At 36.4% G+C, this 72089-nt stretch overlaps 1 protein-coding gene across 2 annotated transcripts; it reads left to right on the top strand.

The window, feature by feature from the left end:
• The first annotated feature begins 271 nt into the window (after positions 1 to 271).
• AP-2mu (adaptor protein complex 2, mu subunit) lies at positions 272 to 36008 on the top strand. Of its 2 annotated transcripts, XM_081739733.1 has the most exons (9): positions 325 to 429; positions 6562 to 6873; positions 12226 to 12441; positions 18528 to 18690; positions 23445 to 23663; positions 27018 to 27282; positions 28057 to 28290; positions 32110 to 32221; positions 35092 to 36008. In XM_081739733.1, the coding sequence occupies exons 3-9, from the start codon at positions 12265 to 12267 to the stop codon at positions 35224 to 35226; spliced, it is 1305 nt and encodes a 434-aa protein (XP_081595859.1). In that variant the 5' UTR covers positions 325 to 429; positions 6562 to 6873; positions 12226 to 12264; the 3' UTR covers positions 35227 to 36008. The 2 variants fall into 2 exon arrangements, with proteins under 2 accessions (XP_081595858.1, XP_081595859.1); XM_081739732.1 differs by lacking the exon at positions 6562 to 6873 and having other exon boundaries at positions 272 to 429.
• The last annotated feature ends 36081 nt before the right edge of the window (positions 36009 to 72089 follow it).

Below are 72089 nucleotides of genomic sequence, written 5' to 3' on the forward strand. Positions count from 1 at the left end.
CAAAGTTTACGTGGCGCTGGTCAACACTATGACTGAAGGATACTTCATTAATGAAAGCAATGGCAAGGTCTTTCTTTTGCCCATGTTCACTTCCATCAGGTTTACCTTTTCGTGGTTTTGACTTCATGCTATTTTCCGATTGGATCTAATAAATCACAATTTTTATTTCAGATAATCCTACTACTTACTGATCTTATAAATAGTTTGTTCTTTTATATTATTGTCCTAGTTCAGAAGATACATATATACAACTGAATAGGGTTCATGACATTAAATCAGGACATGAGAAGTGTTAGGTGGAAGTTGAAGACTGTATGCATAGTGCGCACACACTGCATATTATCTTGCTCTGTTAGCGAAATGGCTGGTTGTAAGGTGATACAGGGAAGGAACCTCCCACTTTAATTCGTTGAAAATAATTGTTTACATGTGAGTGTAGTGTGTGCATGTTTCATTTAGCACATTTCTTCTATCTAGTGAAGAATTCTGCAGAAAATTACATGTGGAACCGTATTTTTGTACGATTTAAATTAGTTCTAATTGGGAAGTTCTAGTTTACGTGGGCAGACCGGTGATAAAATTATTTTAAAACCAGACCTTGTGTACGTTTCTTTTTCTGAACTAACTATAAGCTTAGTATCCATACGGAAACACGAAAAATTACACTTTATGAATGTTAACAAAATGGGTCCAAACTTCACAACCCTAAGCTAAACTGACCTTACTTGTCTCTACTCTATTCTAACCTTTAAAGCAGTCCTGCTTGATACAGAGCTGGAGCATTTATTGTAAAATTTATCCCTTATAATTTTTGAGTGTTGAATATTATATGGCATTTAAATGTTGTAATAGCGACACATGAAAGGTGAATTTCAGTTTGACTAAAGTTAGATAAGACAGTGCTAATATCTGTGTTGGTTTACCAAACTATCATTCAAAATAAAGGTTAACTGCTATAGATGGCGACCCCGAAATACTAAATTTACTGAAAAATGAACAGAACGAAACGAAATGTAAGCATGAGAGTAATAATAATAATAATAATAATAAATGTATTAAAGGTTATCAGTGTGGGGTGATTATTTAGGGCGAAAAACGAAATTAAAATTCTTGGACTATATGCGGTGACTGTGCGATGTTAGGTAAAAACGCAACGCAAAATAATCTGGCAGTGTTTCAAACCTACAATCTTATTCACTAACCTAGGATGTGTGTGCTGCAATTATGGGAAATTCAGAAATATAGAGCGGAAATTAATAAGAGGGGAGTTGCATCTGAACTAAATGTGAAATGGGACAAAATGTTGAGTGCTATTCCATTTTATGAGAGCTTAAATTTGTATACTCCACGGAAGAAATATGTTACTTGTTTTCGCAAGGGGATTGTACAAGTAATCAAAATATATCGGATATTTACTCGCACATTTCTAATAAGGTAGAAATACAAAATGAAAGTGTGCGCTTTAGCACTTAATACACGATAAGAAAAACATGAAGTAAAGTGCTGTGTGAAAGTTCTACCATTAATATCCTTTCTAAAAGTGTATTTACATAATACTGTAGATATTGTAGTAAGGTGGTGTTTATAGTGGTGGTGGGAAACGTGAGAGGGTAAAGATTCAGAATTTTCGTTATTTTTGGCATATATTCCGAAGTTGGGCGTCCGCTTTCGTCAAGTTTTTTCTGTTATCTCCTTTCCACACTTTCTGCAATTTGTTATTAGGTTCATTAATCCGTGCTCTTCACAAACTTTTAAAAGATTTTGCTCGTTATCAATGTATTCTTTCACAAATGTTAAAACTGCTAGTTCATTGCCCTTGTTCATTGCCCCATTCGCCATGTTGGGAACATAAATGCTCGTTTCTTTCCCACAATGCAACTGTTCGGTTACCTTGCGCCAAGTAGTTCCCTCCGCTCGCCATATAGTCCAATGTTTATAACCGCTTATATATAAGAAATAAACAGATTTTTCGAGACTCTTATATATTATCAAGCACACAAACGATCAAATTATCCATATATTTCCCGTAAATTTTAAAAATTTCGCTGGAAACGGACGCCCAACTTTGGAATTTAACCCGTCCCATGTTTATAACCGCTTATATATAACAAATAAATCAGATTTTTTGGGACTCTCATATATTATCAAGCACACAAACGATCAAATTATCCATAACTTTCCTGTTAATTTTAAAACATTTTGCTGGAAACTAACGCCCAACTTAGGAATTTAACCCCATGGGACTATACGGCGAGCGGAGGGAACTACTTGGCGCAAGATAACCGAACGGTTGCATTGTGGGAAAGAAACGAGCATTTATGTTATCAACATGGCGAATGTACAAGGGCAATGAAGTAACAGTTTTAACATTTGTGAAGCAATACGTTGATAACGAGCAAAATCTGAACTACTTGGCGCAAGGTAACCGAACGGTTGCATTGTGGGAAAGAAACGAGCATTTATGTTATCAACATGGCGAATGTACAAGGGCAATGAAGTAACAGTTTTAACATTTGTGAAGCAATACGTTGATATCGAGCAAAATCTTTTTAAGAGTTTGTGAAGAGCACGGATTAATGAACCTAATAACAAATTGCAGAAAGTGTGGAAAGGAGATAACAGCGAAAAAACGTGGCGAAAGCGGACGCCCAACTTCGAGAGTCCCAAAAAATCTGATTTATTTGTTATATATAAGCGGTTATAAACATGGGACTATACGGCGAGCGGAGGGAACTACTTGGCGCAAGGTAACCGAACGGTTGCATTGTGGGAAAGAAACGAGCATTTATGTTATCAACATGGCGAATGTACAAGGGCAATGAAGTAACAGTTTTAACATTTGTGAAGCAATACGTTGATAACGAGCAAAATCTTTTTAAGAGTTTGTGAAGAGCACGGATTAATGAACCTAATAACAAATTGCAGAAAGTGTGGAAAGGAGATAACAGCGAAAAAACGTGGCGAAAGCGGACGCCCAACTTCGGAATAAATGCCAAAAATACTATTTTGAGCAGTATAGATCACCATGGCAGAGTTCTAGATTACTGGTCCCCCTTCCCTTTGAGCAGTAACAAAGACAGAAAACAACATATCCTGCGGGGCTCTAACCCGCCTTCACTCGCTGGCGCTTGCTCGGCAGCATAATTCTGATGCACAAATAGTGGGGTGCAAAATACCCCCCAAATATGGCTTGGCAGCTAACGTGTTAAATGTATAAACTTTAGTACAGAAAGAAACGAACCCAGCTACTAACCTACATGGACCAGTAATCTAGAACCTTCACTTGTCTAGTAAAGAGCAAAGAAAGCTCTGTGGTTGTAATAATCCTCTACGAAAAGCAGAATATTACAGTCATGCCTCAACAACTCGTATACCGTACGCTTTCCCAAAATCTTTGGTACTAATTTTAGGAGAGCATAAATTTGTAAAATTACAGAAGAAGTATGCTAGTTGATTTCACAATAAGATTGTATAAGTAATCAAGATACGTCGGGATTTCACCTTTCACATGTATAATAAGGTAGAGAAGTTGGTTCGTGGTTTATTGTGCACTGCAATTTTTATGTCGTATGTCCACACCCTTTGTTTATACTTAGCACTCCTTAAATCAATCTACGTTCATTAATGCAAATCCTAGGTTCTAATAAGCACTTTCAGAGGCAGGAAACGTACATTTCCTGTTAGGCAGTATTTCATGAATGTAAGTACCTATGCACCCTAAAATAGGATAATACAAAATATCTTTCTTCGTGACTGACTAATTCTCGTACTTTGTCCTCATAGGTCCTGGTTTGATTTCCAATGGAGTACATGCCTCATTTATAAGAGTTATGATTACGAACATACTTTAAACACTAAAATACAATTGATGTAGCCTTTGCTTAAAAAAAAAAAAAAAAAAGTTAACCAACTAACCAAAGATAATTGTGATATCAGAGACTCAAATAACGCATCGGTAACCTGGGTTTATCGCCTACTTTCGTTCAGACATACTTTCTAGTAGATTATGAAATAAACCCCTTCTTGCAGGCATATTTATTTTTAAAAAATCGCTAAGAGAATTAAATTAATTAAGACTTATCACAATATTGCGAGCGGTGATAATATTCAATGAGAAAAAGCAAAAATGCTACTACTCACCGCAAAAAATGTGTAGCAGAATTTTCTTCTACAAATGAATCTTCGGAAAGCGCTACCTGTGTTGCATCTAGAAGAAAATTCTGCTACATATTTTTTTGCGGTGAGTAGTAGCCTTTGTGCTTTTTCTCATTAAATTATGACTTCTTTAGGCATTACGAGGGGGGTTTTGCTAAGAAACACTATAGTTATAATATGAGTGGCATAGTTCAAATTAATTTAGGCTGGCGAAGAAAAATGTTAGCCTTGATAGTCTCAGATGTTATTGGATTTAACAGATGTTAAAATTCGGGAGAAAGTAAGAAATCTACATATTTTTGAAGAAAGACTTGAATTTTTCCTGGCGACCTGATTTTAATAAACTTCTCGGGCTATCAGCCAGGTGAAAATATTGACATCCGATGTTTCGAATACAGACATAGCATTAATCTTCAGGAATTGTAATTCATTACAACCCCTGAAGATGAATTCGGTATCTGCATTCGAAACGTCGGATGTCAATATCTTCATCTGGCTGATAGCCCGAGAAGTCTTATTAAAATATATATTTTTGTTTGTCCAAAACAAGTTTCTGGCCCAAGATATAGACCCCCCCCCCCAAAAAAAAAGGCTTTTGAGACTTTAACCACGGAAGTTAAACCTCCTATGGCCTTGGGGTCAATATGACCCCAAGAGAGACATATTTTTTTTAAATAATTTTTTTGTGCTTTCTTTTCAGTTACTGATTATTTTAATATTCCTCGACGTAGTTTAGTTCTTTACAAAACCCAAAAATTAAAAGTTAATTATTTTAAATAATGTTGTTAAATAAAAAAAGTAACACATCAGACCTTGGGGTCATATTGACGCCAATATCTAATATTATATATTTTCTATTATTAAGTTTTTACTTTTGCATGATGTTTGTGGGTACTCATTATTTTTTTATTCCTCCACCTAGTCTAGTTCTTTATATAATCCAAATATTAAAAATTAATTAATTTATTTTAAGTAACAGTGTTAAATACGTCTACAGGTTACACCCTGTAAGCAATTAAATAATTGGGGTCAAATAGACCCAAAGGACAGGCGTGTGTGTAGGTTTGAAGGGCCATAGCAATACGAGGGTTAAAACATTTGTTTACAAAACTTGTTAAACTCAAAAGTGTAAGTAGAGCTCCTCCGTGGCTAAGCGGTTAGCGTACGCGTCTTTGGCGCGAGAGACCCGGGATCGATTCCCGACGGGAGCTCATGTGGTTCGGATTCCACGTTAATCAGTAGGTCCACGTCTCATATAACCTTGATGCTGAACGGGACGTAAAACTCAAAATCAATCAATCAAAAGTGTAAGTTGTTCTTTTCAGGAAATGACACTAGCACTGTATACCACTGACAAACAATAATAATAATAATAATAATAATAATAATTTTTTAGATCGGCATTATTATTATTATTATTATTATTATTATTATTATTATTATTATTATTATTATTATTATTTTAGTGAGTTACAACGCCAGAAATTGGACAGACATTTCCAAACGGAGGATACCATTTCAGTCATAAAATTATATTCTTTCAAATAGAACAAAAAGAAACTAGATATTGAACATTTTAATATTTTGTCGAAATTCTGATGTGAGAAAAGCGCAATCTTTGACATTCTCTCTCTGGGCCAGGAACTTTTTTTTTTTTGGACAAACAAATAAAAAAAGGGGGGGTTGTTACTTTGTCCTGAATTTTAACATCAGTTAAATTCAGTATTCTCTTAGACTGTCAAGGTAATCTTAGTACCTAAATCGATATGGATTATGTCGGATAATAGTATAATCCCTATTTTAAATCTAACTCTTACAAACTTCAACTTAAGTCATTTTCCTAAAATGGTTAGTAGAAGAATATTCATCGGAATGGAGAACGAGACGTTTTTTTAAGTATGTTAGATTTAAAATAAAAATTGAAATTGTGGTTCTAAAATGAAGTTAAGCATAAGTGCAGCTAGAAAATCTGATGATGTACTATCATAAAGGTAACATGTATTAATAATGCAAGATAAGATGTTTCCAACATACTTGGTTACACGTAGTCATTTTGGGAGAGGGAAGGGACTGTATTTTGTGAGAAAAGTTCGAGCATACTGATATGATAAATCGAAGGTATTGTATCTTTAAAAGTAAATACGGAAACTTGATCTCTAAATTATTATTGTTTAAGACAAATTAGCTGCAGTATAGTTCACCACGTAGAAGTACATATATTTGTTGATTACTTAAGACTTCTTGTACGGACATGTTCAGAAAGATGTAGTCACCATCTTTCTTAACTTTCTTAGTACTCGCTACGAGTCTTTAATTCAATGTTCTACGAGTCTGCGTTTTAGGCTAAAAGAGATGAATTATTAATAAAAGTGAATTAATAATGAAAGTTTTTTCTTATTTTTCTAGTTTAACATATCACGGTTATGCTCCGAGGCAATGGAGACTATGATGATAAAATGAGTGATAATGATGGAATGAAGATAATGTGGAGAAAAAGTAGATCCGTGAGAAAACTCACCCACAGGTGTTGGTCAACTGCAAAGCCCACTTAGTGGTAGCTGGTATCGAACCAATGACCTCACTTCCACAGGTGAGTGCTCTACCAGTAGCCCAATAAGTTAATTGGCGGAATGAAAGTGTGTGAGGAAGATGTAGAAATCCATGGATCCTACAAAGAAGCGTAATCTTGAATCGTACTAGGAACCCCTTGCACTAGAGGTAAGCACTCTACGATTGAGCACCCCTTATGAGGTTTAAGATGTGTTGAACGATTATAAAAGTTGGTAACTTTATTTTTGCAATAAGTATCCAAGATGTTTCATCAAAAATGTGTACAGAGGTTGTTCAGCCCACGTTTGGCCGATTTCCTTCTTCCCCTTCCCGGGCAGAATGGACTCACCCGACTTGGCTCGTGGCGTCCTGCAGTGTTGTGCAGTAGCTTCCTGGGAACGGAGTTGTTTTTCCGCGCGGACGACAATAACGCACAAAACAGGACCATTTTTGTGAGTGGTGTGTTAAATTTGTTTCCAAGTGTGTGGGTTTCCGCTCTGTGTGACCAAAATGCCGCGCAAACTAAGCCGGTTTTGGGAAGGCTATCTTGCGGCTCTTTATGATGCAAGAAGAATGGTTGCAACATCAGTTTAGGTGGAATAAAAAATGTTATTAAAAAGCTCCACCATTTGGATCATCAACGAAGTTGCCTAGGAAGTGGGAATGCACCAAGGCCACCTCCACCATGCAGAGAAAACTTCGCAAACTGGCAATGCAAGGAAATCCGCCAACACAAAGGTGTATGGCTAATCGTCTTGACGTGTCTTTGGGGACTGTGAGCCTGACGTTACACCATCAACTCAAGCTGGAAAAAGTCATGAAAGCTCGCGGCCATCTTCTCACGGATGCCCACCAAAAGGAACGAAAGTGTAACGGCCGGAAGCTGTACGAACGGCATCTGGCAAAACAAAGGTGGATGTACGTCGTAACGCTCGATGACGCATGGATTTACCTTTCCTACTGCGGCAAACCGAGAGCCGTCATGTACCGAGAGAAAGGCGCCAAGAACTTCAGAAGGTGGGTCCGTGTCTGTAAAGAATCCTTTCCAAAAGGGTTCATGGTCGTTACTGGCTACTGTTACCGAGGTAAACTGAAGATTTGTAGGGTGGCGAAGAACTGCAAAATAAATTCGCGGTATTTTCAGGAGCAGATCATGCGGCCGATCTACGAGCATGAGACTCCAACAATGTACGGAAATGACGCCAATCTGGTGCGCATTCACACAGAAAGGCCTCATCACATTTCTCACGATCGTCCCTCGCATTCTACAGGGAGATGGAGGAGGCAAGTGGTATACAGGTGATATCTTTCAATGAGGTACCTGTTAAATCTTCAGACGCAAGTCCTATGGACTATTGTGGATTTGGATTGCTGAGGCGGGCTTTGGGAAATCGGCGTGTGACAATTGTAGATGGACTTTGGAAAGCTGTGCAAAGGGAATGGGACAAGATTCCCCTCCCAGTTCTTCTGAGAAGCCTATTACAGTAGAAATTACACTGTCGGGCTATTGTTAGGAACCAAGGGAAACACATCGAGCACTTACGGACCTGGCGCCATGAATTATTCTAAATTTTTAAGTAAGTTGAAATTGGCCAAATGTAGACTGAACAACCTCTGTATAGCCACAAGATCTTGAGGAACTGAGCTGATGATTATAAATATTGATTAGACTAACCTTGATATACGTCTACCATTCAATTATTGCCGAAATTTTCAGAGGGGACTGTCATCTTTCTCAGCGGCGTTTCCTTAAAGCATCCACTGCCAACGTCTTACATCTTACGGCATCAGTCTTGTGATGGTCTAGAAGATTCTAACAACATCTATTATATATATATATATATATATATATATATATATATATATATATATATATATACTATGTGATCAAAAGTATCCGGGCACCTGGCTGAAAATGACTTAAAAGTTCGTGGCGCCCTCCATCGGTACTGCTGAGCTCAATATGGTGTTGGCCCACCCTTAGCCTTGATAACAGCTTCCACTCTCGCAGGCATACTTTCAAACAGGCGCTGTAAGGTTTCTTGGGAAATAGCAGCCCATTCTTCACGGAGTGCTGAACTGAGGAGAGGTATCGATGTAGGTCGGTGAGGCCTGCCACGAAGTCGGCTTTCCAAAACATCCCAAAGGTGTTCTATAGGATTTAAGTCAGGACTCTGTGCAGGCCAGTCCATTACAAGGATGTTATGGTCGTGTAACCAGTCCGCCACAGGCCGTGCAGTATGAACAGGTGCTCGATCGTGTTGAAAGATGCAATCGCCATCCCCGAATTGCTCTTCAACATAAAGTGAATGGGGGCTGGCCATCGACACGTTAGCATAAAAGACAATAACTTCATTCACTTACGTTGTGGCTTCAGATAAATGATAACGTTGCATTTTCATTTAACATTGGGCCCATAAAGAGTGTACAGCCTAAACGGCTCGTCGGATTTATATAAAATTCCTCCACTTTAATTGAAAACAACATATTTGGAGACAGTTTCCCCTCTTACATTTTGTTGTGACTAATAATAACAGTTACCCTATGTCAGGGGACTTTTGAGATACCCTGTATTTGTTTGGCTTAGCGGCCTTATGCAACAACGTGGTTACGGATCTAGCACATTTTATGTTATACGTTTTTATTTTTCCTGTAGAACGATTTCTTCCATTCTTCTAACAAATCAAACAAATTATAGTCCTGGATAATTTTTAAATGTTTCTGTACAATTTTGTTAGTGTAATTTTTGTTTAAAAAAATTAGAGGAACTGATTTCTCACACACTGTTAATAACGCAATCCGACAATATAACGTACTGTTTAGAGAGGAAATATAGCAGGTTGCGGTTTTACCTCATATAGTCAGCACCCCAACCTTATAATCAGGAATAATTTGGTTTTAGCATCTTAGTCTTCTTCTGTCAGCATCATGTTGATCAAAACGCAATTTCGGACTAGCGTGAATTATACTGGTGTCAGAAACAGAAGCTACTGTGAACTTTTTTTTAAAAAAGAAAGCAGAACTCCAAGTGCTTGTGAATTTCGATTTGTCGTTCAAGAATTTTTGTACCTATTAAAAGGTACGTGTGACTGTTAAAGAGGCGGCATCTTCATTAAAATACAGTTAAAAAGGCAACAAAGCTTTGTGTAATATATTTGATTGGTGGAGTTGAAGTGCAGCGTCTCTTTCATCTCCGAGTTTATATGAGACAAGGACTTACGGCTTAACGTTGAAACCGAGCGACATTGTCTCCCACCCGGAATTGTAATATATCCGTACTTTCTAGTGATGTGTTGCAGTAGTTTTTAGTGAACTGCCACAGTTTCCAGTCAGAATTATTTTGCGTTACTATGTGAAATCATATGTATTTATTGTATGTAATTTTTCGATATAACTTATCTTCAATTCCCCTCCCGTCTAAAATTCGTGAGAACGTTCGTTTTCTACTCTAAAAGATCTGACAATCCTTTGAAAAAAAAAAAAAAAGAAAGAAAGAAATTCAAGCCACTACTTGATTTACACCCGAGATTACAAAGACGGAAAAGATACTGAACTTGTCCATAGGGATATGTTGTACAGATTTTGCATACTTGTGAATATTTTAAGAGTCACTTTAGAAGGACAAAAGATACACAGCTGCAGAAGTCAAATCAATGCACAGTTACACACATTATTAAAATAAACGGACAATTTCAAAAGACTTCAGTAGTTCATAAGATCTGGTTTAGTCTAAGTTAGTCCACGGAGTCAGAAATACAGCAACGTAATTCAATTTGCAAATCAATAAAAGAAGTGAATAAGATACGAATCATTTGAGTTCACAATGGCCCTGAACCATTCATACATATACAGTGTGCAGAAGATTTTTTTTTTTTTTTGTTTTGATTTCAAAAACTCATTTACATCCATGTTTCCTGAGTCTGTAATGTATGAGAAAACAATCTTGTAGATGGTTTGAAATATGAGGAAATTTCACCATGAGTATCTAGCAGATATACTGTTTCGAACCGAAAATAGGAGTTTTGGAATCTTGTACTTAGATTGAAAGCAAAAGTGACAAAATTACTCATCCAATGTTAGAGAGTGTTGTTTTACATGGACCATCGGTATTGTTAATCTTAGAGCCTTCCTACTATTGTTACTCTACCTACCTAGCCTCAATTTTACGAGCATTGCCTATTAAACAATTACAAATTGGCAAGTACAAACTGGACCTGCTCAACAACCAGTAAATGCGAATATTCCGATCAACTTTCGATAGCGTTATTACTCATAAGTACTCCATACATATTTGACAATACTAGCATGATCACAAGTGGTCACTTTACCTTGTTTAAACTTCTGCTTTACAACATTTCTATCATAAACATACATTTAATACACTTAGCTTTTTTTCTCTAACTATTTATGTATACCATTATGACGGGTCCTCGTTCGTTAACTCTGCGACTAAGTAATTCAATTATTCAAGACCGAACGTTCAAGAATAGGGATGGCTACAAAGTTTCGGTTTCGGCGGAACCGGTTCCCGGAGATCCGGTTTTCAGAACCGGTTTCGGACCTGGATCTGAAAACCCGGTTCCAGAATCGGATCTTAGGAACCGGTTCCAGACCTGGATCCAAAAGCCCCCAAAGACACGTAAAGGGGGCACAAAGTTCACCTTCAAAACACTGCAAAGAGGGCCATGCGCTTGTGCCCTCCCCGTCCTGACCCGCTTGTGTCCCCAGAAAAAAATTTTGGTCCACCAGTGGGTGTTTAGCGAAATGAGTTGGCCAGTTTGCCTGTTTAGCCAAAGAGTTTGCCAGTTACCCAGTTTATTTAGCCAAATGAGACAAGCGACCGCCGCCTGGGCGCCTGCCTGTCGCTTCCACCATTTCATCTAGCACACTGTTCACAGCCTGCCAGCAGCTCGGGTTTAGCGTAGGGATGGTCACAAAGTTTCGGTTCCAGCAGAACAGGTTCCTGGAGATCCGGTTTTCAGAACCGGTTCCAGACCTGGATCCGAGAAAAAACGGTTCCAGAACCGCCGGTTCTGGCCATCCCTATTCAAGAACAAGTTAAGATAGTAATCACATCAACAAACTAAACAAACGTTACTTTCATTTTCTTCTTCTAACAAGTATCTACAATATTTGAACCACTTATTCTGCCACCTTAACATCTACAGCTAAAATTAATTTTATTTCAAATTTCTTCAATGGGCATTGTGCCTTAGTAGTCGAGCGCGTATCTCTAATGTGAGGAGTCCCTGATTCTGTCTCAGACCTTGTAAATTTGTGGTGGTCGTTATGATGTACGTGTTTTTATTTATTTATTTTTTTTAAGGAGACTTTTCCTTCAACATTTTCATTCCACCCATTCTTTCCATTTCTATTAATCAGAAAGTAAGTAAGAAAGATAAAAAGATGAAATTGTGTTGAAGAATGTAGAATTCGGAACGGAAGCCGTGTAATATATGTTTATATTAATAGATACAGATAGATATTAAACACCTTAATTTTTTTTCTGTTTTATTTTAGTTTGCGTAAATATCCTGGGCATAAAAGAATACCGTCATCATGATAGGTGGCTTATTTGTGTATAACCACAAAGGTGAGGTTCTAATATCCCGAGTGTATAGGGATGATATTGGTCGCAATGCAGTGGATGCATTCAGAGTTAACGTCATTCATGCTAGACAGCAAGTACGCTCACCTGTAACCAATATTGCGCGTACTTCATTCTTCCATATAAAGGTAAGTAAAATTCATATATCTTTTCTACTTGATGTGATAAATGTAGAACACTACTCATTGTATCGTCTAAAATAGTACGGATTCAATGATATTCATATTGTAGAAAAAGTACTACTGGACCGGAAACCAAGCCTGGATCTCTGGCATTTTTTCACTATGAATATCTTTAAATTCGTACTTACAGAGGTACGGAAAAAAAATTGGTTGTTCTTTGTATTTATTGTATATCTAATTCAACATTGGGTTCTCCGAATACAACTTTTGTGGCACAGCTCGTGTAGTCTAAGTAGCTTTCACTGATCTTACAAGTTCATCAAGGAATGTAACTGGGTAGGGTAGTGATTGTCCATACATGGTGAGATAGTCCTGATTTTGATTTATAGTTCAGTCGTAAATATTTCAATTTAGTTTTTAAATCTGATTGTTACATTATTTTCGTCCGTGAATTCTTAATTTGATTTTGCTATCCCCCTTCCCCATCCAAATAAAGAATTGATCACAGTGACATTATACATAGCACGAGTTTAACCGTACTCCTACGATCTGTATCAAACTTGACATGGTGTTAGACCTATGAGCTTTTTTTCAAGTATGCATATAAAATATTATGGTATTGTGGAGGCCTTCGGTTTTCAAATTGTGAGCTATCAAAATTGAGGTTTGAACTAAATCCAATTTTCACGAACATATTATTTAATTGCTACTTTAGGAAAAAATTGTATGGAACGTTAATTTGAAACATACGAAACTAAATGTTAAAATAGTTAATAGTTATGCTATAAGAAGACTATATTTAATAAAGAATCTGCTTAGAAAATCAACAAATATTTTTTCCGCAGTAGGGAAACTTACTAATTTTATATCCTGCATGTAAATCATATTTGCTGGTTACGATTAGTTTTTACTGCCAGACCTTCAAGGTAGGAAGGTTTGGTGAGTTTTAGTTTCCGTGATGAGAAAATCTATAAGTTGTACAAGAAAAACCTGCAGTGTGATAAGTTTTTGTCTTCATAAAATATGTCTAACTATTGTCTGTAATATCGAGCATTTTCAAGTCGTTTCTTCATGTCAGGTCTATAGCGCACAAAGAGTGAAAAAGTGACTGACTGGACCGGGACTCGAACCTGGGACCTCTGGCATACTGTGCTGATGCGTTAACCATTACACCACCCACTCCGCTTCCCAGAACAGCTACTTACTCTCGAGGTTTGTGCTCTTCACTCGGACCACGTGGGTTGTACAATCCGCGGCAAAAATCCTGCAACATGAGCATATAAGTTTATTGTGAAATGACGAAGTCTTTTGCTCCAAAATAAGTGTGCACGGGAGGAGGCAGAGGTTTATCCTGGCGTGATTCGTTCCACTTAGACGTTATGTTCATTCCCTGTGCTGTTAGGCGTAGTTTCACAATAAACTTACATCCTCATGTTGCAGGTTTTTTGCCGCGGATTGTACCACAGACCACTGTTGTGCTTGGAAAATCCTTGTGTCTATATGCTGTGCCTAGACAATCCCATGTGTCCCTTTGTCCACGGTATGCGGGAGGTTCGAGTCCCGGTCCAGGGAGTCACTTTTTCACTCTTTGTGCGTTATAGAATTCACATCTACAGAGGATCTGGCGTGTTTAAAAAAATCGGTTTCCTCTTGCATTAATATCTATATGTATGTCAGGTTCCATTTTTTTTTTTTTTTTTTTTTTTTTTTTTTTTTTTTTTTAATTCCCATCGAAACATCTTACTAAAACTCGTCGCTAAGGGTCGGAATTCTATGACAGGTCATATTTTTATATTGACATCTTTTTACATATCTAATCTATATATATAAAAGAGAACGTACAAATCCTTTGTTAGCTCATCACGCTAATACGGCTGAACCAATTTCTTTCATTTTTGGGGGGTTATTAAGATTTGGACCCTAGATGGTTTTTATCATATCACTTTAATTTTCAATTACCAGTGTCTTGAGATAATTGACCATTCAAGTGTCCATAACGTAGAAATCCTTTGTTAGCTCATCATAGGTAAATCTAACCGTATTTATATGCAACCCACATGACCGTGTCACTCGGCGGGTTAACATAAATGACAGGCGATATAATGTTAACATTTACTGCAATCTTCTATGGTTTTTATCATATCACTTGAAAGCGAAAAAGTAAAAATTATCTAAGTAACAAAGTTTATTGCGTTCCGGGGTGACCCCAGCGAAGCGGGGTGAACGCTGCTAGTTAGATATAACCACGTTTCATGCTCTCGTGAACATAAATATATGATTTTATTGGTCATATAAATACATATTTGAATTATATTTTAGCTTTAGGTCATTTCTGGGACCAAAGTGATATAAAAGCATATTTTTGGTCATATTTTAGACGAATTTTACTTATTGTTCAGATATGTGTTGTCCAGTACTGGCAACGAGGTTATACGAAACTTTTTTCTTACAAATATGTAGCCTTGTGTGACAGGATGTGAAAGAATTCTTGTGAAGGGTCAAACTGGTTGACCTGCCGTAATAACAATCACTTTGAAAAGAGAAATCGCCGCCTCATCTTCCGTTTGTCTTTTCTCCTTCCAAAAATACCTGAAATCCAATTTATTTCAATATAAAAGCACGAATATTGTGTGGTGCATCAAGGACTATTATTTTCCTACAAAATATTTCGCGTACACCATGTCTTACTTATTCATGTAGTCCTTCGGATTATTTATCTTTGTTTCTTTGTTGCATATTGGTGGAAAGTATTCGTATCGATATCCAAGGGCTTAAATGCGTGAAAAATAAAAAGCAGTTCTCCGAAAAAACTGATAATCCATATTGAGTACGATCGGAGATACAGTCCCGGAACAATTTTTCCCCGGCTGCCTTCTGAAATTATCACTAGTACATAATGATGTAAAATCCATTTTTTTTATCCTTTACACTGGACATACGAATATTTTTTGAGTATGAGAAAAATTCAAAAAACGTTGGAAGAATTTTTGTCATAAAACCTGGAATCAAATCACTGACTTTCAAGATACCTGAAGTCAAGTGCTCTAGTGTGAAATTCCTTTTTTATTTATTTATTTATTTTAAGTATCATCATTTCAGAATTTGCTTTCAGGGTGGGAAGACTCTCCGACTTCACGTTCTATATTAGTATATTATTATAGTTTTGCGATATTTGTACGGGTGTTAATGTGCACGGTTAACAATGCTTAGGAAGTTAATCCACTTATAGAAATAAGAAAAAAAAGTCCCAGTAAACATTTTCTCGGAATCGCTTGGTTTCAGAGCTACAGGCTGTCGAAAGCGTAGGAAAATGAAGTTCAGAAATGAATATTCCCAAAACTATTAGCTATTAAACTGAGGCGACATGATACCATTTTACATTTGTGATGTGCCCTGTCTGTAAATATATGAATAAGAATCTTTTAGTGGCGGTTCAAGGAATTCCCCCACAGGTGGTGAGGGGTCCCTGATAAACACAGATACATGTTTTCAAAATTTTTAGGTTATAAAAATCCAAACCCTATTAATTTGCAAATAATTTTTGTGTACAGGGTGGTAAGATAATACATTGACGAACTGGAGGTTGTGATATTGCACGTGAAGTTAAGAAAAAATGACTAATGAACATGAGTTAAGTGCCGCAGCATTTTCACATGAGAGAGATTAAAAATGTTACGAAAGCGCTAATATAATGCCGAATTTCTCACAAAAGCAATCAGGTGGGTAAATTTCTCATATATGTCCGAGGGAACGGTAATGGGAGACAGATCTTAAGATCGTATCATGTCACAAATCCCAACAGAGCACATCTCCATCACACAATATTTGGTGCTGTGTATCGTCACCATAGTAAGACGGGAACATTGGAAGTAGCAACTCTGAATCGAAGACGACCACGTGCAGCACGAACACCTGCATTGATGGAAGATCTGTCTCCCGTCACACAAAATTTTCAAAGGGATCCCAGTGTGAGTTTGGTGTGTAGCCCGAGACTGTAACGTGAGTGTTGTATCCATTTTGTGTGTATGAAAGCAGCATGTGTTGATACTATACAATGTGTGCAAAGCATTTTGCCGCGTGGTTATGTACAACACGAAGCATATTGTTGTTGGTTTCGGCAACAGGCCATCAACGATAAACAGTTTGTACCATTCGTGAGTTTCATCTGCGATGCGACCTTGGCATCACCGAATTTCATAACACCCATGTATGACGATAACATCTCATAAACAAGACCACCAACCAGCAACAATTTCGTATTAATGTGTGGAGCGGCATGTTCGCTTTTAGTGACACTTTACAGGGGCCATACAGGTTTGCTGACGGGTCCGAGCTACCTACGGTTTCTACAGGAAATGTCAGCTGTCTTGAAGGAGACGCTGCTATGAGTACAACTTACGTATAGGATCTCGCGCAGTTATCAAGATTATCCGTCAGCATTTGGAGCGGCCTACCTTGGCAGATGGATAGATGAGAGGCATTCTCCTCCTAGCTTGCACGATCATCTGACTGGTATCAATTTTGTTATGCGTGAGACTAAGGACCATCTGAAGACTTCCATTTATACTAATTCTACGCTAGACAGCAGCACCTACACCAACGCGTGTTCAGCTCTTGTACAACTATTCGATTACGTGCTAGAATCTTCGAACATTTGGTGTGATACCTGCATATCAGTATGCTTCTTTTCATTATTCAGTGTACCAATGCAGTTTTTGTTGTACTGTCTTTATAAACCTACGCCAACCTTAGCTATGTACGGCCTTTACGCGTCACGTCCCATTGCCCGCTGTGCTCCTTTCGCTGAGTTCCGTAGCCGTATTTCTCGCATATGCCCTGTAGGAGCGTAGGACCTAGGTCTGGAGCTATTTTTGCTATGTGCTGTTGCCAGTACCTGCACCACGTTCATCGTGGTATGCAAGTGCCGTATTGCTCTTGTGTCGTGTACTGGTTGTTCAAGACACGGTAACTTCTCGAGAAAATGATCAATCTTTCTTTGCCTTTGCTTGATTTTACTCCCCTGAAAATCCCTCTTTGTGTGTTTGTTGTGTTTGTTTAGCATTCTCCTGTTCGTTGTCCGTGTTTGTGGATCTCACCATAGGTTGTATCGCTCTTTCTGCCTTTGTGAAACTGGTACCTGTTTGTGGGAATTCCTGTACAAGATAAGTGATCCATCCGATACATGTAATATATATATATATATATATATATATATAGGATTCACCATTTGTCTTGATACGCCCTTGTAATTTTTAAACTAATAGATACAAAACTCGGAAATTTTCTACCATGCAAATATGAACAGAGGGAAATTGTTTGACATTGTCTGCAGTACCATGAGATCAACAATATTGTCAACCCAACATAGTTATACGTATTTCTTGAAGTGGCACTATGTTAATTATTACGTGTATTCATTTAAGCTCTATATATTAAAGAAAAACTTACAATAGCACATTTATTATTCAGTGTTACAAACTAAGAAGTCTACAGTATCACAAACATGAAAATCCACCGAACTTTGGTGGCTTTTGCAGCAATAACTCCGGACCGAGCAATGCACATTCAAAGTACCGTGTTTCTGAAAAGTCAGGAGTCATAGGCCAACTACGTTGTGAGTAAAGATACGAAGGTGGAAAAATGGCAAGAGAGGAAAGTTGTTGGAAATAAATGGTTTTCAATGTAGAGTGGTAGACTGTCTCTAATCACATCAGACATTTGGGATCTACACTCACTGGTAAGGCACCCTATGTTAAGGGAAAAAGGAACGTTGCGACTTCAACAGGCTGTTCGAACAAACGTAAAAGCACGCAAAAATGACTCAGGAAACTTGTTATGTGAGGAAATCGAGAACACCTTGAATCGATTTGTCAGTAGTGCTGTATTGTTGTATAGTAAGGGCCCAAGAGAACGTCCTGCTGAGCTATCAACGTTGCTTTTTCGTATTAATACTAATTCATTCAGTCGTCAGTCTACAGGGCGTAAACTCAGGATGTTGGTTAAAAAGAACTAGTTTTGGATGCATAGTCTGGGAATAGTTGTTATATTTTATGCTGCCTATAGCGAATGAACTTTTTATTTCCTTTATGTAGCGAGCAAATATCTGGCTGGCTGCTGTGACGAAACAAAATGTGAATGCTTCAATGGTTTTTGAGTTTCTGCTGAAAGTGATCGATGTAATGCAATCTTATTTTGGAAAGATTTCTGAAGAGAACATCAAGAATAATTTTGTGTTGATCTATGAGCTTCTCGATGGTAAGTTCTGCTGTGCTCTTCTTATATTACGTTATTTATACATTGTAATATTTATAGATATATAGCATGGAACCAAATTAGTAATATGTAGCATATGAATTTGTACCAGGACCTGCAACTCCTCTCACACAGTCTTGAAACTAAATCATTACACGAAGTCAAATTTAATAGTGGTATTTTGGACATCTAAAACTGGCCGGGAATGATACGTCTAGACCGGTGGCTCCTAGTCTGGGAGGGAGAGGGAAGGGATGATGAGCGAACAAAAAGACGCAAGCTTCTGACAGAATTAAACTACATTGATACTCACAAATATTACGAATGTTGTAACGAAGAGACGTTCTAAGGTTATATACTGTACAAACATAAAATAATATTGAGTATAAACTGTGGTTTAATTAAAAACAAAGTATTAAAAAAATACTAGTGCACTAGAATGGTATGCACAAGTCTTGCTAGATATTAATATGAACTGGTAAGATGATGGGTGGTAATGATGATAATTATTATTATATTCAATATATGGTATGGTATAATATTCGATAATAACCTTACTTTTGGGATATATGTGTTAATGGGGTGAATTTTAAGAAATTAGCTAGTCCAATTTCAAAAATGTATTTATATATATATAACAATTATCGGACCTAAGCTGGAATACGGATGCATAGTCTGGACTAATATATATATAAGAAAGAAATGATCGAGAGAGTACAGAAAAGTTTGTTAGCTATCGTATCATCTCAAATTATATCTTTATTATGACTATAACAGACTTTCTGACCACCTTGAACTAGAATTTCTTGCAACAAGAAGTTACTACAACAACATGCAGTGTTCATTAAAAAATAATTGGAAATAAATAAACAGTAAGCTTATTTTGGACAAAATATTCCGAATTCCAGCTGATAAACAAGAACAAGATATCTATTGTATGTAAAGGAAAATAAACAATCACTGCTGAAAATACTTAAACAAAATTATAATACGCAAGTCAGTGTTACCTGAAAGTCCAAACAGTATATAGCTTTTACCAAAAGAAACCATACCATGCACTACAAATTGTAAATGGTAACGGAAAATATCTCAGTATGTACCTCATATAGTATTTGGGTAGCTTCATTGCATTCTTATTTATGTAGTTGCATATATTTTAGGATTTTCGTGTATGTTATCCAAGCAGAATGTATCTGTTCTCATGACAAGTACTTATTTACTTGCTGTTTTATTCAATATCATGTTTATGTACAATATTATGTGCATTCAATATCATGTGTGTATATTGCTATAATGGACTTCTGTCTGGTTTTAGCACTTAAAAAAATAAATAAATTGAATTCAATTATTAAAGATTTGAGAATGCAATAATCCCTCTGAAATCACATAAGGGGGCAGAGAAAAGGCACGTATGACCAACAAGCAGGAGAGAGAGGGAGGGATGTGATGTATACAGAGTTTATGAAGGGGGTCGCCAAGTGAACAAAGTTGGGAACTGAAAATTGATTTTTTTTTAAATGGAGTGTAGTATTTTTCCTTCAGATTTGGAATGTTGCCAGAAAGTAAGAAACTTGCGTTTTAAAAGCTTTTTTTTTTACAGTATTTCGTTTGCCTTTACAACACGCTGAAAATTATCTTTTATATAAACTATTCTCGTTACAATTTCGACATTTTAACTGCAAAATCAGCATTTCCGTATAAATGCTTGGAACAAAATTACCTTGTTTCCGTACATACTTCGAAATCTGAATGAAAAACTACTAAATTCCATTTTAAAAATTTAACTTCCGATTTATTAATAGGCCACTTCCAATCTTTTGCACAAAGTAAATGTGGTGGTACGTTGTATGATACCAACATGACGTCTTTGGTTAATCCTGAACGTATACTGGGCGTTTAAAAATATAGACAGTATTCTTTCAACATAATACTAACCTTGTGTGTTCGAGTAATGATGGTAGTATCTACTCTTAAACTTCTCATTTATTTTTCTGGCGTAAATCTCGAATGCTCTTCATAGGGATGTTTTAAGCGAAATTCTAACTATGTTGGTTATTCACATTTTTATATATCACTTCGGTGGCATTTATTAATTTTAATTTTAATCTATAAACAGTTAACAGGACAACCTATGACATTGTAATGTATATGTTTCCTATATATATATATATATATATATATATATATATATATATATATATATATATATATATATATATATATATATATATATATATATATATATATATATATATATATAATATAGTGTTCGAAGTGGAAGGAAAGCAGAGGCGGTATGTTTTATTACGATTTTGACTCGACATACCAGTTATCTAAATGTTGAAATGCAGTGAGGGTATGTTGCCTAAAAGAGTGCATTTCTATTTACATAATGACGGAAAACCATTGGAAAGCTTCTGTGTAGTAACGGAAGGGGGGGGGGATATGGAGAGATTTTGATCCCCCGCGCTAACAACTTTCTGAAAAAATAATTTTAAATATACCCTTATGTTGTATTATAGAGAATTATACACGAAAATGCTTAAAAACCGAATAAATATATTAACAATTTCCTGCGGAAAAATTGCAGGTCCCCCACTCGACTGTGGAGTATTCTAAACCCCCGGAAAATCCGCCCCCCACAGCAGACAACCCGTAAATCCACCCATACTCAAAAGACAGCATTTATATGCATTAAAGCAAGAAGATACACACACGCACACACATAACAAAGAAACAATTCAATATGACACATCAAAATATAAACTAGGTGAACTTCTTTGAAGATACCTCATTTTAAAAACAAAAGGTCCGAAAAGATAACAAAAATGCCGGTATTGTCAACTTAGAAATGATTTCTTCGTAAGAAATAAAATCTTTTTACTATATATAGATATATAGTAGTGTATATATAGTAGTATATATATATAAAGTGCGCTTTTGAGCCAAGATGAAATTAAACTATGTCAGTTTCAGAAGCTTTGGATAAGAAGACACGTGTTTCAGCGATTTTTTTTTTTACAGGTCCCGAAGCTGGATATCGTTAACCTGAAATATAAAGTTTTAATTTCATATTGCTATAGATTGTCCTGTTAACGTTTGAAGAACTGTGACAGATTAAAATTAAAATTAATGAGTGCTATTGAAGTACTATATATAAAACAAATAACTAACGTCGTTAAAATTCCCATGAAAGGCGTTCGAGATTTATGCCAGGAATAGTACTCATTACTGCTAGAGCATATAATGTTAGTACAGTATTGTGTTAAGTTTGTGTTCTGGACGTTCAGTAAGTTGTACACTAGTATTCACCTTAATTCCACTTGTAACCACTCTGAGCGGCTACACAAATAGCTTCGGGCAAGCAGTCTGTCGTACAGATGCTGAATGTCTGCCTGGGATCGAGACATAACGTACTGTATACCAACTAGAACATGCTAGTTCCCTGACGGTCTGGGAACCTGCGGTATTCTGCTGGAAGTAGTCTTTCGCATAATATCTAGATTAGGTTGAGGAACAGAATTGACATAATTACGATTGTACGACGCGATAATTGTACTATCGTAAATAGGCAAGCTGGCTCAGTAACTTATTGCCTCTCATACCAGAGTGCCAGATATAAATCCTGTATCATGAATGCAAACACGCGCTTTGTTTTCCCACTCACCTGCATGTCTGTTGACTCGCATATAATAACCGTGCCCAAGATATAAACTATTTTCATTGCCGAATACCACTGCAGCCTCCTCTATTCTCTTCGGTGAGTACTATTATTGTTATAAAGGTGATCATTACGTTTTCTGAACACCCTGTCTGGGATGTGGAATAGGCCCCATATCGGAAACACTACTATTTACCATCTTCTTATGCGTCAACTTCGGCTAGATGCATAAATTCCTACTGCATGTTAAGTCTGTTTCCAACAGTATATATATAAAAGTGAGCGAAAAAAATATTTTTATATGACTAACTAGCATTGAATAAAAAAAAAGTTAGATTGATTCTTTAAATACGTTTTTTTTTTTTTTTTTAATTTAGTGATGTAGTTCAAAATTTTGACGAACTTTGTGCCGGTATGCACAACAGAAATACATCATTGTGGTGAAAAGTGTTAACCTTCTACAAATCCATATCTGATTTCGAGTAACTGTGTATCGCGTACTGGACATAAAACACATATACTTCTTCAATGTTAACTATTTGTGTAAAAAAACTGACCTAAAGGTCATACTTCAAATTTTCACCTACCGATGTGTTTTTCCAAGATTGTTGACAATCGTGCAATCTGATTCTTCTGTATTATCCCATTTGGTTTGTTCCTACTGGTACTTCGCACATATAAAATAATGTAAGTAATTATGTTCTTAAAAATACTTGAACAAAAAAAAAAAAAAAAAAAAAAAAAAAAAAAAATCAAATATTTTTTGTTCTTGAAGAAATAAGAAATAAATAGCTCAGAAATTATTGGATTATTTGCTCAGCTTGGATTATTTGGAGAGAAAAATACACTATTTCTTTTTTTTTTTAAAGTATAATATGGTAGATTTACGCAAACCTTACAATTTTGGATATTATGGAAGTGACTAAGGAAACTTTGTGGTATCACATTGTGAGTGATGTTTGAAGATTCTTTAGTAGTTATATGATCCAATTTATTAATTTAATAAACTTCCGATACATTAAATGAGCTAATTTTTATTTATTTATTTTTATTGTTATCACTTTTGTACTTACGATATAATGACACTCTGTTACAGAAATCCTGGATTTTGGATATCCGCAAAATACTGACACTGGTGTTCTGAAGACATTCATTACACAACAAGGAATAAAATCTCAGACCAAGGAAGAACAAGCACAGATTACTTCCCAAGTGACTGGACAAATAGGATGGCGTCGTGAAGGAATTAAATATAGACGAAATGAATTATTTTTAGATGTATTGGAGTATGTAAATCTTCTGATGTCTCCCCAAGGTACGTATGTACACTTCGGTAGCTGGCTTAATTTACTCAACTATGCTGTTTTTATTCTATTCAAGATCAAAATAAGTTTTGACTCCATGTGATAGGGGAGAGTTCTGAGAGCAAGTTATTTTGGAGATATATTTATCTCTGTTTCAACTTTAAGGGTGTATGAGAAAGACCGGGACTACTACTCAAAGTGGAATTCAAACTAGTCAAATTTTTATGCTGTGAGATCGAACCTGTACCACGTAGGGGAAAGGGGAAGAAGGCACGGCTGGTAGAGGCTCACCCTTTGTGCGACGGGTCCCTATTTCAATCCCAGGCCATGCGAATTTCTGGTGAATATCATCATCCCGTTTTCCCATATTTCCATTCCATTAATTCTTTCACAGTTATTTCATTCGTATTAATAACCCCATTTCCTTTAGTCTGAAAGATATAACTGTGGGACATTTTCCCGTTAATCTAAGGGCTTCATATACAGACCACACACACAGAGGCACATACTTCAGCTTCTTATCACTCATGAGTCATTATTATTATTATTATTATTATTATTATTATTATTATTATTATTATTATTATTATTATTATTATTATTATTATTATTATTATTATTATTTTCTTTCTTTTTTAAGATGTAAGCACATACATACTATATATTTATAAAGAATAATATAGATTTTTTACTTACCAAAATGTATTTATGTTTAATATTTGGTAAAGAATATATTTCAGTATCTGAAAGACTTTCGTCAATCGTAATATAGAAAACAATTAGGTGGTAGAAACGTATTCACATTATTATTGATACCACATCCTCTAACTGCTTAAATACAAGACACTCATACTCTGTGTAGTTTTTAAGTTGGCCAGCCATCTGCCTTTTCTTTTATCTTTTCTTTATTTTTTTATCTTTCTTTTCCATAGAATACATTTCATCAATAACATTTTTTAAAAGGAGTTCTATAATTAAAAAAACTTGAAATAACAACCGAGAAGTCATCTAATTTACAGTACATTCACAAAAAAATACGAAGTGTGAACAAATTGGAATTGCATCAGCCAAATTTAAGTGTTCAATTTTATTGGTTTCGGATATCCACTATGAAGTAACCAAATTGAACACAACTGTACCATAAACATGGAGTTGACTTAGTTCTTGTAAACTCCGTATTTTAGAGCACTAAAGCTCTTTCGCTGAAGTTTTCATCAAGTAAAAATAGGAAGAAGTAAATATAAAAAAAAAGAAAACTAGCTTTGAAGCGTCCAGTTAAGTTCCATATTGGAATATATAACCGGAATTTGTCTTTTCATCTTTATAGTGAGAAAAACCCCAGTCAGGATGGTCGGGTGCAAAATTTGATGCGAACGTACTTCTCGAATTTTGGAGAACATTCAGTGTTGACTTACGTATAAAGAAGCACACCGAAGACTAAAGAAACGGCGAAAAATCAGATTGATTTTATAAATTCTGGGAATTTCTTCAAAATTTCTGAGTCATGTAAGAGACACAACAAGTGATAATGTACAGTTATGTAATTGAAATTAAGGCATAAAAAAAGACTTTAAATCGTACTGTACGTTAGTGACTACAACTCATAGACAGCTTAGTTCTATTTTCTTACGTTAACACAATTTATGAAATACAAGCTAACATGCATTTGTGTATGAGTCGGGCGAATGTCTTCGCAATTCTGAACGTATCACGTCAAATTCATCGGAAGACAAAAAGTATTGTGAATCAAAAAAAGGATACAGATCAAACTGGACAAAGAGAATCAACAGAAGTTTAAGAGAAACAGAGTTAAAAGTTGTAGATGAATCTTTACGCCGAAAACCATCTTAGTAGGTCTAAATCTGAGTTTAAGCTTTCTAGTCAAACTCATATGCATGAGACATTCAATTTACAAAAGATAATTTAAATATCTCCACCTATTGAGTTATTAACTTGGAATCATGATTGTCATTTTTAAAAGAGGACTATTATGCACTTCTTTCAGTTTTTGTAGTATTAGATCTTTCATGTATAAGCTATTATACCTCTAATAAAGTAATAATACATTTCAGGAATAAGAATGAGTGACTTGACTGCAAATATAGATATCTCTAAATAAGTTTCACGACCTGAACTACTCCACAAATATATTTTATTTTATTTATATTTTTATAATATTACAATATACTTTTAAGAGAAGGAAGGGGATAAGTACTGCATTTTTCGCTTTTAAAACATTGCAATAAAGTCTTTTTTGGGGGGGAGGGGGACGGAGGATATTGTTGACGTCTTTGTATTTTGAAGTAAATTGTATGATGGACTCAGAATTTTTATAATTAATTAACTCACTCACTCCACGGCTATGGAAGCCAGGCCATTTTGTACTCTTCACGGTAGGGTTTTTAAATGTTGCAAAGTTCACGAGAATAATGCCGTTGTTATTACTTTCCGTATGAAACTTTCATTCCATATAAGCGGTTTGAAAATATCCTCTCGTCCTACCTTCGCATTGAAATTCACTAATAGAATTTTCGTATGTTATCGCGGAATTCGGTCAAACACCTGTTCCGCTTCTTACAGAAAACTGTCTTTCATATCGTCACCCTTATATTCTGTTGAGACATGTACATTTAAAACAATATCACACCACCGACAGTTAAGAATAATAAAAGAAAGTCTACCATTAACAAATTCAGCCCGTTTAATGGCTGATATTATTCGTTTGTGAATAAAAAACCCTATTCCTAGTTGGTGATTTTTATTTCCTTCCTCGTAAAAGAACGTAAAATTTACAGATTTCACTGCTCTGTCTTTCCGATCTGACTTCCTGAACTCCTGCTAGGTCCATCCTATATTTCTCTATCTCATTCGTTACTCAACAATCACTGAACTGAAACAATAAGAAACGAGAAATTGACGAGGAAATCACTGACATTCTTCGAGACGTGATATGTCGAGCATTCTAGAGGTCACCGTATGTCGAGATAAAGCACATCTTTCTGATGTCTTCAAGAAGTAAAGTAACATGTAAGTGCATAGTTAATGACGTACTTTTTACATGCATTACTGTAGTTAAGTTTGTGTGTGTGTGTGTTTATTCGTACATTTTACGTCAGTTGAAATTTTATCATTTTCCTGTGCCACCCAATATTTAGTGTACTGCGTCAGTGTTCTCCGACACCTTTGACATCAGATTCGGGCAACTCTGCTTTGAAGTGGTGCAGAGGAGTATTCATAATAGCTGTCCTGAAGGAATATGGAAGTGAGTGATATAAATAAATGTTTCTACGTTCTTTAAATAATTATAAAAGCGTGTAAAGTTTAAAATAATTTAAAATGTGTAATAATTTGATCTTTAATTTCAGGTCAGGTGCTTTCGGCTCATGTAGCAGGGAAAGTAGTAATGAAATCATATCTATCCGGAATGCCAGAATGCAAATTCGGAATTAATGACAAAATCGTGATGGAAGCGAAAGGAAAGGGTATAAGTACAGATGATCCAGCTCGATCTGGAAAGCCTGTGGTGGTAATTGATGATTGCCAGTTTCATCAGTGTGTTAAACTCTCAAAATTTGAAACAGAGCATTCGATAAGTTTTATTCCGCCAGATGGTGAATTTGAGCTAATGAGGTAAGATAATTTTAATATTTTTGACTCCATAGTTTTACTTGTATTAAATGACAAGATAATGGTAAAATTTTCAACTGTCTTTTGCTTACAAAAGGATGTCGAATGGATATAACATTGGCACGATACTCCTTCATTCGTTATCACATTGGAAGACTACATTGATAGCTTTAGTACGCGAGGTGGAAATTAAGTTACTAAGTTAGAAATGGTTCATTTGAAAAAAACTTTAGTTCTCCATTTGAGAACTTTAGGTTCTCTTCAGGTTCAAGGATAAAATAAAGAATTAATGATAAGATCAGAAGTATGTAGGAAAAAATATGAAATTTTGTATGTGCATCATATAAGTTCTATTTCTACCTTCCCAATATATTTATATCAGTCTCGTGGCCACTTACAGTGAACATTTGATTATATATGTAATCACAGAGATTGCTAATAATTGACCGATTCATGTTATAAAGTGTATACTACTAGTAATCACGTTCTGAATCACCCTCATAGTTCTTGCTTTTCATAACCTTCATGTTGCATAAGGACATAAGACACGAAAATTCAGACACTGTATTCGAATTCGGTACCTCCATATTGCGAAGCGAGAATTCTAATAGTTGACCCTATTTTCACTTGGTCCATATAGAATGAAGTATTTTGATCCTATAATGTTTTGCTTTAAGTAGATTTTGCTGTAGCGTCTGTGTGACGTTACTCGCAGACATGCACACTAACCTTGTATTGTCGAGCATCAAATGTTAATATATTTATTTTTCATTGAAGGTATCGAACGACGAAGGACATCTCTCTTCCATTTCGGGTAATCCCTTTGGTACGAGAAGTTGGTCGCACAAAAATGGAAGTGAAAGTAGTTCTGAAATCCAATTTCAAACCATCATTGTTGGGTCAAAAGATTGAAGTGAAAATCCCAACACCTCTGAATACATCGGGAGTTCAGTTAATTTGTCTCAAAGGAAAGGCCAAATATAAGGCATCAGAAAATGCTATTGTATGGAAGTAAGTATTTTAGTATTTTCATTTTCTTAGTGTTTACTCACTTTTAATACACTAGTGCTCATTGATATAATTGTCTGTTTTAGTGTAATTATTATATATTTGCTGCCATTCTAACTAATTTTCGTCAACAAACACAGCAGATTTAAAGTCGAAAGATTGTGCGAAAATTCTCTATTTTTACAGTAAATAATGACCAATTTTTAGAGATGTTTGATCTAGAAAAAGTTTTTGACTGGATGAACTGGGAATTGTTAATGGGAGTTCTATAGGTGAAGGATCGAAAACCAAAAACTTACATTATGAATAAATAAGTAAATAAATAAATAAATAATACTCGTAGACTTACTTCTGACCCCGTGACTAATTTTCTTTTATTCGTGAATAATGATGGTCAGATCTGTGACCTTCCTTAGCAATAATCATGATTGTAGTTAATGATTTTTTAAAATAATCATTGTTGCATGTTGTTACCGTAGAAAATTATAAGAACTCAGGATCATCTAAAAAACAATTACTGGTTTGTTACTTGTTATACTACCCTAATTCTTCACTTTTGGAAATATTTGGTCTCATCGTAGAATGTTTCTGTTGAGAAAATCGCCTGATTGGGGAGTAACAAGTAATACACCAGTAATTGTGCCCTCTGATGATCCTGTTTTCTCTCTCTCTCTCTCTCTCTCTCTCTCTCTATATATATATATATATATATATATATATATATATATATATATATATATATATATATATATATATATAGGGTGTCCATAAAGTCCGTTGCCACCCCGTGTATCTTCAAATTGACTACGAATATGAGAAAACGCAAGAACACGTCCATAATTAATTTAAGGAGCTTGAATTCTGAGTTATAAAAGGTCCACCCCAGATAGGGGTACGAGGGGTCGTGTTTTTGCATTTTATCATATTCTCAGTTGTTTCGAAAATACACGGGGTGGCAACGGACTTTATGAACATGAAATGTGAACCCCCGCCATTTTGGGTATGGTCAACATAGGGACTTGAAATTTTCGGAAAAAATATTTCTCTTGTTGAGTTCTTTCCAACGATATATTACTCGACCCCCTATGCTATTTAAATTTTTCAAGTTGACCCCACGTACCCCTATATGGGGGTGTCTGGGATGAACCTTCTATAGCTCAAAATTCATGCCCCTTAAAGTAATGATGGACGTGTTTTTGCGTTTTCTCATATTCGCAGTCGATTCGAAGATAACATGGGGTAGTAACGGACTTTTTGGACACCCTGTATATAATTTTTCAGGGTAGTAACTTGCACGGTAGTTTTTAAAAATCAAATATTACAATCAGAATTGGTACTGAGGAAGGTCAGAAAGCTGACCTGTACTGTTCACGAATAAAGGGAAATTCGTCACGGATTATAGAAAAAGATGTATTCTATAGAGTCCATCAGTAAATAAACAGGTAAGGAAGAAGAAGAAATTACAGAAGAGAGTGGAATTGGAAAGAGATTTCAAAGAGGGATTAACTAACATTATTTAATATCTATCTTGATGAAATAGGGAAGAAGGGTCTGCAAAAGGAAGATAGCGTATTGGTAGGAAATAAAAAGATTTAGGTATACACTTTTCAGTTGATACAGCGCTTATTGCGGGAAAAGAGAAGTAGTAATATGTTAAAGATAAATCTGCAAAAAGCGTGGGATAAAAATGAACAGTAGAAAGACAAAAGTTGTGATGGGAAGCAAGCATGGATATCAAATGCAGAAGTAAGAGGGGAGAAAATGAAACAAATTACTATTTTCCGGTACCTGGATAGTATAGTGACCAAGTAAACTTTATGGTGGACAAACACCGTGTGCGTGGGTTTTCTCGTGGTTCTCCCGTTTCCTCCCACTTTCTTCATTCCACCATTTCATTCATCTCTCATCACCACCGTCACCTTTAGCCTAACCGGCATAACCGTGGGACGTAAAACTCAAAAATTTCATTTCATTTCAGTATTATCAGTGAAGTCATGAAATACAAATATGAAATTACAGTAAGGAAATTCGACCTTTAAATGAAGAGTTAATAAAAAGACTGATAAAATGTTTCGTATAGAGTGTTGCACTATGTGGATAGGAAACAGGGACACAAGGAAACAACTACAAGATTTCGAAGTGGAAGTGTATGGAATGGAGAAACAAACGATGAAATGTTAGGAATAGTAGAAATACAAAAGAACAGTTTTAGGAGTAATTAAAAAGAGAAAGAGGAAGATAAACTGTTTGAGACATAGACTGAAAAGGAATATATCGTGAGAGTGGTAGAAGGTACGGTGACAGAAAAAATGAGGGAGAGATAAAAGAACCTTCAACTGATGGACGTTAATAAATTGTTACGTCAGGACAGAGGTTGGCAAGACGTGGTGTGGTGAATCAAAGGTTCTTGGTCTGTGGCTAGAACATCCTCTTAGTTATTCAACTGTGTACGTTTGGAGAAATGAGTATTGCTTGACGAACTGCATCACCATTGATTCCTTTTCCTGTATCCATAACTTACGCATTTCCAGTAATCTTTTAATTAAATTCCCCTTGTACACTGGAAGATATAGATATTTCCCATTGCAAAATATGTTTTTCAACATTGCACTCGCCCAAAGGTAAAAGCTTCAAATTATACTGCAAGATAGGTGTGGCGTAGTGGATGTGGCTTTTGCCTTCTAGCTAGGCTATACAACGAGCTGTGACTTGCCTTCTTGTATCACTTCCTGTGACTGTGTTGGCGAAAACTTTGTTGCTTGTCGTTGCATTGGACTTGTCATATTGTATTATCAGAGACCTATTTTCATAAATGATTATAAAATACGTTGCATTGGACTTGTCATATTGTATTATCAGAGACCTATTTTCATAAATGATTATAAAATATGTTAACACGAGAAAATAGATCTAGTTAACAAATGACATAAAGCACTCAATATCCGCTTTTCTCGTATGATTAAAGAAGAGGATGCTTTAGTCTTGTATTTTGATAATTCTGGATCTGATAATGCGATCCTCGTTGGAAATTTTAATTTGTTTTCCACTGAATTTTCTCTTATTAAGACGAATAATGATATTTACCAAAATTAGTTAATTAATCATTTGTTAGTGAACAAGAAGGTACGTTCCTTCCTGTCCACTATATCCATGAAACATACATACAGAGAGACAACTGACCCTTAGGAGCTTCCACTGCATATGCCAGGAAGACGATAATCCTCGGTCGTAAATAAAGGACTATACTGCTTTGGAAGTAGAATACTCAAGGGAACATGTCACTTTTTCTTTAGAATAACATCCCAGGATTATGCACCAAGGCTAAGGGGACGGTGAGATGAGGTAGAATGAAGTAAGTGAAAAGAAACGGGAGAATTGCGAGTAAACACACGCACCCGGTGTTCGTTCACCACAAAGTTCATTTGACACGGGCTGAGAGCGACGAGCATGTTCGACTCGCACGACAAACTATAAAACACAAGTCATAAATTTTGTACTTTCTTCCCTCTTACAAGATCACCTTTTTTTTAAAAAAAATAAAAATCTTATTTTATTCTTTAAAAGGAAAAGAATTAAAAAAAACGTAGTTCAAGGTAGGTAGTATGTATGTTCAAGAGTTAATTTCAAACGGTTTAGCCGTTTTCCCGTTACGATGTAACAAACAACGCCTTTTTCATTTTTATAACTCAGATAGGTGAGAACGGATTTGCAAAATCATTGTGTAAAAAAATCAGCAAATATTTATTTCCTTCTACATGCTGTTCCCGTATATATATATATATATATATATATATATGTGTGTCTATTTGTTACTTCGTGTAGGATCAAGAGAATGGCAGGAATGAAAGAAACCCAGTTATCTGCAGAAATCGAGCTTCTTGAAACTGATACAAAGAAGAAGTGGACCAGGCCGCCTATTTCCATGAACTTTGAGGTGAGTTGATTGTATAAACACAAGTGATACATTTTTTCAGTTATGGCTTTACAGAATTGCAATATCAGCTGTGATATATATGGATGTTCAGAAATCAAAGTAGTGAAGTAATTTGAAGTAGTGAAGTGAAGTAGTAGTGAAGTGATACAATTTATCAATGAAAAATTAAGAATACTTCACTTCTGAGTCCTTATCAATAGAACTACTGTATATTAACACGTTTGACTTCCGGCACGTATAAGGGGGAATTGCGTGAGCGGGTCGCAAGTACCTTTAGTCTTTGTTCATGTTAAGATCAATAAAGACATATATGTTAAATTCGAAAACCTATATGAGCAAATTGATTTACAGGCCGGTAAAAATTATACTACCATATGAAATTGCAGAAAAGATAACCCATCCGTGAGTCACGCGACAGTCAATGTCTTAGTAATGAATAGATTCAGCATTTTCTCTACAAATAAGTGGATTTGGATCCATTTCTCAGCGGAACACATTTCTTGAGTAATGTTTTTAAGTGTTGCTAATCTCCATCTAGTTTTAAAAATTTTATATATATAATGATGGTTCAAGAGTTATTAAGTTTTATTCATTTTTATACATCTCCCCTCCCCTCATTTCTACCGTCAAAGTGAAATAATAAGAAACTTCCCAGGCTCGAACCTCATCATGTTGAAAATTCGATTCAAATTGGTGTAGTGGTTCAAGAGTTATTAACTCATGAACATAGTAACTTTCATTTTTATTTACATTGATTGATTTTTGTATATATCCTCCACCTTTGCTATATTCACTATAGCCAGTTACATAAGATTCCAAGTTTTATTCGTGCAGTAGTTGTACATAGGTTGTCTGTGCTTACCGATTTGTTGCTTGCTTTCTTTTTCTTCTTAATAAAAGTGCAAGAAAAATTAAATATAGCGTTTGGTATACTTAAGGCAGTAATGTTTTAAACACCAGGAGATAAAACCACGTAAAAATGTAGAACAACCTGTTGTGGTGCCAATCTCAGCCAGCCAGCCATGAGAAGAATTATTTTTATTGCCAAAACTACTGTTCGAGAATAGAAATATACTTTAAAAAAAAAAAAAAAAATAAATAAAAATAAGTTAATTTTTCTCTCTCTACATTTATTATTTCTTCTCTTTATACTTCTCTTACTGACCAATCCAGTAAGCTTTCTTTACATTTACAGGACCGGATTACGGGAGGGGCTTAGGGAGGCTGTAGACTTGGGCCTCCAGGTGAACGGGGTTCTCTACTGTAATTGAAATCTCAAGTGGATGTCTAAAAAGAATCATACAAGACACAATCATCATCATAAGATAAAATATGATAAAAAAAAAAATATGAAACAAATTTCTTCGTTTGTTACATCCACCTTCTTGGTAAATTAGTGAATCAGTTTTAAAAAACAAGATCGAATATAGTGCACGAGAATCGTGATTCATATTTTCTCGTTGAATAGAAGTATTCAACGTAGGTGTGAAGCTGAGAGGATCTCCAAATTAGCCCATATGAAGAGCAAATGACGTGCTACAATGCAAGGGTCTACATTTTTTTTCTAGCCCCGGGCCTTCGGATGGGTTAGTCCGGCCCTGTCTTGGAAATAGTGGCATATTACTTCATTTCAATTTCTCTTACATGGGCGCTTCTCAAAACTTGTCTGTTCTTTAATTTTTCTCTTTTCATACTTCTTGCCATCTTAATCTGATTAAGCGTTTAGCGAAAGCATTCTATTAAGCCACTTAAAGTGATCCCTGCTTGTAACTGCTAAACAAAATCGACAGAAAAAGCAAAGAAATTTTGTAACAAGCTCAAATCAAGAGGGAGAAGTAGTTTGAAATACTCTGTAACATCACCAGATTAGCAGTGTTCCCAACCCAACATGAAGTTTATGACACTGCATCAGTTTATAACGTCTTTCAAATTATGTGTAAAAGGAAAACTTACAATATCACATTTATTATTCATATTGCCAAGTAAGGATGCTTCAGTATCACAAATATATAGATTTTGGAGGACTCCAGAATAGTAATGATGCAACTGAGATGGATGGGACGATACAATATAAAGTAACTGGATCTCAGATATTATGAACATATGACGCGTTTCGAATAAGCAGGGACAAAGTTATAAGGAATTAGAAATTTGACATCTTTAAAAGTGTTTTCTTTCGAAAAAGTGCTTAGATAAGTATCATATCTAAGAAATTGCATGGTTTTCAATAGAGGAAACAATCATAATTCCATGTACAACAACACCAAACAGTTTTGAGATATGATTAACATCATAGGCACAGACACAGAGCCGTGTAAATAATAATAGTGCAATACTTTCTAAAAGATTAATGTAATGCAGCTTCCTATGTACGAGTATATTTACATTGACTGAGAAAGTTATATTTCTCTCGTTACCATAGTAATATAATGAACCACTTCAAATGATAAACACTTTCAGTAGTTTGTAGTGGGTGGGATTTACTGCTAACGTGGTTTTCGAATTACGACAGGATTTCAATCCGGTGCAATTGATTGATCCACAGATCTCATGCAAATCATTGCATATATTATAGATCGTTCCTCATCACTTTATTTTGTCTCCAAGAAAGCTGATTACGCTACTGGCCCCAGTTTGCAGCAAATTAACACCTAAAATTATACAGAGAGCAATTATATTTATTGATATTATGTTGTTGACTCAGGTTTTATTTATGTGAATGGTTATAGTGGTACTGCCAGTACGCATAAAAGAATCCATTTACATTGATAGCGTTGCTTTTCTCTTGTAAATCATTTTCGCATATACACTGTCTTAATATTTCCTTGATATTTGTAAGATTGCTTAACATTTAATTTATGTGCTTTCAGGTTCCATTCGCTCCTTCGGGATTTAAAGTCAGATACTTGAAAGTATTTGAACCAAAACTTAACTACTCCGACCACGATGTAATAAAATGGGTGCGATATATTGGAAGAAGTGGTTTGTATGAAACACGTTGTTAAACCAGAAACATCTAGGATTGCAGAATGATGTATATGTTCACTGAACGTAGGATATTAAGGAGATTACATATTGTGACATTCCATAAGAGGAAGATGATCGTATCATTATCGTCAAATAGGAGTGGTTATTAGCATCTGGAATGCATAACCTGTCATTGTTCTCATGTAATGTAATAATGATCTGAATGTACACTAAAGCAGTTATTGATGTGTTTACAATATAAATCAGTTTGCATCCTGATCCCAAACTGTACAACTGTAGAAATGTATGGTGACGAATGAGAAAAGAGCAAAGATTAGATTTTTAAAACAGATTTTGAATGTGTACTGAAAGAACGAGAACTAATATTTTAGAAGAAATCTGAATAAGTTGAAACGTTGTCAGTGTAAAATTTGATCAGATACGATAAAGAATATACCAATTTACCCTATTTGCGTACTTTATGAGTTCATTTATTAATATATTTTCGTAACTATCTTTCTGCGCAATGCTAACTATTTTGTATCATACATTTTAAGACTTAGATTATGGATTATGAACAACAGAACATGACAGTATGAAATTAGTATATTTATTGAATGCTATTTTTGTTGATTATATATATATTAAAGTTGTGTACATACATATATTTACAGAATTTGAAAGTTTTCGTGTGTAATATCCTTATTTACCTTGCTTCGGAAGCTATTCTGAAAATGTGACAATGAATTGTTGCCAGACAGTGTATTGAAAGTAAAGCCCAGTTAAGCTGTATAAGGAACTAGGAAATAAATACATACATTGAAGCCAGTGTCCTTATTGTCCGAGTATGGTACAATGTATATTGTTTCTTTCACATAGAGTAAAGTACTTTAAGAAGTTGCATATTGTATCAGTGTAACATAATGTCGTAAGTACTCCCTTCCATTCAGTTCGAACTGATATCTGCTTGAAGTTTATAAGAAATACAGTGAATGCATACCCAGAACATCCCAGTAGAGTGCGTTGATGATAATGGTAGTCCAAAAATGGAGGCAGACTACAATCCATGTTAATCACAGTACTGAAGAATTTTGCCTCAAAGTGGTAAGGTGAAAATCGTTCTAGATGGTGTAACCCAAATTGTGCATACGAGCTCCTTCGTGGCTAAGCGGTTAGCGTACGCGCCTTTGGCGTGGGAGACCCGGGTTCGATTCTCGGCTGGAGCTCATGTGGTTCGGATTCCACATTAATCAGTAGGTCCACGTCTCATATAGCCTCGCTGCTGAAAGGGACGTTAAACTCAACATCAACTCAACCAAATTGTGCATACGAACGGAAGGGATATCTCTAGGAAATGGAAGACTGAGCATGAGATAGGATTGTTGGCTGATGTACGTGAATGAGGACAAAAATTCAAGAGATTAATAGAACCAATAGAAATGGTTAAAGGCCCGACGGAATTCGAAAGCGAACGCTACTCAGCTGCAGGGTTGGAAAAAATAGTTTTTTTTTTTTAAAAAAAAAGAACAAAACATGTGTTTAAAACATGAAAAAGATGTTTAAAATATTTTAAACATGTTTTAAACACACACACACACACACACACACAAAAAAAAAAAAAACATGTTTTAAACATTTTGAACAGATTAAAACATGATTTTAAACATATATTTCAAAATCGTGTAGTAACTTATTTGTTAAGATTTCTTGCCCTTTGCTACCAACCAGTGATGTTATTCTAATTTTTTAACAACCGGCTCTGTAGATACACATACATATCATTTATGTATATATAGCGAGAGAGAGATAGTAGATGGATAGGTAGATAAATAGATATAACTCTCTTAGGAAACAAACCGTACAAGGTAGACAAAAACAATTTTTTTTTACTGGATACCACAAGTTACAAGAAGTGACCTACTCATGTGATCCCAGTTTTCATTCTTGATATCTGAGCATTTGAGATTAAGAAATAAACCGCTTATACTTTGTTCTACGGAATCATTTGTTTAACCCTTTAGCTGTGAGAATTTTTAAAAACAAAGATAATTAAACTAAAATTTACTGTTCCTAGGTATAACTGGGTAAAATTTACTATTATGTTTGGTTATAACAAACGGTTCTGCGAACTCGAAATATTTAACAACCTGTTCTAGCGAACCGGTCGGAACCGGCTGAATAGAACCACTGCTTGCAACCGACTTTTTCATTTATTTTATCCTGGTTAAGACTACACTGTGTTGGGTACAAAATATTTAAGTATTGATTAGTAATTCTCAACTTAATTCATATCACGACCCCTCTTTATTACACCCTCTTGCCAGTAACTCTCATAAGTACTTACTTGGTTGTAATAGGCTTTTAGGTAGATTTTAAAATCTATTTACTATGGAGATTTCACAGAGTCTATCGATTTACATAGTGAAATAAAAGTCCTCAGCACCCTTGTGTGTTGAGAACGGGTTGAGGGAGGAGGATGAAACTTGAAAGTGGTCTGATACATCAGATGGTGCAATGGCAAGTATCATTGCGGCCATCTTTGATTGCAATTCGAAATTTCAAATGCAAAGGGTCATTTTACATGTTTTAAGGCTAGAATTTTACCAGAAATACGCTTGTGCGGTTATTTAACCCTAAGACAAGTTATTTTGGGGTTACTGTTCCTTAACGTTTCCTAGTTATACTCTTAGGGGTTAAACTCACGTTTCGTGGAGGCGGGTGAGATATCAGTTGCAAAATTTGATTACTATTTCAGAACAATGATGCTAATAAAATTATTTTAAAATAATAAATTTTCGAAAAGTAATATTTGAAGCACACTTCATGTGTTAACTTTAGAATATTTTCTGCAAGCCTATGTAATTGGTTGCTTTTTTCAAGTCAATGATTTATTAAAGAAAAGTAATATTTGGAGAATTCAGAGCACAATGGATCCAAGTCCATTTTCAGTAAGGTTCAGTTTTACTCAGCAAATGAATTCTATTTCAAAACGAGAGTCCGAAATAAATGAAACTAAATCCACGTGAAAGGGCGTGAGATAGTTTCATATGACTGCCACTAGACAGGGGCGTCAGTGGGGGCAAGAGGGCAGCCTGCCATGAATCTCAGATTTTGGAGACAGTAAGGCAGTTTTAGAAACCTTTTGATAAGCAAAGTCCAACAGAACAAGTTTGGGGGCCTTACACCGAATAAATACGGATGAAATATAGATGATCAAAACTGGAAAGCTGCTTAGGCCCAATTTCGATCGGCTTCAAATAATGCCGCAAGTGATCGTACGGTCCACCGGGAGATTGCCGCACTTGGTTTTCATGGTCTAACATCATTTCACAAGCCACGTATCACAGCCCACAATTGAACTCCTCATTTATAGTGGTGCAAAGAACTCCGCCATTGGATTCTCGAACAATGGGAATCCGTCCTATGAAGGGATGAATCGCGCTACCAGATGTGACGATCCTAAGGACGTGCGTGGGTGTGGCGTATGTATGGAGAACTCTGTTTACAGGGCTAGATCGTACCCACAGTGAAATTCAGCAGAGGTAGCATCATGGTGTGGTTCTGCTTTTCGTGGTATGATTTTGATCCTCTTGTTTTAGTTCAGGAAAACATGAATGCCGAAATATACCAAGCAGTTCTAAACAATTCTACGCTACCGACATTATAGGCACAATTCGGTAGTGGCCCCATACCTGTTTCAGCATGACAATTCTCCATGGCATACGGCAGGCATTATAAACACGTGGTTCGAGGACATGGGTGTGGAAAAACTTGATTGGCCAGCCCAAAGTCCAGATGTCAACTGCATTGAATACCTTCGAAACGAGTTGGAACGCCGCTTGATGTCCAAGCATTGGCGCCCCCCTTTCCCCAAATATAGTTGAATTGTTTGCCGTTTTGCAACATGAATGAGCCAGGATTCTCGTCGACACGTACCGCAAATTGGTAGGAAGTCTTCGTCGGAAGAGTTGTGGAAGTCATTGCGCCAAAAGGTGGCATTACAAGATACTGATATGGTGCTCAGAGATTGGATTAACGTACTGGTATAGGTGTCTGGTGACAAATGGCAACATATTGTATGTATAGGTCAATCAAGTATTTTTATCTCACTTTTATAGAACTGTTTAAAATTCGAGCAGATGAAGCTATTTTTACGCTATTCTCAAGATTTCTACTATTAACTTATTAATATGAATAGTTTCAATGTTGGTGTTTGACTGGTCATACAATAGTATAGAAAGAAGTCTCTCTGTGAATAATAATAAAAATAGCACTTTTCCTTCCATGCTTGGTTTGTAATAGACAAAATGGCAGTTCATCTTAATTTTATAAACATAACTCATAGGTTCTTCAAATATTTGAAGCTCGCAGAAAAATATTTCACTAATTGATAACGTGGGCATATTTTTGTACCAAAACAAAGTGCAATTTTGACACTTTTAGGGGAGATTTTTCTTTTCAACCTCCGTTAAGCCACCAGAGGAGAACTACTTGAAATGATGAAACGGGGATAAGACATCGCTTGTCCTCCACTCCTAAAGACAGTCTCTATCGTTCAATCATTGTGGTGTAGCGAGCATGAAAATATTCCGAGTACAAACAAAGCTTTCGCCAAGTATGAACTACCATTGGTTGCTCTTGCCGTGTACGTCGTGTGCGACCATATAACATTTCCAAACATCAACGGTTTATGTTGCGTTTTCGCGGCACCATATTCATGAATCGACTCCATTTGAAATCATTAAATAATTTTGAACTTCGGAAAACTCATCATACATTGGAAAATAATCTCATTAACTGTATATTATACTCTCAATCACTCACATGATACAAACTGTTTAAGAATTCCTATCAGTTCTTGTAATATTTTAGACAAAACGCAAACCATATGAAAATTTGATAAGATGCTGGCAGCAGTACAAAACTAATTTAAACACCTGTGGAACATGGTAAGAAATGATGAAAAGCAGGACACATTCAGCAAAAACCAGACGGATAGCAACCCTATCTCTATATAATCAAAATTATCAACATACAATAATTGGTAGTTTTGGGGAAACCAATGCAAACGTATGGATACCCATTAAGAATATTGAACAAGATAAGTCTTATTTCAAACTACCTACGCTATTATCGTTCAAAATTTGGTCAAGATTGCTTGGATTGTTTTGCGTTCAGCTCAGAAGAACGCTATGTACTTGTGTAAAAGCTTCCACCGTTCACTTGAAGAGAGTAGGATTTATTTTTAATTAATCCTTATTATAATAGAAAGATGTCTCAGTCTGTGAGTAACGCTATATGCAAACCTCAAAACATTTCAGAGTCACGAGCTGCATAAACATCTAGGCGAAGATGTTTAGATATTCTTAATCCTTTTTATAAAAGCAAGACGAAATAATCTAGAGCCACGCTAGTTTCTAATAGTTCACATTCAAACTACTAGTTGTCGCTAGCTGCACTGAGCCCTTCATGACGTCAAGAGATGTTGCTGGCAATTTACAAACGAGCCGAAGGCATGAGGGGATCAACTAGTTTCCCTGAATTACGAAGCCGTTAATAGTTCATATTTACGATCGTTGCAAAAAAAAAAAAAAAAAAAATCGCTAGGCTGGTAGAGAATCGAATCCACTTGGTGGACGGATGCTTTCCGCTGAATAACCAGTGACGATTTGTATACTATATTTGATGATTAGTTCTCACGTAAGTACCCAGACAGATTCCTGCAGTTATTTGAATATTTTGAATTATGTTTGCTTTTCTTAATCTTTCTTCTTTCCATATTTTTCCATTTGTGTAAGGTCGTTTTTTCTGATGAGTCCTTTCCATAAAGCCCCATTCTGAAGTTCTTCTCTTGTTAGACGCTTCTCCCTGAAGTCTCCGTACCCATCAATTTACTTCTTGGTTTTCCTCTACTTCTCTTCTCATCCACTTCAATTGACATTATTCTTCTGACCACATAATCGTTTGTTCTTCTCATTAGATATGTACTACACCACTGTAGTCTTCTTTCTAGAATCTTCTTAGATATCTTTACAATCTTGGTTATTCCCAGGGGCGTCATTTCAGACTTTGCTTGGGAGGAGTAAGACCACCACTGACATAAGAATCTCACGTTTTGTACTAGTATATTAGTAGACAATCTACCATAGCATATGTATTCCTCAAACTCTTGGGGGGAAATTGCCCCCTCCTGCCCTCCCTAAATGACGCCCCTGGTTATTCCCCTTACTCTCTCATTTCTCACTCTATCTCTTGTTATCCCACACATCCAGCGTAGCATTCTTATTTCGGCACCATTCGACTTTTTACCATATGCTTTCTTTCTTGGTCATGTTTCTGCTCCGTGAACCATTGCTGGCCAAACCACTTTTTTATAAATCATCTCTTTATTCTTTTACCACATTTCTGTGGTCATACAGAACCCGACATTGTTTCTTCCAATTTCGCCAGCCCTTTTTCATTCTGTGTATTATGTCCACGTCCAGGTTACTATTTATGCCAACAGATAAGCCTAAATATTTCAAATTCTTCACTTCGTTCAATATTTTTTCTTTATGTCTTACTTTCCCATTTTTTCTCTGTGAAACTCGAGATATTTCATTTTCTTTCTACTAATTTTTAGGCATCTACCTTCTAAAGACTTTCTCTAACTCTCTACTTCCCTCTAAACTTCTTTCCTGTTTGTAGTACAATATCATTAAATTCCAGGAAGCTTCATTCCTTACATCTTGGGTTATAAAATCCGTGACAATGTTGAAGAGGTACGGGTTTAAGGCTGAGTCCTGGTGTAATCCAACCTTAACAAGGATACGGCGTGTTAATCCCACACTACTTCTTACTTAGTTCGTAGCTCCTGTTTACATATCCAGGATTATTCTTACCTTCCTCAAATATCTCCATACTTCCTGACATTTTACTCTGTTGTAGGCCTTTTCCAAATCAATAAAGACGTTATCTTTTGTTTTTCCATAATTTGTCTTAGTATAACAATTACGTACATTGCATTCTTTCCTGATATAAATCCAAATTTTTTCTTCTAGTGATGCTTCCTTCCGTTATCGCTCATTTACAATTTCTTCAATCCTCATCCTATGTGCCATTAGTTTGTTTCCTCTGTATTTTTCACACTCCTGTACATCTTCCTTCTTCTTAAAAATGGGTACAATATCACTATCCTTCGATTAACTTGAAATTTTCTCCTGCTTGTATGTTTTCTGCATCAGGTCCCATACGATATCTCTAACTTCTGACTCCAAACCTTCCATGCTTGCCATCTGAATCTACCTGTTTTACCGTCTTCACTTTATTTTGTACTTTCTCTACTTCTTCCTGACTTATTGTTGGTGTTACTCGAAGCCATCGTTGAAAAGTTTCCTCGAATTTTCTTTTCCAAAATCACTGGTCCATCTCTCTTCGATCCTGCCTTCATCGGTAAGCACCATTCTTGATTATCTTTCATTTCCCTAATGTATGTCACATCCCCTGTTCCCTTGTCACTAGATTTAACTAACCTGTATAATTTATTCACTCCGCTTGGTGTTTCAACTTTGTCATACATTTCATTCCAGGTTTGCGCTTTTGCTTAGCCACTATCATTTTACGACCCGCTCGGGAGAGTAATACTCCCGGAAGTACGTTTTTCCGCGCGCTACTCTAGCCAGCTGTTTTACGCGCTATCCTAGCCAGTTGTTTTAAGTTGGTCACAAAATTTATATCATGAAGTACAAGGGGAACAAAACGAGCCCTATATCATAGAGTACAAGGGCGTAAGTACTACAACTACTTATCTGCACAAAAGTAAATAAATCACTTTTTTAAGTATTATTTTCATATTATTTTAATTTAAGTGTTATAAAAATCTAAAAAAAAAAAAATGCAAAAAATAAACTTTCCTCGGGCCGGATTTGAACTCACGCCAAAAGAGAATTTTACTACTAACATATAGCGCTAGCCCACTCGGCCATGAAGGCCGACAGCAGCAAATGTTTGATTTCTGCTATTTTAATGCAACGTGGCAAGAAGTGGATAACGCCAACCAATCAGAACTGTGTTTCTCGTTTCTACTTCCGGGAGCATTACTCTCCCGAGCTAGTCTTATCATTTTTGCTACCTTATTAGTTATCTTGAAATTACATTTATCATATATCTCAGAAGCGTCGCACTGTTTCTTCCCATCAATATCTTCTTGTACTTCCTCGTTCCACAGGCACGTCTCTTTTCCTACAGGGGGACTCTTTCCTGAGGTTCTACCCAAAGTTCTCTCTACGGCCATCAGTATGACCCTACTTTTTATAAGGTTCATCATTTTTGTACATTTTCTTTTAGAGTTGCTCCTTCCGTAACACTTTCTTTGAACTATCCCATAATGTGTCCTCTGTAAGTCTTCACCATCTTATTTTCTGCTCCATTTTTAGACCTCCTATTATATCTACCAGCCAACTTCCAGTCTATGCTCACCGTTCTATGTTGTGTAGCTACGCTTTTGTCATTTATTATATTTGCAGTTTATATTTTCCTTGAAATATTGTCTTCGACACAAAGTGTTATCAATTTGACTTTCTTTTCCACTACTCTTTTAAGTTTAAAAGGTGTTGCTACCTTTAGAGGGAGAAGCAGAAGGAAGAAAATAGAACAAGTGACTAGCTTTCGAGAGCTAGGTAGTATTATTAGTGATGATATAAAGTGCGAACGTGAAATAAAAGCAAGGATAGGAATGTCGAAAGAAGCGTCTAGCAGGAAGGGAAGTCTATTTTGTGGGTCGTCGAATAAAGAATTGAAAAAAAAGACTCATAAAATGCTTCATATGGAATATTGTGCTATATGGGGCAGAAACATTGAAAATACACAAAAATTACGAAAAACGACTGGAAACTTGCTAAATATGGGTGTGGCGGAAAAATGAATAAGAGGGTGTTAGAAATGGTTGGGAAGAAAAGAACAATTTTAGATGTAATTGAAAAGAGGATGAGAAATTAGTTGGGATATTGGCGAAGTAGGAACTGTATTATGAGAGACATGATAGAGGATATGGTAGCAGGAAAGAGGAGGAGACGAAAGAGGCTACAATTGATGGACACTATCAAAACAGAAAATCGTACTTGAAGGCGAAGAGGTTTGCTGAAGACCGTGAAGATAACGATATTAACACATATCAACATTCGATATCGCAAATATATCAACATCAATATATCCATATCCTAAATTTTCGATATCGATGTTAAGGGGCAAGGCATAGGGGACCGCAAAGATTTGTGGTGGGTGACGAAACAAAATTTAATTTTTACAATAATGTCTTCCAATGACACTTTCTTTATTACAACAAATAGCAACGTAAACAAATCCACTTGCAAGTTTGCATTATATACTGTAATTTCTTAGACGACAAAACTTTTCTCTTCCCTGAAAAAAAAATAAATAAATAAAATAAAAATCACCTATCAAAAACAAGTGCTTGGAACTTTGACCTAGAATTTATGGGAAACATTGTTTGGCATATTTAGTGAAACCATAATATTAACAGTATTGCTAACCCAATATATTACGGTTGTTTCAATTGACACTGTACAAAGTGAGTGGGAATTAACTCTCTATTGAACATTGTTTACAACTTTTTAAAAAGATACTTAACTAATTTTCATGAAACATTTTTTTTTCTCTACAACGAGGGAAACATTATACAACGTTCTTACAGAACTTGGAATACAGAGAAAGCTAATTAGATTAATTAAGATATGTTTAAATGAATCCCAAAGTAAAGTCCCGGTAGGAAAATTTTTGTCCACGAGCTCTCACGTCGAAAATGGCCTGAAAGAAGGAGATGCGTTGTCGCCATTATTATTTAACTTCGTTCTGGAATACGCTTCGTGAAGCATGAAAGTTGCGGCAAATGACCTGCCAATGAGAGGCCCGTATTCATATATTGTGCGCCCCTGTGCTGTAAATAATTTGCCGCCCCCTCCCGCACAAACATATCTCAAACAAGGAAACAAGCCGTGATTTTGCAAACATACCTGCTCTTATTGAGTAGGAGTTTAGGTATCACAAGTTACAGAAGTTACAACGTAATTTTAAATGACCTAATTCTCTCAGTGATGATTATGATGTGGTGTTCTACCCGAAGGTAGGTGTTTGACCCAAAGGTCCCAGGGCAAGGTGAACCCATGGTAGTTTGCGACTGCTTTTCATGGGATGATGACGTACTAAGGACGGGACGTACAGATTAACTTGGGATCCGAACCACTTGTGTCCCCACCGGAAATAGAACCCGGGACCCTTTTATGCAAGGCAACAAGATTAACCATCCATCCATTGGGGACACATTCTCTCAATACTGGATTTTAAAAGTAATCAAAAACGACAGATATTAGTGTTGAATTCACAGTTTTCGTGGCTGTTGAGTTTAACGGTATTTTTCTATCAGTTTTAATTATGTTCAAGTTTATCCTCACCCCTTGGAATAGGGGTAGGTTAGGGGTGGGAGAGGATGACTTTTTTAAAAAAATAATCAGATAAGTTAGCTAATTAGTCTTCTTCCTCTTCTCACCCTTAGGTTGTTGGGCAACATAGAAATTTTAAAATTTTCTCTTCTTTACGATACCTGTTCTATACTTTGATAAGGTCTCTTCTTCGTAACTGCATCTAGATATTCTATTCTTGGTCTTCCTCTTCCTGGATTTCCTTCTGCCTTTCCCTCTATTAACACGGTGACCTAATCGGAGTGCCGAATAAGATGGTCAAGTGTGCTGTTTCTTCTTTTTCCTATTATTTTCATGATCTGTTGTCCTCCATTAGCTTCCTGTAGTATGTCTTCGTTTCTTTTCTTTTGGCCCATGATTCTCCGCCAACACAAAATTTCAAATGCTTCCGGCTTGGATATTTCAGCTTTTCTCAATGTTCACGTCTCTGAAACGTAAAGCGCCACGCTTCATACCAGGGTCGTAATAAATGGTTTTCGAACATCCAACGACAGTCCTTTTTTTGATGTTAGCAGTCCTTTTTTCCTATTGAATGCTTGTTTGGCCTGCTCTATTCTTGAACTTACGTCTTTTTCACGTCTTCTGTCCGAGGCCTTAACAAAGGAACGCCTTAACGTCTTTGATTTTCTCTCCCTCTTGCCGTACTTTTGCCCCTTTCTGTCCTGCTCTTGTGCACTTTAACACTTTGGTTTTCTTCTTGTTTACCTTCATTTTGCGTGTTTTTTTTTTTTCAGTTGGTCGTTCAGGTTTAAAAGTGCTTCCTGCCAAGTCCTTTTTCGTTCTCCGCTATCAGTGCTATGCCACCACCAAATCTTGTTGTGCTGAAAATCTGGCCATTTATTTTTACGCCTTTCTTTCTTTCTTTTCTTTTCTTTTTTTTTTAATCAAAGAATTATTTGATAACTTCTATTTAGACGTTGAACAGGAGGTGAAAGTCCACATCCTTTCCTCACTCCTTTGTTTATTCTTGCTTCCTTCTGATCTCTTCCTGTAACAGCTGTCTTGTTCCTGTAAAGTTGGTATATTATTCTGTTGTCTCTGTAATCCACCTTCAGATCCTTCAACGCTCTGAACATGATATTCCAATCTACGTTGTCAAAAGCATTTTTATATGCACAAATGTTATTACAATTGGTTTGTTTATTCTGATGTGTCGTTCCATGATCAGCCGTAGACTTAGTATTGCTTTCCTTGATCCCCTTTTTCTCCTTAATCGAAACTGGTTCTCCGATAGTCATTCTTCGATTTTTTCTTCTATTCGTTGTGCGATAATTTTGCACAATATTTTTTATACATGCGAAAGCAAATTTAACGTTCTGTGTTCTTCACATTTCTGTGCGCCTTTTCAGAATATAGACTAATATGCCTTTCTCGAAGTCTCTTTGTATTTTTCCTGAGGTGTACATTCCATTAATATTATTAAATAGTTTCTTCTTTGATGCTATTCCGAAAGCTTTAATCACTTCCGGTGGTATTTGGTCTATTCCTGTCGTATTACCATGTTGCATTTTCTCCAAAGCATTGTCAAATTCGCACTGTAACATTGATGGCTCTAACTCATTTTTATCGACATCTTCCTTCTCTCTCTCTTCTTCGTTCACTCTGTCTCCTTTGTAGAGTTTTTCAATGTATTTCTTCCATCGTCTTGTTATCTGCTCCTCAGCATTGTCCCGTCCTTCTCTATGATAATGTTTGTGCCTTTCTTTTTCTCACCGAACTGTTTTCTATAACCTTTCTACATGTCGTTTCTGTATTGCCTTTGATTATATTTTCCTCAATTTCCTTGCAGAAGTTGTTTATCCAGTTTCCTCTGGCCTTCTTTACCTCTCTGTTGATGTGATTTGTGCACCTTCTGTATTCTTCTTCTTTGTTTGTTATCTTGAACTGTCTTCTTTTCTCCATCATTTCCAATATTTCTACTGCTATCCAGTTTTTATATTGAGTTCTCGATTCTCTTCCTATTTGCTCGACGGCTGCTTTTATAATCCCTGTTTTCATGGCTTCCCATATCGAGTCAATGTCATCACCCGCTAAAGGTACCTCAGACGTCTCTTTGTCTGTCGCATTTGTAAATTTCCTTTTCATGTTTTCATCTCTTCTTAATATGATTGTGTTCATCTTTTGCTCCGTGCTACCACTCTTTTCTTCTTTAGTCGGAGTTCGATTTTCATCAAAACTAAATTATGCTCTGAGTCAACGTCTGCACCTGCGTAATTTTTACTGTTCTTTTCTTGATTTCTAAATGCTTGTCGGACCAGTATATAGTCTATTTGGTATCTTTCTTTGTCTACTGGTCTTGTCCATGAGTATCTTCTTCTTAGTAGTTGTTCGAAAAGAGTATTTGTTACAGTTAGATTATGATTTTTGCAAAACTCAACTAGTCATGCATTTCTCGTATTTCTTTCTTCTAGGCCGTAATTCCCAGTAACATTCTCTTTTTTGCCTTCGCCGACTACTGCGTTCCAGTCACACATGATGATTAAATTGTCCTGGTCTTGAACTTTCATCAATACTTCTTGTATTTGCTCATAGGTTTCTTTTACTTTCTCATCTGTGTAGCTTGATGTAGGCATATACACTTGTATTATCATCATATTCATCAGTTCAGTGTCTATTTTCAACATTACTATCCTTTCGTTGTATCTCCAGTTGCCTATAACTTTGTGTCTTATCTTCTTATTCAAGACAAAACCGACTCCTGCTGTACTGTCTATCATTCTTGAATAAATAATTCCGAAGTCCCCGCTCCACATGTCTGCTTCATCAGGCCATCTAACTACGCTGATTTCCAAGATATCTATCTTCATGTATTCCATTTATTTCTTCAAGATTTCCAATTTTCCACTCTGTAACGGCGTTCGCACATTCCAGATTCCTCTTCTGCAGGGGTTTCAACCAAGGAGGCCCTGCTTTGTTTCTCTCCACTGCTGGAGACGATTCTCTGTAAAATAATAGTGGCGTATTCACTAATATTACATTTTCTTATTTTTCTTTCCATGTTGTTTTCTAGGGACTGAGGAAGGTGATGGTGTCCCAAGTTCTTCCACCTCGCAGTGAAACAACCATAGAAGACGTCCTGTCCCTGGCGCCTTTGGCGTTGGAGACCCGGGTTCGATTCCCGGCGGGAGCTCATGTGGTTCGGATTCCACGTTAATCAGTAGGTCCACGTCTCATATAGCCTCGCTGCTGAAAGGGACGCTAAACTAAAATCAACTCAACTCAACGTCCTGTCCCTGCCTGTTTTGCCCACATCTGAGCCTTGCCAATGTCAATCATCTTCAGCCTCAGTGTGGTAAAGGTGGAGTTGCTGCACACTACCATAATATCTCTCTTTGTCTGGCTCCTACTTCTAAAGATCTATCCGGGATGTGAAGCCCTCTGATAGCGAAGCTATCTCCGGTATAGCTCTTGGGATTATTGGTGCACGCAAGCCCTCTCACTGCGGTAAGGTGGAGATAATATCGAGGGGGTGCTATTTAGGAATTAGTGTAATTAGAGCGAATTGAACACATTAACATATTTTCTCGCGCTTGCACAGGACTCTGCGGATTGCTAGTTTTAAATATTACTTTACTGTGAATCTTTAAAAAATTCCAAAATTTTGCCTCTCTGTGCTCGAGCACAGAATAGCACTTACCTAAATACGGGCCTGGCCAATGATGGGAGTATATCTATGATGATGAAATCGAATGAGCCACAAAGTCTATAGTTTATTTTTCCTCGTTCCTTTCTCCCACACCTCAGCCACCATGTATTCTTTCATCCCTTCCTTGCTTCTACCGGCATGCCCATTCAAGTCATCATCACAACTACTCTTTGCCCTATCGGAATGCTGCGGAATTCGTGGTGTAAATCCTCCCCTAATTTTTTTCTTCCTCTTCGTAGCCTACTTGGGGAGCATGTGCGCACACTACATTGATAATTTCGTCTCTGCATATCTCGATATTCATTACTCTATCACTCCTTCTATTCATATCGATTAAATTCTTTCAGATTACTAAAAGAATAATCCCCACGCCGTATTTTACATGTTGATTTGCTCCACTATACAGCATCTTCTAGTTATCTTGCGTTATTAAGGCTATACATACTCCACTGTAGCTGCCATGCCGTCGAAAACAACTACCCAGATATTTCTATCTGGATAATAAAAAAAAATGTAATTGGTTATAACTAAAATGATAGTAACGACAGAACTATAAAATTCGGTCTGTTACTTCTTCAAAATATTTTTAACATAACGCTAAGACAACTCTTGCTATAACTTAATGAATGTAAAAGTTGTATCAATCAGAATATCGCAGAAGACCTATGCGTTACTCCACTTGTAGGCAACCTGCCTTCTCTCATCCGCCAGGGTCGATTTGGATTGCTCTGGAGACCATTCCATGAATCATGCCTTGAACTACCTGTCTCTTGGCAGAAGTCCGATTTCTATTGAAAATTCATGAAAATGCCTCGATTTCCCTGCTTTCCTGTGTTCAAACTAGTTTTAGCCAGATTTGTGTCTATGTATGTGCGAGAGATAGAGAGAGAGAGATGTGTAGTAAACAGAACAATGAAGGTCGTTTGGTGCAGTATCACGAACCCCAAAGCACGACAATAGCACAGCAGAGGCATGACCCATATGGTCGAGTTCGATCCTTACCTTTCCATCTTGCTTCTTGCACGCGCAAGATCCCCAACTTTCTTCTTCTTTTCATAAAGTTTGCAATTTATATGTCTCGTCCATTCATCACCCCGACATTAAATTTTTCTACTCTTACCCGCATTTAAACTAGCTTCTTTAATCGAACCCTCCTCGACTCGGTAGCCCTTGCCCATTTCTCACAGCAACCGGGCCTTTGCGCTTCGTCTACGGGATACGCATTGCATTTTTCGAGACTTCAGACAACCCATCATGATGGCTTTGCTGTAGCTTTTACGACGGGATGCTCTTGCTTACGCCAATCTTCCTCAGTTTGTTGGACTGTCTTGGGACCATCACTAAATTGGATTGTATTGTCCCTTCTTTGACTGAGTTGCTCTTTTATATTTTGTAATTAATTATTACGGTCAATAGTTATTTTAGTTTAGAAATTATATTGTTCAGAACTCAACAGAAAAAAAATCAATTCTTAGCATTTGAAGAACCAAGGAAAACCAAGGGTCTAGTTCTAATGTTCCAAATTCAGCTTTATTAGTGAAGCGGAAAGTATAACAACATGCAACCAGACAGGCAGAATTCTTCGCTGATACCTCCGCATGACGTCACCAACAGGGTTACAAACAGGGCTGGGAATATGTGATATTTTTTATGACTGACATCCATTTTTATCAGTCCGTAGTCGCTTGTCACTATTTATTGTCTCGTTAGCATGTCTTAACTGGACTATAGTGCACTGCGTATGTAGGAAGATTGGTCCAAGTGAATCGTGCACTTGCTGCGAATTTAAATGTTATCTGAATTCTAATACTTCAAACAATTAATTATTCGTTATTGGAATAAATTGTTGAATCATTTATTAGAATAGAATAGAAATCTGAATTTAACAAGGCTACTCAAGAATGCTCTTTAAAACACTTTTACACTGGCGTAGCAAATACAACTAGCACGAACATAGTTGCATTCATGAATCGAAAGAAATCATGAATATTAACCCTTAAGGGTTTTTGAGGTATTTTTTAGACTTTCAGTCAAGCAGCTACTGCATCGTCACTATTTATCCTAGGATCATGCTTCATACCTCATTCTCTTCAGAATGAAGCTGGCTTTCAAATGGTACCACTTGCATGCCCATATCATATACCAGAAGAGGGAAAATTAATGTCAAAGGGAAAATTTCGGAGGGAAATTTTTTTCACATTTTGGGCCCCTCTGGAGCGGCCCAGTGGGAACGTAGAGATCTCAAAAAATCTGATAAATAGTACTTGGTAGACTGAATGTGTGTGCCAAATTTCAAGTTTCTATCTTGAATACTAAGGGCGGGAGAAATTTTATCAATAATCCCCACAATGCTCCAAATTACCGCAAAAGACCATGATCTCAGGTAAAAAAATTCTTGAGAAATCCCTAATTACCCTAGGGTCATGTTTCGCCCATAATTCTCTTCAGAATAAAACTGCCTTTCAGACGGTATGACTCACGTGTCTCCATCATGTATCTAAGGCGGGAAAATCCTGAAGAAAGGGCTTTTTTTGGTCTAAATATCCATTTCTTCAGCTTTTGTCCCTCTGAACCCCCCGGTTTTAACTCAGAAATCTGGTAAATACTACTCGGTGGACTGAATGTTTGTGCAGAATATCAATCTTCTACGTGCAAAAATAAGCCCGCCAAAAAAATACCGAAAATGTCCAATATTCCCCTATACAGAAGTATATTTTGATAAAAATTTCCTGAGACACCCCTAATTACTCTAGAGTCATGTTTCGCCCATCATTCTCTTCAGAATAGAACTGCCTTTCAGACGGTACGACTCACGTATCTCCATCATGTACAGATGCTGATCAGAAAAATGGAAACTCCTGAACGAAATTGCAACTTAATATGGTGTCGGGCTACCTTTCGCCTTCAGAACAACCTTGATGCGACGTGGGATGGAGGCATAGAGGTCGTGAATGGTAGCAAGCGGAATTTTACACCATTCCTCGTGCAGGGCATCGGCCAGTTCTGTGAGAGAGGATCGAGGTGGAAATCGTCGTCGGAGTCTTGTTTCCAAGACGGAGATGCTCAATTATGTTGAGATCTGGGGATTGGGCGGGCCAGGGGAGGTGTTGAACTTCATCCCGATGTTCCTCAAACCACGCTGCAACAACGACAGCTGTGTGAATGGGTGAATTGTCATCCTGGAAGATGGCGTCATTGTCCGGGAACAACATCCGGACCATAGGATGCAAGTGGTCTCCTAAAATAGCGACATAATCGTTGGCAGTGATTCGTCCGCTAATTGTGACCACAGGACCCAATGAAAACCATGATATGGCGGCCCACAGCATCACCGAGCCGCCGCCATGTTTCACAGTTGGGCGGAGACACTGCATATGATAAGCTTCTTTGAGCGTTCTCCACACATAAACACGGCCTGTGGTTGGGAATAGGGTGAAGGATGACTCATCCGACCATACCACACGTTTCCAGTCCTCAACGGTCCAAGTTGCATGGTCGGGGCACCATTTGCGGCGTGCGAAAGCGTTATGGTCCCTGATGAGCGGTTTGGCTCGTGCAACACGACCCCGTAAGTTCATGTCATGTAATTCGTGGCGGACTATGATTGTCGAAACAGTGTGGGGGAGATGCTGATTGAGTTCTTCCGTCACTTGCTCCGCAGTGGCACAACGGTTCTGCGTGACAATGCACTTTAATACCCGGCGTGACCTGTCACTCATGATTTTCTTCCGCCCACTGTCCCGCTTCCCCGATGTGGTTTTCCCGTGTGTTGTGTAGGCCGTCATCATCTTCGACACTGTCCCACGCGACACACCTAACACAGTAGCCACTGCCGTCACACTCACTCCACATAACCGCGCACCAACAATTTGCCCTCTTTGAAAGTCTGAGAGGTCTCCCATTTTACACTACCTCCGTCTGCTGCAGCCACTGGACACTGCTGTTAAACTGCGCATGACGTAGTATGGAGACCGACCTAACACACCACCACCATCGGTCCGGCGCTGCGGGCGCCACGACACCACTTCCAACCCACACATCTGACGTGTTGCCAACTACAGGTGTTTCCATTTTTCTGATCACCATCTGTATCTAAGCCGGGAAAATCCCGAAGAAAGGGATTTTTTGGGTCTAAATATCCCTTTTTTCAACTCTTTGCCCCTCTGGACCCCCCTGTTTTAACGCAGAGATTGAAAAAAATCTGATAAATAGTACTAGGTGGGCTGAATGTTTATGCACAATTTCAAAGTAAGCCCGCCAAAAAAAATATACCGACAATGTCCCATATTCCCCTATACAGAAGTATATTTTGATAAAAATTCCCTGAGACATCCCTAATTACCCTAGGGTCATGTTTCGCCCATCATTCTCTTCAGAATAGAACTGCCTTTCAGACGGTAAGGTTCACGTGTCTCCATCATGTATCTAAAGCGGGAAAATCGCGAAGAAAGGGATTTTTTGGGTCTAAATATCCCTTTTTCAACTCTTTGCCCCTCTGGATCCCCCCTGTTTTAACGCAGAAATCTGAAAAAAATCTGGTAAATACTACTCGGTGGACTGAATGTTTGTGCAAAATTTCAATCTTCTACATGCAAAAATAAGCCCGCCAAAAAATAATGAACATAGGCTTAATAAGAGAAACTATATATTTTAAAATTATGACGTCATCACCTCCTATGTCTGGACGCAGGAAGGTGTGAAACCATGTGTAAGGTCTTCTACAATGCCTCTGGACTTGAAAAACAAAACAAAACAAACAAAAAAAAACCGGACGAAAAAGCTCAAATAGAAGAGTTATAACGTAATGTACCATGAAACACCCGTATGGAAACGCAATGTACCATCGGATCCCTTAAGGGTTAAAAGAACAGAAAACTTATTTTCTGAATACTCCTCGTATATTGCTACTCTTCTATATGGCTCGAAGGTAAAGTATATATAATAAATGAATCTCTCTGTGTGTATTGTATTTCAACCAACACTTATTGATTAAACGTCTGGACGTTTTAGTGTATTTGACATTAGACTGGATCAGCGTAGGTGCTTGTTCAAACATTGACAAAGTCAACCGCGCTTCTATTAATTACTCAACCCTTGAAACTTAATTATATCTAGATCAGGAACGACAAAATTATACAATGTTTTTAGAAGAGAATGTGATAAGCACACGTTTTGAAATTTTTCCTTATCCTTGAGTTAAGATATATATATATATATATATATATATATATATATATATATATATATATATATATATATATATATATATATATATATATATATATATATATATATATATATATATATTATCAAGTAACTTTTATTAAACCAATTGCCAAGCTAATTTTATACTGAACACTAGAATTGAAAGACGGAAAGCAAATTTTGGAAGGAAATCCAATGTGCTAAGGCTATTTCATAAATAATATACTAATTTTTTACACGTTTATTTTATTTTAGGCAGTGTATCTTTCCTACAGAAGGATGGTTTAGGCTTATGGTCAATAATTTTGTGTCCTTACCAGTTTAGGAAACACTGCTGTTGTTCTCACATTCAATGTGGAAGCGCTGCCTGTTAACTATCTCACTGTATCTCAATTTCCACCGAAGGAAATTGTGTTGAAGCAAGTTTAATAATTTCTGTCCGTTTCCTCTTAACAAACTTTTTAAAGACCGTCGAGTGAGCGTGGCTATCAACTTCCCAATGTTCGTATCAACAACGAGAACCTTCAAAATCCAAGTCGGATACATAAAGAAATTTTACAGGAATCTGTAAAAAGAATTGTATGAATTGCTTTCATATGCTATCCGCTGCATGTACGTCATCTTTAACTCCACCGTATCACTGGATGCCTTGTCCTGGTGAATAACAACGTGAGGTGTGGCGCTGCCACATAGTGATGTAATACTATATCGGTATGATGGCTCGAAAATGTTCGTTTGGTGATAAGCTGCATTGATTTTAGCCTTTTCGTCCATTCTGCGTAGCGTAAATTTGCCATTTAAGCAGTAAGCACCAACAGCTATGAAGTAGCGTGAAAAACTTTTCGCACATACGTACCCAGTCAGATCTCTGTAATCACGAAGACGATAGAAGATTTCTACAGATTGGCCCATGCCTCGTTCAGAATCACTACGAACTTCCATATATCCCCTACAAGAAGGCATTCATATAGTTATCGACTATTCGTCTTCCTCTGCACGGTAAGTGAGCGGACGGAGCCAAGCCGGTAGCTAGTCCAAAAATGTAGGGGGGGGGGGGTAGGATGAAGTTAGGAGGGGCCCGATCCAGGGGTGCCCACAAGGGGGCTATGACGCAAACTGCGTCATTGAAATATTTGGGGGGGTTAAAATCTATATAAATATGTTTGAAGGGATGTAAAAATTAATCGAAAAGATTTTTTCATGGAAGAACACCTACGGATAGACAATTGGGGGGGTGCGTCATGGACATAAGGGGGGGCACCACTGGCCCGATTCAACCATATTATAGTTCATCAGCATATTATAGTTCATTTAGAAGCTGCCGTGAAAATTTTAGGGGGCAGCAAAAATTTAGGGGGGCTCGGCCCCCTAGACCCCCCTGGATGCGGGCCTGGACAGAGCGTATTAACTCGAACCTTACATATCTTTAAAGGATGTAAATCTTTCGTAATTAAGCGACTTGCGGTCGCAGCAGAACGTAAAGTTCCACTTCCCTTTCAATTTTTGTTTTGAGATGGCGAGTTCTTATGTCGCACCAAGAAAGACATAATTTACTTTGCATCACATAGAGGGAAAACCCAGGCCTCCAATATCTACGATTCCCAATATTGGAGGGCCCAGTAACTAGCAGGGATGCCCGGTTTGTTGTGATTCAACAAATCGTTGATCCTATTCTTTGACATGCAAAAGTCTTTAGTCATATAATTGTTTATTTATTCAGCTATAATTATAACCAATGGATACAATTATAATCGAAAAGGGCACAAATATAGTCCTCCCAAAGGGACATTATTTTTGAAGCTATATGGCTACTCACATAACACACAATAACTGTCATCTCTGTAAGTCAAAACACACTTTTGAGCTGCCCTCAATAAGTTCTCGGTGGTATCCACACGTGTTTCTACCTAGCAACTGAATTCGTTACCATGACCCTGAAACGATCTTCTGTGTATGTTCTCTGTCGTTCTCAGTAACCAAACTACTAGATTTCGGAAAATTTGCTGTTCCCCCTAGGGCAGGATTTCTCAACCTGGGGGTCGCGAGAGGCTTTCATGGGGTTGCGAAGATAAGCTGAAGAGATAAATATTAGAATCTAATACAGGAAAATATTTTTAAATATTATTTTGAACTTTGTTCTGTAGGTATATTTTTATTTTTATACATATGTTAAGAACAAAAAAAAAAAAAAAAAAAAAAAAATCTACTAAACATTTTCAAAGTTGCTTAAAGATGAATTTAAATGAAAAAGGTGTACGATATGAAACTAATGAGAACTGCATATTGAAATACCAGAAAAATACAAATGCAAGAAAACCTGCATATTGAAATACAATTAAAATTGAAAACACTAATGCGCAATAGCTGTGTTGCGTTTGTTGTTAAATATCAAGGGACAAATTATTCTGCCGGCAATAAAAGGGATTGCTTTTGTTTAGAATCCTTTTTTGTTCTTTGCGGAATTGTACACGTGTGTGTGTGAGCCAATAATCTTCTTTCCAGCAAGCTGGCCACAATGAAAATATATTTTTGGTGTGAGGTTTTATTTGTTTCCTAAATTTTAAATATAAACAAGTTGGTTTTAACAATTTTTGGTGATACTGAACACATACACAACAATGCACCACATTCACAAACAATATAAGGTAACTCAAACTGGCGGCCTCTCGAAAATTAAAATACTCAATAACTTTTTTTAACAACTGTCCAAGTTTTTTTTTTAAAACAAAAATTAGTAATCACTTTATTTTGTATCGTATGACACAAAATTAAGGGAGTTGTGAAGTTTTAAAATTTTCAAACGGCCTCTACTTTGAAACAGCATGAGGGATCGAATTTAACATTTGTAATATGAATGAACTGATCAAATTTGGTTTTAATCCATTCGCTTTTAGGGAAATTACTGTATCCACTTTAAACAAGAAATGGATTCTACTATTATAGAAATAGATGGATATCGTGAGATCTCCGCAATAGCTATATTAAATATCCAACATAAGCTTGTTACAAACCAGAAATTATAAGGTGGTTGCTTGTAAGAGGATGTGATCAAATAGGGGTCGTGATAGCAATTAGGTTGAGAACTACTGCTCTAGGGTATCCTCATCCGCAAAAAAAAGTTCGCATATACTGTAACTTCCACATTTTCATTAATAACTCGCTTTTCTGACTATATTATCGCTTCTTTGTGCTTTCCTTAACAAAGCAGTGTAATAATGCATAATTATTTATTATTTTAGAGAAAAATAAAGCAAAATAAGAAAATTATAAGCAAAAAACCTTTAATCTTATGAAACCTTAGTGTGTCAAATAATTACACGAAGAATATCCCGTGGGAAAAAAAGAGGGAAAATGACACAGGTATTAGGAAACACTCACTAACATGTGAAGCTATTGAACAGAAACATGAACTGAAGAGTCAACTACGTATTTCTGCGTTTAATATGCAATTCACACTTCATGCACAGTTCCAATATGCAAAATCAGTCAATATCTTCAGTTGAAATTACTAATATAGGGAGAAAATGACTATTTAAAACTTCAGGTGTGAACGTGCGCTTGGAGCGCTATATGAGCATTATTACAACATATTCTTTTATGAATTGTCTCGGTGGTTAAGCGTGTTTAGTAGTGTTCTTGAAAGTCTAGCATCGGAGGGCGGCAGTTCGAATCTGCCTCCTGGCAGTTTTGATTTTTTTCAACGTATGGAAACATTTCTTTAAATATAAAGTTCTGCTTTGAAGTGCTTGAAAAAAAAATCAGATGAACTATCACGTTTCAAAGCCTGTTACATTTGTTCACCCTGTCATCATTTTATACGAAGACGCTAAAATGAGGAACGTTAACATTGTTATAATGGGAACAACTTTCTGATTTGAATACCAACCTTAAATCACACGTCCAAAATGAAAATTATTCATGTTCTGATACCTATTGTAATATACAGGTGTGTATATATAGAGAAAGAAAGAGAGAGAGAGAGAAAGTATGTGAGAGAGATAGAAAACAATATATGCTATAATTTTAATTACAACGTAAAAAGTTATTGCAATTCATAATCTGGATTTTTACAAAGCGATTTGAACGCTTGAAGCGACTTAATATTCATAAAGCATCTTTTTCTTGAAGTGTCACAAATTGTCCGATGCTTTGTAATATGTGCCAAAGAAATAAATGCATGTTTTTAACAGGATAGTATCGTCTACCTTTTGCTTCAATTGATGGTATAAAATAATGTTGAGTTGATTTTAACATCCCTTTCAGCATCGAGGCTATATGAGACGTTTACCTACTGATTAGCGTGAAATCCGAACCACATGAGCTCACACCGGGAATCGAACCGGGTCTCTTACGTCAAAGGTGCATATGCTAACCGCTTAGCTACGAAGGAACTCGGTATGAAACTAGAATAGCACACATTACCCCATATTATTTCACCGAAAGATTTCTGTTTTATGATCAGTTAAAATAGTATTTCTGGACACCGTAGCGAAAAATGTATTTGCTTTTTCAAGTAGTGTACGAAAAATACAAAGAATAAACATAGTAGGAACGAAACCAAGAAATGAATTCAAAGTAAAGTGCTTTGCCTCTCTCGAATAAATCACTCAATGTATTACAAGTGCATATCTCGTGCATTTCCAGTAGAATTATTAAAACGCGCTGGCTTTATAACTTGGCTGTGTGGTCTAGTGGCTAGCATGTGTGTCTGTGGTGTAAAGGGTATCGGGTTTGATTCTCGGTGGGAGAACTTTTGGAATTTTAAATATTCTCGACGTGTGTGTGTTTGTGTCCCTATCATTCAAGGTTACTGTAAAACGTGTATAACCGAGTAGGAAATATACAGAAAGTACTGATAAGGGGAAAGTAGACTTTGGTAAGTGAACTTCGGGGCCGCCTTTCGCGACGTAAATTAAGAAGAAAATAAGTGGGTTTAGCGAGGCGCTTGAAATTACAGTAATAATTGACGGTTCGGTTCCCAGTCCGGTTTTCTTTCAATATAAGGATATTTTATTTTTTCTAAATACAACGTTACATTTTTAACATTTGAATTGGTTATAAAAACAAAATCAGATAAACTGTCAGCTTTCAAACCTCTGTCACTTTTATTCATCATCTGTTTGTATACGAAGATGGCGCTATGGAAATGCTAGCACTACCAAAGTTCAAATAGATTTCTAAGTTAATATCAAATTGAAAACACACGCCCAAAAATGAGAATATATGTTTCTGCTTTATATGTATAGTTCAATTATACCAAACAAAATCCGCTATCCCCATTCCCTTTGGCGGTAGGGGTAACTTTAAAATTTTAAAGTGGGACCCCCATTTCTTATTGGACATTTCGATTCTCCAGAAAAAAGTGACTGATTTCACCCAGAATTGAAAACAATTCCTTCACGGATGGCACTTTAATCGATACGGGAAAAGGAGGGGTAGCAAAACGTTATGAAAATGTTTTTTGTCAGATCCGTGCTCTGTGGTCATACAGTTAGCATACTGGACTGCACAGCCAGAGATCCTGATTTCAATTCCTAGGGGAACACCAAATGAGTACATAACAAGTAGTGACTATTTTCATGAATATATGCATCATATAAAAATCGCTTAAAGTTTGATACTAAGATATTATTATTATTATTATTATTATTATTATTATTATTATTATTATTATTATTATTATTATTATTATTATTATTATTATTATTATTATTATGTTACATATTACTTCAGCTTATAATTAGGAAGACCTAGGCGCAGATGGGAGGACAATATTAAGATGGATCTCGCTGAAATAGGAATACAAAGTAGAAACTGGATCTAGTTAGCTAAGGATAGAAGTCAGTGGAGAGCTTTTGTGAATGCGGCATTGAACCTCCGGGTTCCATAGGCCATAGAATTAATTAGTTAGTTAGGAGGGTAAGTGTGCCTAAAGTCAGCCGTCTCCAGTAGTCAGCCATTTTTCAGTAAAAAGCATATTAAATAAACATACAGTAGCTTGTTATCAAACAAATAATCAACTACAACTTAAATCAGAGCTCCAGTATTCAACCTCATTTGTTCTGGCCTGGTGTGACTCCTCGTGGCAGAAAAGAAAGATTATCATTTGAGGTCTGCTGATGCAAGTGAGCAAAGTGCGCATTTTGTTAATAAAACAATAAGGAAGAAGCTTTACTTCAAAGTTAAGTTAAAATTATATTATTGTAAAATAGTACGAGTTATTGCTTTCTTCTATGCATGAATGTATCGTAGCTTATCAAAAATTCGTGGTTTATGATACAAAACAAGATATTGCGTAGAAATAAGGGGGGCTGACTACTGGAAATGACTCTTCACTTCAATTTCCAATGGTCAGCCCCCCATTACTTTCAACGGACGACTACTGGATACATATACTCCAGTAGTCATCCACTTATCATTCATTCAATTTAAATGACACATGACATACAACTAAGACACTTAACTAATACGTAGAAGACTTTTCTAACGATTTAATGAAAAAGTAACTGTTATGATGTCACTAATTGCATCATACAAGTATAATACAGTTATAAAGTACGGGAAAAAATTAAACGATCGAAAATGCCATTAAAACTTATGACGATGTTGGTCGTTTATTTTTGTCCCGTACTTTAATATCAGTCTGGTATTGTAACCATTTCAATTCTTGTATTTTTCTAGAACTGAGGGAAAAAAGGTTAAGGATTTATGGCTGGTCTGAATTATTTCTCTAAAATTTAAAAAGGACAGGTAATGAGTATTTATTTTACCCTAAGCATACGCCCTACATAAGCTTTGGGGGCCCGGGCCCCCCGGCCCTAGCAGGATCGACGCCCTTGACCCTGATCATAGCTTAGTCTTTTAATCTAAGGTAGCTATGAGGAAGTAAGGGTTATCCATATCTAATTGATTTATTTTTTTAAATTACTCCGCACAATGTCGCGTTTCTGCACGTTTTTAATTCCAAGGCTGCAATTGCTCTTCAACTATTATTATTATTATTATTATTATTATTATTATTATTATTATTATTATTATTATTATTATTATTATTATTATTATTATTATTATTATTATTATTATTATCTGTTCTTATCTGCTCTGTTCCTAGAGTTGCCTGATTGCCGAAACAATACAGAATAATCATAAATATTTACATTCTAACTCACTATGAGCGTGAGGAAAATATGTCTAACAGTTTAAGAACGCGTGATTTAGCGTTTCTTTCAACCAGTCCAAAGACATCTACTGGAATAGACTCAGTGTCAGATGTTTTTGCAATCAGGTGCGTTGAGCATACTCTATCCAAAGAGTCTTCTTATTCTACACTAATAAACACATATAAGGCTATTGTTCTGTCCGAAGAGGATCGATCTGCTATCAGTAGATACTTGCTAGTGAAATGCTCGATATCTTAGTCCTGGAACATACCAAATTTTAGCAATTGGCCGTCTAGAGCCTACAAATATATCTTCGATATCAGAAATAGACGTTACGTCTGACTCAAACCAGGAAAACAACATATCCGTTATGGCATCTTGTACTGAAGCGACGCAAGGTGAAAGGTCTGCTTCTGTTTCTACAGTCAGTAGAGCCAGAAATAACTCCATATGATCTCAGAAGAAATTCAAAGAAAACCTTCGTAAAATACTTCCATATCATCTGGCTTTGATTAGCATCTTTTCTGGCTAGCTCCAATCAAAAACAAAACTACCAAACATGTGCCCAGAGAAAAAGTTCAAAGTGCAGTATCCTCCCAAGCATGGAGAAATTATCAGATGGTAAAGAATGAAAAGAAAAGAAAACTAGAAGAGGAACGTCTAAAATGAAAAAGGGAGAGAATACAAAAGAAAGGAAAAATTTTAAGTCAAACAAAAAGAAAAGGACTGTCAAGCCAAGTAGCACTAGTAGTTAAAAAGACGAGACGCAAGAAGTTGTTGAAATGTCGTCTAAGGCCTGAAGAAGAATTCATAAGTGATATTGAGAACGATAAACTTAAATATATTGGGTGTCACTTTTGTGATCACTGGTACCACTTAAACTGCACGTGCCTCAGTGTATTATCGTACGAGGAACCTGCTAAACAAGTGCTTATGTGTCCTGAATGTGCTTAATGAACTTCATATTAAAGGGTTAATGTCATAGCTAAATATAAATATCAATGTAAATATAAATGTAAATATAAATAGGCCTATATATTAGTTTTAAATAGGCTAGTCTAGGCCGAGGCACATTTTTCTTAGTTTATGGTAAATATCATACAAGAAGTCTTTTTTCCTGTATCGCAATATATTTTCCACCAGGCCTGCTTCTAGCCACAGAGGTTTAGGGGGGGCATAGATATGGTAGGGGGGGCAAGTCATTAAAAATCTCTTACACATATCTAAATTGTGTTTTTTGTGTTGAGGTCTGGAGGGGCCACGAAAAGTTTAGGAGGGCCAGGCCCCCTAGCTCCCTCTAGTTGCGGGCCTGTTTTCCACGTAGTTTTTCTTTGTAGGAACTCTGAGTGCAATATATTTGTCCCTTAATTTGCTACTGAGGAATTGATCTCTAAAATTCCATTAAAAAAGTCAATTCTATAGTGTGGCTGAGTACTGGTTAAAGTAATGGCTGACCTTTGGTTTTCATAGGCCGACTACTGTTTTTTTCAGGGTTTCTGTTGTTTTCTTTTTCCTGTGTAATTATGTATAAAAGATTTCCTATGCGAGCTACACAAACGTAAAATTTAAACACTGTTCTTTCTAATGACATATGCAGTAAAAGTTATTAGTAAAAATGATTATTTTATACTTTTAGTTGAAAATCTCCTTAAATGGTCGACTACTGGCACATTTACCCTATTACTTGAGATGCAAACTATAGGTGCAATTTTTTGAAGGAATGTTGCCTAACTGGAAAGTAGAACTTTACATATTGTTTTCTCTGTGAAACATATGCTTGTTTAGCTTTATTTGAAAGTGTTAATTTTGCCAAAAATATTGAACGTTGGAAAACCGCAATAGCATTTCCTTATAGGGGCCAAAAAAAAAAAAAAGAGCTGATATTTCTAAAGGAGGCAATCGTAACAAAAACGGATAGGAGATAAAGATAAATCGAAAATGTTATGTTGAAAACATTTTCATTGATTTTGTCTTCTGCCTCAGGCACTGACAAGGTCAGACAAATATTGTCTATTACGTTTAAAATTGCCTAAAGGAAAGTTGAACAGAATACCACAGATCTTATCACTCAGTAATCAGTTGTGAAGTGCTCCCTTGTAGTCAAACAACATATATCGAAATAACGTGTTTTCTGCCTCTTAGCAAATAAAAACTACGATCTTACTAGCTCTTGGAGTAACCAACTGCGCATGTCGTTTAATAGCTTCAACTAAAAGGGGTGCTCATTCAACGTGCAACTCGTGAGAAGGGTAGAAGTCAGAAATGGCTGAGAATAGAAAAGAGCGTGTTCTTGCTTTAGTGCAAGAAGGTTATTGTGCTGCACAAGCCGCTGAAAGGTGTGGAGTTTTACCAAGAACAGCACAGAAGTGGATAAAGCGTTTTCGAGAGACTGGAGAAACTATGCGGCGCCGAGGTAGTGGTAGGCGTCGTGTGACAACACCTGAGCAGGATGCCCAGCTTGTTGCTGCTGCGCGACTTAATCCCAACATGACCGCCAGACAACTTCGGCACGCATCAGTTTTTCCAGGCTCTCGAGATACTGTTGTACGGCGTCTTAGGGAAGCTAATCTTCACGCCCGTCGTGCTGCGGTGAAAGAATTCCTCTCGGAAGAGCATATAAGACGACGGCTTCAGTTTGCGGAAGAAAATGTGAACCGTGATTGGAGACATGTTGTCTTCACAGACGAATGCACATTTTCTTCCTCAAATAATGGCCCAGTAGTCGTGTATCGTCCGAGAGGCTCCAGGCATGATCCCAGATACGTTTTCCACAAACGTCACTGTGGACGCGTATCTGTATCTGCTTGGGGTTTCATGACATCACAGTGTCTTGGAGTACTCCATAGGGTAGAGGGGCGTCTTACAGGTGAGCAATATTTACATATCCTTCGGGATGTTATGTTGCCATCTGTGCGTTTTATCTACCCCGATGGAGTAATCCAGTTTCAGCACGACAGGTCTCCGGTTCATATGTGTCAATTAGTTCAGAATTGGCTCTCGCAGCAGGCTGATTTAGAGGTCCTAGATTGGCCACTGCGTGGAGCCGATATGAATATAATTGAGACAGTATGGGCAGAGGTCAAAAGGGTGATGAAGGAGAACTGGCCTAACCCGCCTCCATCCACAAAAAATCAACTATGGGAAATCGTTGAAAACAGCTGGGAGGAAGTCTCCCGTAGTGAGCGCTTTCTCCGCAGACTTACCGAAAGCATGCCCAGAAGGCTCCAGGCAGTCATCGATGTAGAAGGTCATTGGACCTCCTATTAGACACTTATATATAAACAACCCTTTTCAGGGCTACGTATTCCCTTCCATTCTTTTTTTTTGAATGCCAATGAAAATGTATCTACGTCACTTTCACCGTTAAACAATGAAAATGAAAAAAAAACATAATAGCAGTGGACAAGACTCGATCGTGCGAACTTGTGTATTGTAATCTCTCACTTATCCCATGAGCTACGAAGTAACACGTAGATTTTTTGAAAAAGATATTAGTAGTTCATAACAACACACTCCTTTTTTATGTAATTCATGTGCCCCTTGCTGCTATCGATGGCGTGAAAACAAAATGCTACACATTACCCCATATCATTTCACCAGTAGATTGCTGTTTTCTGATTAGTTAAAACAGGATTCCTGGATATCTAAGCGAAAAATGTATTTCTTTTTCATGTATTCTACGAAAAACCTAAAGAGTAAACAAAATCGAGACAAGCAACTTTCTCGAACAAACCACTCAATGTATCAGTGTCATTGCAAACAACGTCTCGCTGATGTAATGAATAACAACATGTAGTAAAGATCATGTGGTCTTCAGATCAAATATAGCTTGTCATATGGTTTTGTTTTCTTCAGCACAATATAATTTTTTAAAAAATTATCCAGTCATGTGAGAAAAACAAATTTTGCAGAAATATAACATTTCGTTTTGAGAGGCGTATTAGCACGAAGAAATAGTTTTATTTCTTGCAATCCAAACCCAGAAGAATGAGCTAATGAATAGCGTTTATGGGTCTTTCAATAAGCACCATCCAGTGTGTTGTCGTCGGCAACGTTACGTTTTTCCTTTTCTTTTTTTCTCGTTTTCGCGCATCACATTCTGTTTTTCAATGACTTATAATGCTAAATTTTAATCCGCTGTTAATTCGTTCGTCGTTTTCACTTCCACCTACAATATTAGATTTAGGCATAGCTGACTATCCTCTAATTTGTATCGAAGTTTTGTCAAGTTTCTAGTGAACGTCAGCTAACCATTTTCTTCCAAGTACTAAATGTATTGAAATATTTATTTCAAACGGCTGATTTGATTTCCCGTGATGATCGGACAGACAAACACGACGTCACTTTTACATATTGACCGCCTTATTTGGAACTTGCCCCATTTCCCCCTCAAAAGTGGATTTTTAAGGACAACGGAAGATGGGCTCACATATTTTAAAATAAGGTGTTTATATCCATCTGTTCCTCTTACGACATATGTGTTAATGAATCCGACTGGACCAAATGCTAAATACCGTATATTTAAAAGATAATTTCAAGTGCTTCATCCGTTTTGCTGTGAAGACAAGACACAATCTCGATGTCATCATTCTTAAATATTGAGCAAAAACGATACAAATTGCCCCTCTTCTCCATTTAGTACCGAAATTTCTAAACACGGTCGGACACGTGCACACTCGTTTTAAATAAGGAATTTATGTATCATATTTCATCTCACAAACGTGAGAGATTCTATTTTTGGCATACATTTTAACCCCCTTTTTTCTGTTTGGATACGCATTTCAATAAAAATGGCGTGACAACAACCCAGTCCGAGGTAGGTGTTAACTATGTTAATAAAATTCATTTCAAAAGGTTCAGCCATTTTTCGTTATGATAAACAACGTGTTTTTAATTTATATACTATGCAAATATAGGTTAATAGTATTGTTCTGTCTTGTTATTTATTTATTTAAGTTATTTATTGATATAAAATTGAGGTGTTACGTTTAATGTTTAACAATACCTAGCATTAACATGTTATCAACCGTGAAGTAGCGAATTTTGTGTCTAATATTTATATTATATTCAATTTAATGTGTCACGCTAGTAGCAAATTAAGCATAAATGCGAAAACATTGTTCACTTTCAGTTCTCAAGAGAATTTCTTTCCTGTCTTTCTATTATTTTGTCAATAGCTTACAAAACACTGGCATCAGACTTTTGCAATTATATTTTTTAACGTTTTTCCCATAAACTCCCCTGAAAATTTAACCTGAATCGACCCTTACCGGGAATCGAACCCGAGACTACAAGAACTAAAAACACTCGCGCTAGCTACTAGACTTTTATTTTTTTCCACGTTAATTAGTAAGCCCACGTTTCATATAGCCTCGCTGTTGAAAGTGTTACGTGAATATAGACTAGACCAAAATTAATTGTTGGTGTCCATTTCAGGATCACTCAGTATTATGTTTTTAAGTGTTAGTGTGTTACAAAATCCAACACTTTTCAGTGCCTTATTAAACAACTTATTTTTTTAAAAAAAAAAGTCTTGAATGTGTATTCACGGATACAATAAGAATAAAAATCACTATTAGAAACAAACATTTGCAGTAAAAGGAAAAGCAGAAACTATTTGTGTAATAAAAATGTATATCTTTGTCAAAATATTTGTGACTTGGTGTAATCTATATTCACGTAACATTCCTCCACTAAAAACATGCTACCGAGTGATCCTGAAATGAACACCAGTAAAAAATTTTGGTCTAGTCTATATTCACATAACAAAAGGAACAAGAAACTAAAAATCAACTCAACACTACTTTTATACCACCAATAGCAGCAAGGGGCAGACGATACTATCCCGACAAAATGCATTTATTCCTTTGACCCGCATTGCAAAGCATCGGACAATTTGCAACATCAATTACAAAAGCTTGAAGAGAAAGAATCTTTATGGACAATAAGTTTCTTACATACAATATTCAATTATAAAATGCCTACTACTTATCTTTCTTATTTAATTTATGGGGCGCGATGGTTCACTGGTAGAGCGCTTACCTTTGGTGCATGCGGTCTCTGGTTTTATTCCGTTCAAGTAAGCTTGTGGTGGACAACATTATGTCCGTGACTTTTCTCAAAGCATTTCCTTTTCCTTCCACTTTCTCATTCCACCAATTCTTATATCATTTTTCTTACTTTAATTATCTTCTCCCTTAGCCTAAAATAGCAGGATTCTAGAACACTGGTCCGTATACCAATTGAGTGGTGATGAAGAAAGCAATCAACCTGGTTAACCTGCCTTCACTCGCTATCGCTTGCTCGACATTACTATATGAATTGTGTATTGAGATTTGATAAAGAAAAGAACCAAACTGGTTACTAATCGAAATTCTCCTCTATGTGAGGACCAGCAATCTAGAACATTCCCGCCTAAAGGGCGTAATAGTGGGATGTTAAATATTTCATTTCATTTTCTAATTTAATTTAGCTCTTCCACATAATATTTTATCTGAAATAATAATAAGATATTATCAAGTGCTCGCAAAGCTGGGAGCGATCTCGGAATCTACCGTAATGTGCGGTAATCTTATTAAATATGTTTCACTACTAGATCAGTTGTTGAATGTTTCATAATGCTATACTAAATTCCTAAACATTCAAGCGAAATAAGTAAAATTGATGAGATTGACAATTTAAACCGCACAGTATTGCACAGCTGGCGGTGTAAATATTTACTCCATTACGCAAACTCTGTTTCAAATACAACCATTATTATACAGTTCATTTTCATAAACTTGTTCTTATAGCAACTATATCATTTCCTATTTAAATTAAATTTATAGATAATTTTGTGTTACATATCAGCTGATACTCATGCAATAAACTATACAATAAGTTAACATTCGATGTAAATAAATAAGAAATGTATAATGTTACAGATTCTGGAATTGCAATTTAATTCAATTTTAAACTGTATACATTTTCTATATGATTGTTTCATTTACTTTATAAAAATCCAGATTATGATTTACATTAACTGTTTTAATTAAAAATACAAGCCTATACAGGGTGCGGGGAAAGTCCCGGAACGGTCCAATATCTCGCGAAATATACAGATCAGCAAAACAAAAATAACACATGTTAAACAGTTTTAAAAAATCTATCCAATGATACCAAACGCAACCCTCCATTCCCACACGGGGGTTAACTTTAAAATTTTAAATGGAAATCCCCATATTTTGTTGCACATTTGGATTCTTCAGAATAAGTAACAGTGATTTGACCCAAAATTGAAAACAGTGCCTTCACGGATAGCACTTGAATCGACACATAAAAAATGGAGGCGGCAAATCTTTATGAAAATGTGGCCTCTCAGTGTCGAGCTCTGGGCCATGCGGTTAGCGTACGGGACTGCGGCATGAAAGGTCATGAGTTCGATTTCCACGCAGAGTAAAATTTTCATGTGATCTTTTTACCCACATAACGAATTCATACATTTTAATTTCCATAAAATAATGCATTTGTCCATATTTATTAATTTGCAAGAAAATACAAATGGTGACAAAAATGGCTTATTTTTGTTGTAAATAACCCTACTACTAAGAACTACTTCATAAAGCTACTTTGCAAAACAATTATCGATATTGTATTCCATGTAACTTCATCTTCGCACACACTGTTTTCAATTTTTGATCAAATCACTATCACTTTTTCTGGAGAATCCACATATGAAATAAGAAATAGGGGTTCCCATTTAAAATTTTAAAGTTATCCCCCGTAGTCCCCAAGGAGGTAGGGATAGGTGATTGTGTTTTCTATCATTGGATAGCTTCTTTAAAACTATTTAACATGTGTTATTTTTGTTTTGGTGATATTTATACTTCGCGAGATATTGGACCGTTCCGGGAATTTTTCCGCACCCTGTATACAGTATTTTATCTCTCTTTCGCACTCTCACTCTCTATATTACCCACTCTATATTGCAATACTGAGTGTTGCAATAGGTATCAAGAACATGAATAATTTTCATTTTGGACGTAATTATGGTTTAAGGTTGGTATTCAGATCACAAATCTGTTCTCATTATAACGGATGTGGTATTAACGCTAATAAGGATCGTTAACGTTCCACATTTTAGTGTCTTCGTATATAGCCTAATTGATGAACATAGTGAATAAATGTGACTGAGCTTTGAAAAGTGATTGTTCATCTGGTCTTGTGTTTTTAAGCACTTCAAACTAGACATTTTAAAAAATATTTCACTATATTGAAAAAAAAAGCGTTCCGCACTCAGGCTCGAACTGCCACCCTTCGGTTCTAGAATTTCAACAGCATTGCTAAACCCGCTTGGCCACGAAGGCATATTACGAAATAACGCGTTCTGATATTAGAAATAGACTCGCTCCAAGCGCAGGTTTACACTTGGAGTTTTAAATAGCCATTTTCTGTTTTTTTCAGTAATTTCAACTGAAGATAATGATTGATTTCCCATATTGGAATTTCACGTGAAGTGTGAATTGTATGTTCATCTCAAAAATACATTATTTTCTGTTCCTTCAATTTTACGTATTTGTGAGTGCTCCTAATACCTGTGCACTGTATGGAGTGAATTTCCCTCGGGATATTCTTCGCGTAATTATCTGACAGACTAAAGTTTCATAACAATCACAGTTTTTTGCTTATAATTTTCTTATTTTGCTTTATTTTTTCACAAAAATCATAAATAATTATTCATTACTACACTGCTTTGTTAAGGAAAGCACAAAGAAGCGATAATATATTAAGAAAACTGAGTTATTAATGAAAATGTGGAAGTTACAGTATATGCGAACTTTTTTTTGCGGATGACGATACCTCTTTTCTAGTTCTCGCAGGCAACAACAATAGCAGAAGCCTTTATTACAGTGAAAAAATGTTAATGCAATTCTCCTTGGAGAATGCAGGGGCCCCGGTGGCTCAGTGGTAGCCCTCCCCGCTGGTCTAGTGGGTAGCACGTGTGCCTTTGGTGCACGGGGTCCCGGGTTCGATTCCCGGTGGGAGAGCCTTTGTGATTTTAACTGTCCTCGATGTTTCTGTGTTCGTGTCCCTGTCGTTCTAGGTAATTGGAAAGAAGTCAATTTAACAAGTAAAGCAAGAAAAATTAAGTAATAAGTAAAAAAAAAAAAAAAAAAGAGAGAAAAGTGGTAGAGCGTTCATCTCTGGTGCTAGGGGTCTCGGGTTCAAACCCTGCTCCCGCCAAGTAAACTTTGTGGTGGACAAACACCGTGTGCGTGGGTTTTCTCGGGGTTCTCCCATTTCCTCCCACTTTCTTCATTCCACCATTTCATTCATTACTCATCATCACCGTCTCCTTTAGCCTCACCGGCATAACTGTGGGACGTGAAACTCAAAAATTTCATTTCATTTTTTTCTCCTTGGAGAATTAGTTGCAGAAGTCTTTGGAGTGTGTAGCAGGTGGGATAACTTTCCACGTACTTGCTCAGCAAAAAGTTAAAAAAAAAAAAAAAAAAAAAAATCACCAGGCACATTCTTGTATTATTATGCAGAATGTCCTTTCCTGGATAAGTTAGGTCAGTTTTTGTTCACTTTTCTATGTAATTTCTGTATCCAGTCACAATGATACTCTATTATCACATTATTCCAAGAGGTAATAATTCCTTTGTGATCATTAAGAATTTATAATTTGCTTTATCTTTTGATTATGCTTGTTCAAAATGTCTTAGCCGGTACGAACGCTGAACTTCTCTCGTTTGACATGGTTTCAACTCTGGTTCAAACCGTCGCACATAGCAACAAATAACGAACGATTGACGTACTAAAGGAATCATAAGGAAAATTGCAACCATTCCAGTTGACACATTCTAACTCACCATTCTGCTGCTTAAAGACAGAACCTAAGAATGTTCTCGTTGTAATTGTAGCCAGCTGAAAGCAAGGGCGCCAATTTCTCTGTAAATTTGGGAGGGTATATATATATAGGGTATATATATATATATATATATATATATATATATATATATATATATATATATATATATATATATATATATATATATATATATATGAGAATTTTAAGACAAATTGCATTCAAATTATGCCAAATTTTGTATATTCATAAATACAATAGGCGGGCCCACATGAGCTTTGGGGAGCCCGGGCCCCCCAGGATCGGCGCCCTTGCCTGAAAGATGTGATTTCAAAACTTAATGTAGCATGCATTCCTGTATGTCACGTATGTATTCACCACAATTTGCACTAAAATTTATTTATTGCAACTCCAGATATTTGTATTTAAAATGTGTGTCCTATCATTATGGGACACCCTGTGTATGAAATTTTACATCTCAATTTGCTCGGACTACAATCTCGCATCTCATACTTGATCCTTTTGCTCCTTACTACTCTGTTTGTTCACTCGCATTTTATTTTTA

Source organism: Thermobia domestica, chromosome 15 (genome assembly GCF_964235325.1).
Source record: "Thermobia domestica chromosome 15, izTheDome1.hap1.1, whole genome shotgun sequence".
Classification (NCBI taxonomy): domain Eukaryota; kingdom Metazoa; phylum Arthropoda; class Insecta; order Zygentoma; family Lepismatidae; genus Thermobia; species Thermobia domestica.

Bases quoted from the DNA above. Each gene is read 5' to 3' on its own strand.
- AP-2mu (XM_081739732.1), top strand. From the start codon at position 12,265: ATGATAGGTGGCTTATTTGTGTATAACCACAAAGGTGAGGTTCTAATA. The intron at 28,291-32,109 runs GTAAGTATTTTA...TACTTCGTGTAG, and splicing joins GAAAATGCTATTGTATGGAA to GATCAAGAGAATGGCAGGAA. The intron at 32,222-35,091 runs GTGAGTTGATTG...ATGTGCTTTCAG, and splicing joins CTATTTCCATGAACTTTGAG to GTTCCATTCGCTCCTTCGGG.